This window comes from Nicotiana tabacum, chromosome 13 (assembly GCF_000715075.1).
Source record: "Nicotiana tabacum cultivar K326 chromosome 13, ASM71507v2, whole genome shotgun sequence".
Lineage (NCBI taxonomy): Eukaryota > Viridiplantae > Streptophyta > Magnoliopsida > Solanales > Solanaceae > Nicotiana > Nicotiana tabacum.
In genome coordinates this window covers 23,302,098-23,374,186 of record NC_134092.1, presented here as the reverse complement: position 1 = coordinate 23,374,186, position 72,089 = coordinate 23,302,098, and the positions used below count along the sequence as shown (strand labels likewise).

The 72,089-nt window shown below is 37.9% G+C and overlaps 5 protein-coding genes across 6 annotated transcripts; 3 read left to right on the top strand and 2 right to left on the bottom strand.

The window, feature by feature from the left end:
* The first annotated feature begins 33,087 nt into the window (after positions 1-33,087).
* On the top strand, positions 33,088-34,882 carry LOC142168021 (uncharacterized). Its single transcript, XM_075228671.1, has 3 exons — positions 33,088-33,315; positions 33,945-34,178; positions 34,445-34,882. The coding sequence occupies exons 1-3, from the start codon at positions 33,088-33,090 to the stop codon at positions 34,880-34,882; spliced, it is 900 nt and encodes a 299-aa protein (XP_075084772.1).
* A 7,361-nt stretch (positions 34,883-42,243) lies between these two features.
* LOC107824314 (peroxidase 5-like) lies at positions 42,244-43,823 on the bottom strand. The gene is made up of 2 exons (XM_016651062.2): positions 43,522-43,823; positions 42,244-43,128 (listed from the first exon to the last, which is right to left on the bottom strand). The coding sequence occupies exons 1-2, from the start codon at positions 43,759-43,761 to the stop codon at positions 42,364-42,366; spliced, it is 1,005 nt and encodes a 334-aa protein (XP_016506548.1). The 5' UTR covers positions 43,762-43,823; the 3' UTR covers positions 42,244-42,363.
* Positions 43,824-45,759: 1,936 nt separating this feature from the next.
* LOC107824312 (copper transport protein ATX1) lies at positions 45,760-49,245 on the bottom strand. 2 transcript variants are annotated; one of them, XM_016651060.2, is made up of 3 exons: positions 49,112-49,245; positions 46,958-47,033; positions 45,760-46,058 (listed from the first exon to the last, which is right to left on the bottom strand). In XM_016651060.2, the coding sequence occupies exons 2-3, from the start codon at positions 47,010-47,012 to the stop codon at positions 45,883-45,885; spliced, it is 231 nt and encodes a 76-aa protein (XP_016506546.1). In that variant the 5' UTR covers positions 47,013-47,033; positions 49,112-49,245; the 3' UTR covers positions 45,760-45,882. The 2 variants fall into 2 exon arrangements, with proteins under 2 accessions (XP_016506546.1, XP_016506545.1); XM_016651059.2 differs by lacking the exon at positions 49,112-49,245 and adding an exon at positions 48,430-48,586.
* Positions 49,246-50,989: 1,744 nt separating this feature from the next.
* On the top strand, positions 50,990-58,853 carry LOC142167812 (uncharacterized). The gene is made up of 2 exons (XM_075227816.1): positions 50,990-53,574; positions 58,460-58,853. Exons 1-2 carry the CDS (start codon positions 53,188-53,190, stop codon positions 58,478-58,480), a joined length of 408 nt encoding a protein of 135 aa, XP_075083917.1. The 5' UTR covers positions 50,990-53,187; the 3' UTR covers positions 58,481-58,853.
* Positions 58,854-68,472: 9,619 nt separating this feature from the next.
* Positions 68,473-69,579, top strand: LOC107824313 (uncharacterized). The gene has a single exon (XM_016651061.2). It carries the CDS (start codon positions 68,688-68,690, stop codon positions 69,426-69,428), a length of 741 nt encoding a protein of 246 aa, XP_016506547.1. The 5' UTR covers positions 68,473-68,687; the 3' UTR covers positions 69,429-69,579.
* The last annotated feature ends 2,510 nt before the right edge of the window (positions 69,580-72,089 follow it).

Genomic DNA, 72,089 nt, shown 5'->3' with positions numbered 1-72,089 from the left:
TTAAAGCCTATAAATAGGCATTCAAATTAGCCATCAAGATAGAGCATCTTTACCTTTGCCTTTCCATTCCTCTTCAGCTTCCTTTTCTTTCTCCTCAAAATTTTGTAGTCTATTTTCTTTGTTCCCCTCTTTTAATAGCTAGATTTATTATTAATATTTTGCTGATTCCTGTATCCTTTAAATAAATAGAGATGGGTTTGTTTAATCCTGGGGAAACATTTCACATTTTTGAAATAGTTTCTTAGGACAGTGCCCAGCACGACTCAAGCTAATTCGTGTATCTGTTTACAAATAATATTATTGCAGTATTATTGTTGTTATTTTCCCGTATCATTTCCCTACACTGGTAGTGTTTGAGAGTAAGATATTTTCTCTCTATCATTTAATACTAATATTCATATCCATATGAGTCATCATATACGTGTCGAGAAAATAATAATATAATATATTTTTGAAGAAAAAAAGAAAAGAACTAAGGAGATCTATGTGCTATTTTATTTAACTTGCTTTATTTAGCTCCTTACCTGTGTATTCTCCATGTATCCGACTCTGACTTTCCCTGTAATCTTGGTTGGTTAATCAGAACGTGGATTTTTGCAAGGAATTCATGTTCTTCCTTTGGCTGATTAATTATTCCTTGTAGAAGTTGTCAATATTTGATGTGCAACTGTTGAAAGTTCTCTGAGGACCAAAATAGTTGTGAGCCCCTAATAGCCCTATGTATGTTTTAACCAACTAATATTTAATTGCTTTGGTCTATTTGGAACGCATTATAGAGCATGACATGCTCCCACACTGTATAGCTAGGCAGAGACAACAATTGTTGCTGGTATTCTATGTGATGCACTTTGTATCGGTACGGAGTTCAAGAAAAAATATTTTTGAAAATTACGGTCTAAAATAGCCTATCCAGTATTCGGTACCCGCATTGGAGCCGATTATATTCGGATTCGCGCCGCGGAAGACCCATTTAAGAGGAAAATGCTCCCTAACAAGGTTTTTTTTCATACTCAGGGGTCGAACCTGAGCCCTCTGGTTAAGGGTGAAGGTATCATATACATTCCACCACAACCCATGCTGGTCTTTGTCACCATAGTAAACAAGAAAAAGTTAGAATTTAATTCTTTACTTTTAAAACCTTACAAAGTATAGTACGTGTGATTAAATATCTCCCTTTTAAAATGTCATTTTTGTATAGTACGCGTGAGGAGAAAATACTTATATTGCGTGTATTTTCACTTCCACACCTGCAAAATACAATTGCTGGGTAATTAGATTCTTCATCACCACACTAATTGAATCTAATTCTTACTTTAAAGACATTTTAAAGTATATTCCGCGTGTATTTTTGCTTCCACAACTACGGAATACAGTTGATGGATAATTTGATTATTCGTCACCATAGCAAATCATGTTATAATAATATGATATATCGATCTGCCCTAGGTCATAGGACTTAAAACGTACTTTCTTAACAAGCAAAATTTCTCCAGTCTATTTGTAATAAGTTTCAATGCAGTTTTTTTTTCTTTTTTTATTAAACCATCCACCCAGGTTTTAACACCTGTGGTGATGGGGTTTGGCATTGACCCCTACCTTTATTATTTGATAGCAAAATATTACAAAGAGAGACATAAACCAAAACCTCCGGTAAAGAAGAAAGCCAAGAAACAAAATGGAGCAAAGACATTCAGCTTTAGCATTAGAGGAGCTACTGAAGGGTCTGATATTAGCAACACTGTAGCTCCTCGTTAATTGTCTATGGTGGTTCAAAGAACCAACTAGCATGTTTTTTTGCTCTAACCCTGAAGGTTGGGACTTGCATTCTGTCCATTCTTAAGTGGTCCTCTAACCTCGTTTGGAAGATCTTGCTCGTTTAAGAAAGTCACCTTCTCAGTAATAGTAGTAGCATATTTGGATAATGAGTCTGCGACCTCATTTCTTTTCCTGTAACAGTGCTTAACAGTGATCCCATGAAGTTGAACTTTATGTTGTATCTGGTCAATATCATTCTATAATTTCCATGGATCTTTATACTTCCCTAATATCATGTTGACAACTAGCATCGAATCCAATTCCAGTATGTAATTAAAACAATTTTGGCCACAACACCAAAGAGTCCCCTGAAGTGCAGCTTGAACCTCAGAGTAGTTGTTAGTTGAGAATTGAATTGGGGAGGCAAAGGCCATGACCAGTTGTCCAGTTCTTTTCCTAACAATACCACCAGCTCCTGCTTTGTTAATACTCTCCATGTAGCTTCCATCTGTATTCAATTTACAAGTGTTACCTTCTGGACTGTTCCATGTAACCATGGTACTTGTGAGTTTTGGTCTATAGGATTCCACCACTTGGCAAACTTTGCCACATTGTTGCAAGTACTAATTCCAGCAAATTCCTACTTCTTGACTTTTACCTATTAGTCTCCCGTTTTAGGAGGAATGACAGTTAAAAGTTATGTGAGTTTGGTTTTGATAATTTGTCAAAATTCATGAAAGAATCAGATAAAGATCCTGATACAATTAGTTTCCTTGCACTCATTGCCACATCCTTTTTCAAGAAACGAGGGGACTATCTGTATACGGTCGAAATAGATTTCCGCCTTCCTACGTTTGAGCGAGTTCGAGTGTTAAAAAGTCGGAATGAGATTTTGGGAGTAAGCTCTGAGGTCGGTACTAACGAACCTCGAGCCCGAAGGTCGCTCGAGGAGGCGGCTCGATAATCTTATCGAGCCCATGACCAAATCGATCCGCAAGGCACTGCTTCGAGGTCGGAAATGTACGACGCCCATCTCGAAGGTCGAACTCGATCCATGACCGAAGGGCCCGCCCCAGTAATGAGTTCGAGCTAGTATCGAGCTCACACACAAGAGTCGTTGCAACTGCACCAAGAGAGAGAATCTTGGCGGAAATCAAGGAAGAGACAAGTCATCATGGGCGTTCCACTATATGTTTTATTTTATTATTTTTTTTGTAATGACCCTCTTCTATAAAAGGGGGAGGATTGCAATAGACAGAGAGGCTCTGAGACAAAAAGACATCTCTCTGTGCTTGTTTTATTTGATCTTATTCAATTTCTCTGTTCATCATTTTCTATCCTCACAGTCAAAATACTTGTATTGTTATTTTTGTATCAAAGGATATTACGTACCCTTAGAACCATACACAAATCTAACGTTATCCGATTTTTCCGGTAAACAGGAATAACAGAGGGAACATATAGGAATGGTTCCTCAGGTCATCGTACAAGTCAACTCTACAATTGTTAAAGTTGTTGCACTGTACTCGCAATAATACATCAGCATTGTTGAAGCTTGCTAGAGACCGAACACTCCCTTGCATCATATCTTATGACTTCACACATATACTATCAACATGATGCAAGGTTTTGACTCAACACTTGCAAACCTAAATATTCATTCTCTCAAGTGTGCAGCCGCCCTTACTTCCTCAAGTGCATTAAAGAACAAAACAACAACAAAAAAAGGACCAGATCCCAGCATTGATTATGTCTTACGTCCTTGAGTATTGTTGTGTCTTTGTCTTATGTTACTTGTAATTCCTACACAGCTTTTTAGATGCATTCAATAGGACATCATTTAAACCATTATTACTTTCGGTTGTTTGACTAGAGTTAGTCAAGAGTGTGACTTTGTACTAGAGTTATTACAAAGGGCTTACAATAAAGTTATTGTAAGGGGTGAGGGATTAACAGTTTAATTTCTAGAGTGCAATAGGTTGTAATCTGAAATTTTCTCAGTTAGTGAAGTTGAAATCCTACTAGGGTAGGTCGTGATTTTTAATCCCGTGAGTTAGGAGTTTTTCACGTAAATATTGTGTGTTCTTTATTTACTGTTGTTTACTGTGAAAACTGATAGAAAATTGGGTTCTCTATATAGATTGGTAGTGTAATGACCCAACCGATCATTTTAACTTTTAGAACCCCGTTCCTTAAAATAAAATTTTCCATATGTGCTTTTAATAATTTATGACTTGTGGGGATGGGGTTGGTTCGGGATTCGGAAGTGTTTGGGTTGAAATCAGAATACTTAGTTCCTTAAGTTGGCTTTAAAAGGACAAGTTTGACTTCGGTCAACATTTTGAGAAAATGACCCCGGAATAGAATTTTGACGATTTCAACAGCTCTGTATGGTGATTTTGGACTTGGGAGTATGTTCGGAATTATATTTGGAAGTTCGTAGTTAAATTAGGCTTGAAATGACTAAAATATGAATTTAAGTTTGGAAGTTTTACTGGGGAGTTGATTTTTTGATATCAGGGTCGGAATCCAGTTTCAAAAATTTTTATAACTCTGTTATGTCATTTATGATTTGTGTGCAAAATTTGAGGTCAATCAGAGTTGATTTGATAGGTTTCGACATCGAATGTAGAAGTTGGAAATGCTAAGTTTCATTAAGCTTGAATTGGAGCGTAATTCGTGGTTCTAATGTCGTTTTAGGTGATTTGAGGTTTCAAATAAGTTCGTATGATGTTTTAGGACTTATTGGTATATTTGGTTGATGTCCCGAGGGCCTCGGGTGAGTTTCGGATGGTTAACGGATCAAACATTGGACTTAAAAAGCTGCTGCAATTTTTTCTTCTGCTTGATATTCAGGGGTGTGATCGAGCCCAGATATCGACCCCAGGGTCGATGGCCTGAGTCGAAGCCAGGGACGAGGCTCAGTATCAAAGCCACGATCGAAGGTCCAGCTCGAGGGCCATGATCGAAGGCAAGGCTCGAGGGCCAGGATCGAGACCCAAGATCGAGGGTCACAATCGAAGGCACAGGCTCGATGCCATGATCGAGACCATGACCGAGTCTCAGGCTCGAGGCCATGACCGAAGCCCAGGCTCGAGGGCCATGATCGAAGCCACGATCGAGGCCCAATTCCAAAGGCTGCCTGGGCAGATTTATAAAAGAGGGCATCCGTCCCATTTGCCATTTCTGACGAACTTGAGCTTGAGCAGAGGCGTCTTTTGACAAATTTTCAAGGGAAAGACATTGGGGTAAGTGATTCTGACTCGGATTTGGTCTATATACACAAATATATCATTGTTTTCACCATTTAATTAGTGTTTTGAGATTGAAATTTGAGAAATTTTTAGAAATCTCATAGAAACGAATTTTTGAGATTTCGGTATCGATTCGGAGTCGGATTTGAGTGAAACTAGTATGGTTGGACTCGTAATTAAATGAGTTATCGAATTTTATAACTTTTGCCGGATTCCGAGACGTGGGCCCCACAGATGAATTTTTAATTAATTTCGGGAGTTTTATTGAAAATGTAGTATTTTCTTATAGAATTGATTCCTATAATTTTTAATTATTGTATCAAATTATTTTTGATTAGATTCGAGCCAATCGAAGTTGGATAATCGAGAAAAAGGCCTACTAGTGGATTAAATTAGAGTAAGACGAGGTAAGTCTCTTGTCTAATCTTGTGAGGGGGAAATTACACCATAGGTGATTAAATTAAATAATTATTGTTAATCGCGGGGGCTACATACGTACGAGGTGACGAGAGTCCGTGCGTAGCTACTATTAATGCAAAAGTCCGGGTAATTTAGAACTCAAAGCATGAATTACTTGTGTAAAGTGTATTTTTTATTTAATTAAATTAATATATATATATATATATATATATATATATATATATATATATATATATATATATATATATATATATATATATGTGTGTGTGTGTGTGTGTGTGTGTGTGTGTGTGTGTGAAATCCCATATGTTAAATTTTCTGTTTAAATTAATTAATTGATAAAAAGAAATTTGTTCATCCTCTAGAATTGATCTTAATAAATATACTTTCTTTCCGGAGGTACATAAGAAAATGTCCTCCTTTTTTGTGGAGTGGGCCGAACGCCTTGGCAGGATAGATGCATCTATGGATCGTGTCGCACGTCCCTCGGCAGTGCACACGACACTCTGGATCGGGCCGTACGACCTCGGCAGAAATCGTGCTTAATAATAATAATAATAATTACACGAAACTTGGACAGTTTATTGCAGCTTGTAAAGCTATTTGATAAATTGAAAAATTAATGAAATTGAATTGCAGCTTGTAAAGCTATTTGATAAATTGGAAATTTTATTAAAATTGAAGGATTTAATTAATAGATTGGAAATTGTTGCATTTGAAGGATTTTTATTATTTCTGCTAATTGAATAAAATTATTGTTAATTTTGTGAATCATGCTGATTTGAATAATTATAATTTATTCCATTTATTATTGTTGACCCTTAGTGAGTGTCAAAGTCAGCCATCTCGTCTCTACCACTTCAAGATTAGGCTTGATACTTACTGAGTACACGTTGTTTACGTACTCATGCTACACTTGCTGCACTTTTTGTGCAGGATCTGAGACAGATACAAGTGGAGGACCTATCATCGCACATCCTCGTTATCCAGGGGTGTAGTGGTGAGCTGCCTTTCTGAGCCGTCCTGCAGCTACCAATGCTTCTTCTTGTATTTTTAATTCTGACTATTTTTATTTCAGACAGTATTTGGAGTTTTTGTATAATCTACTACATGCTCATACACTTGTGACACCAGGTCTTGGCACACACATTGGTAGAATTTGGTGTCTTATTATTTTCCTTGGATTTAAATTTTATCGATATATGTTTAATTTATTAGTTGTCTTGCTTAGCTATAGTGTTGGGTGCCATCAGGACCTATAGGTGGAATTGGGTCGTGACAACATTGAATCAGAGCACTAGGTTCACGTAGGTCTTACAAGTTATGAGTAGACCTAATAGAGTCTTGCAAATCGGTACGGAGACATCTGTACTTATCTTCGAGAGGCAATAGGGTGTTAGGAAACTACCTTTCTTCATATTCCATCGTTCAATTAATGTAGTACTAAATATCCTTCTCTTATTCTCTCACAGATGGTGAGAACGCGCTCTAATGAGGTTCCACAATAGGGAAGAGCTACTCCCCCAGTTGCTAGAGGTCGATGCCGAGGGAGGGCTCCAGCCCGTGGTAGAGGGCAAGGACGTCCTAGGATTGTTCCAGTTATGCCGCCAGTGGGTCCAGAAGAGAATCCCATTATTGAGGACTAGGGTAAGGTGCATGTGGCAGAGCCAACTCCTATGGATTTCACATCTGCACCGGGATTCCAGGATGCTATGGGTTGTATGTTGCGGTTCATGGACAATATGACTCAGGCCGATTTATTTTCGGCAGACCCAGCCACATCCCAGGCAGGCAGGGGAGCACAGACCCCTACCGCACAGGCTCATGGACAGACAGCTGCTGTATATCAGACCCAGGGTGCACTACACGTGGGTGGAGCCCAGCCAGTGGCAGCAGCTACACCTGAGCCCAGGCCAGTTGTAGCCGCTGATCCTCAGAAACTATTGGACAGATAGACTAGACTACATCCTCCTGTCTTTGGGGGTGAGAGACATGAGGATCCCCAGGATTTCATTGATCGGTGCAAGGATAGACTATACAACATGAGGATATTGGAGTCTCATTGGGTAGACTTTGCTACTTTTCAGCTAGAGGGCAGAGCACGTAGATGGTGGCAGTCTTATGTTCTTGATAGACCAGCAGATTCTCCTCCCATGACTTGGGACAGGCTCACCCGTATCTTCCTGGACAGGTATATTCCACCCTCCCAGAGGGAAGAGTTGAGGTTTCAGTTTGAGCAGCTTCAGCAGGGTCAGATGTCAGTGACCGATTATAAGACGAGGTTTTCTGAGTTATCTCACCATGCACTTATGATACTCCCTACTGAGGCGGAGAGAATGCGGAGGTTTGTTGCGGGTTTACATACTGGCATTCAGGCTACTATGGCTCGAGAGGTTGAGATGGGTACTTCTTATGAGCTAGTCGTGGAGATAGCCCGCAGGATTGAGGGTGTACGTCAGCGGAGCCGAGTGCAGGTTATGAGAGATAAGCGGTTTAGGTATTCTGGAGAGTTTAGAGGTGCTCCGTCTGGGGGCAGAGGTCAGTTCGTGAGAGGGCAGTCCAGTAGGCCCCCATATCCAGCACCACCACCTCCTCGAGATGCTCCAGTGCGACCCTATTTCAGTGCTATACCAGAGAGTCCTTATCGCCCACTAGTTATTCAGGGTCCTCCCAGTGGTATTCAGTTCCCCAGGGCCAGACTCTTACTCAGCAGCCCATCGCATCAAAGAGTTGTTACGAGTGCGGGGACCCCAGTCATATGCGGAGATTCTGCCCTAGGCTGTGGAGTAGACCAGTGCAGCAGGGTCAGCAGCCTATGCTTACCGGACCAATTGCTCCACCAATAGTCCGACCGCCAAGAGGTGGAGAACGGGTGGGTAGGGGCCGTCCTAGAGGTGGAGGTCAGCCAGGTGAAGGCTGGCCAATTAGCGCTCCAGCTCGGTTTTATGCTTTTCCGGCCAAACCAGATGCAGAAGCCTCAGATGCCGTGATTACATGTATTATTTCTATTTGTGGCAAAGATGCCTCAGTATTATTTGATCCAGGATCTACGTATTCATATGTGTCATCTCTATTTGCTCCATTCTTGGGTGTTTCTCGTGAGTCCTTGAGTACTCTTGTTTATGTGTCCACTCCTGTTGGTGATTCTGTTGTTGTGAACCGGATCTACCGGTCCTGTATTATTACATTTTGTGGTTATGAAACTAGAGCAGATCTCCTATTGCTCAAGATGACCGATTTTGAAATTATTCTGGGCATGAATTGGTTATCTCCATATCATGCTATTCTAGATTGTCATGCCAAGACTGTTACTTTGGCTATTCCAGCATTACCTAGGCTGGAGTGGAAGGGTTTGTCTGTTAGTTCATTTAATCGAGTTATTTCTTTTATAAAGGCTCAACACATGGTTGAGAAGGGTTGTTTGACTTATCTAGCCTATGTTCGGGATACTACTGCAGAGACTCTGACTATTGATTTAGTACCTGTAGTTCGGGAGTTCTCCGATGTATTCCTTCAGATCTTCCAGGTATGCCACCTGATTGTGATATTGATTTATGTATTGACTTGGCTCCAGATACCCAGCCTATATCTATCCCACCGTATCGCATGGCTCCGAAAAGGAGTTGAAAGAACAGCTTGAGGAGTTACTAGCCAAAGGGTTCGTCAGACCGAGTGTATCTCCTTGGGGTGCACTGGTATTATTTGTGAAGAAGAAAGATGGAACAATGCGGATGTGTATTAATTATCACCAATTGAACAAAGTCACTATTAAGAACAAGTACCCGTTGTCGCGTATTAATGATCTATTTGACCAGTTGCAGTATGCTAGGGTGTTCTCTAAGATCGACTTGAGGTCGGGGTACCATCAGTTGAAGATTCGATATTCGGATGTTCCGAAGACTGCTTTTCGGACTAGATATGGTCATTATGAGTTTCTAGTGATGTCCTTCGGTTTAACTAATGCCCCGGCAACGTTTATGGATTTGATGAACAGGGTATTCAGGCCATATATTGATTCGTTTGTCATTGTCTTCATTGATGACATCTTGATCTACTTGCGCAGTAAGGAGGAGCATGAGCAGCATGTGAGAATAGTGCTTCAGATGTTGCGGAAACAAAATCTATATGCTAAGTTCTCTAAATGTGAGTTTTGTCTAGAGTCTAGCATTTTTGGGGCATATTATATCGGGTGAGGGTATTAAGGTTGATCCCAAAAAGATTGAGACAGTTCAAAATTGGCATCGTCCCACTTCGGCGACTGAGATCAGGAGTTTTCTAGGTTTTGCAGGTTATTATCGTAGGTTCGTGGAAGGTTTTTCATCTATTGCAGCACCTTTGACCAAATTAACCCAGAAGGGTGCTCCGTTCTGATGGTCTGATGATTGTGAAATAAGCTTTGAGAAGCTCAAGACAACATTGACTACAACACCAGTGTTACTGTTGCCTTCCGGTTCGGGAATGTATACAGTGTATTACGATGCTTCACGCATTGGCTTGGGTTGTGTATTGATGCAGGAAGGGCGAGTTATTGCATATGCTTCACGTCAGTTGAAGCCCCACGAGAAGAATTATTCGGTACATGATTTGGAATTAGCTGCGATTGTTCACGCTCTTAAGATTTGGAGGCATTATCTTTGTGGGGTGTCTTGTGATGTTTACACTAATCATCGCAGTTTGCAGAATTTGTTCAAGCAGAGGGACCTAAATTTGAGGCAGCACAGATCGCTGTAATTACTGAAAGATTATGATATTACTATCCTATATCATCCGGGCAAAGCAAATGTGGTTACAGACGCCTTGAGTAGAAAAGCGGAGAGTATGGGTAATTTGGCTTTCATTTCAGCAGAGGAGAGGCCATTAGCTTTGGATATTTAGTCCTTGGCCAACAGACTTGTGCGACTGGATATTTCAGAGCCTAGCCGAGTTCTTGCATGTATTGTAGCTCAGTCTTCACTATTTGAGCAGATCAAGGCTCGCCAGTATGATGATCCACACTTAATGGTTCTTCGAGAAACGGTACTACGAGGTGGTGCCAAGGAAGTTACTATTGGAGTGGATGGTGTTTTGCGACTCCATGATCGTCTATGTGTTCCTAATGTGGATGGACTGAGGAAAAAGATCCCAGATGAGGCACACCGTTCTCGGTATTCTTTTCATCCAGGTGCTACGAAGATGTATCGTGACCTGAGGCAGCATTTTTGGTGGCAACGAATGAAAACAAAAGACATAGTTGAGTATGTAGCTAGGTGTCTAAATTGCCAGCAAGTTAAATATGAGCACCAGAGGCTAGGTGGCCTACTTCAGCAGATGACTATACCAGAGTGGAAATGGGAACGCGTCACTATGGACTTTGTAGTTAGGTTATCGCGGACCTTGCGGAAGTTTGATGCAGTTTGGGTCATTGTCGACAGGTTGACCAAGTAGGCACACTTTATTCCTGTTGTGACTACGTATACTTCAGAGAGGTTGGCCCAGATGTATATCCAGGAGATAGTTCGGTTGCACAGTGTGCCATTTCTATCATATCAGATAGAGACCCTCAGTTTACTTCACATTTCTGGAGAGCAGTACAGAGTGAATTAGGGACCTGTGTAGAGCTCAGCACAGCCTTTCATCTGCAGACCGACGGGCAGTCAGTGCGGACAATTCAGATTTTGGAGGATATGCTCAGGGCATGTGTGATTGACTTTGGAGGTCAGTGGGATCGTTTCTTGCTTGTGGCCGAGTTTGCTTATAATAACAGTTACCAATCCAGCATCGAGATGGCTCCATTTGAGGCTTTATATGGTCGGCAATGTCGTTCGCCCATCGGGTGGTTTGAGCCCGGTAAGGCTATGTTATATGGTACTGATTTGGTGAAGGATGCCTTGGAAAAGGTAAAATTGATTCAGGAGCGACTTCGTACAACGCAGTCCAGACAGAAGAGTTATGCGGATCAGAAAGCACGTGATTTATCATTTATGGTAGGTGAAAAAGTTCTCTTGAAAGTTTCACCGATGAAGAAAATCATGAGATTTGGGAAAAAGGGGAAATTAAGCCCAAGGTTTATAGGCCCATTTGAGGTGCTGAGACGAGTTGGGGAGGTTGCTTATGAACTTGCATTGCCACCTAGTCTATCGGGAGTTCATCCGATTTTCCATGTATCTATGCTCCGGAAGTATTATGCCGACCTATCACATGTGTTAGACTTCAGCCCAGTTCATCTAGATAATAGCTTGGGTTATGAAGAGGAGCCAGTTGCCATTGTTGATAAACAGGTTCGCCAGCTGAGGTCCAAGAGGATTTCTACAGTAAAAGTCTAGTTGAGGGGCCAACCAGTCGAGGAAGCAACTTGGGAGGCCGAGGAAAACATGCGGAGCAAATATCCACACTTATTCAGCACTCCAAGTATTATTCTAAACCCGTTCGAGGACGAATATTTGTTTAAGAGGTGGAGAATGTAATGACCCAACCGGTCATTTTAACTTTTAGAATCTCGTTCCTTGAAAAAAAACTTCTCGTATGTGCTTTTAATGATTTATGACTTGCGGGGATGGTTGGTTCAGGATTTAGAAGTGTTTGGGTTGAAATTGGAACACTTGGTTCCTTAAGTTGGCTTTAAAAGGCCATGTTTGACTTCGTTCAACATTTTGAGAAAACGACCCCAGAATAGAATTTTGATGATTCCAACAGCTCCGTGTGGTGATTTTGGACTTAGGAGCGTGTTCGGAATTTTATTTGGAAGTCCGTAGTTAAATTAGGCTTGAAATGGCTAAAATAGGAATTTAAGTTTGGAAGTTTGACCGGAAAATTGACTTTTTGATATTGATCGAGTCCAAACCTACACCACTATAGAGTAGTGAGGATGGTCGATGCAGTTTTACCCAACGAGGTCGGGATCGATTTCCACAGGGAGTTAATTTGGTTTGGAGTTGGGTGTCTAACTAATCTAGATGTGCGTGTTGTTCCTAATTGCACTTCCAAATATTGTTGCGATTAATTCTATTCTAATTTTATACTATTGTATGCTATGTGTAAGCTAAGTACAATATTTTTGGTGAAAGTTTTCAAGTGTTAAAAGGCACTAGGGAAGTGACTTTCGCCTAGGTGAGTATCTAATGAGTATCAAGAATCTAGAACAAGCTTGTTATGATTGGGGTCGTGATATAACCATCACACATAAGTGCTCACTCTATACCTCTCGGTAGTTTGAGTGACTTTGCCCGATTTGGCTTTCTCAAGCCCAAATGGGTGTTCATACAATACAAGTAAAATTGGCTCAAGTCGGGTATTACTATCTCTAGGTTTAACCCTTTAATTGGGGCTATCAATCTCTTGAGTTCACCCCAATTCCTTGTTAGCCTAATTTTCCTAGACTTAGTCCATCTTTCGCAAGAAGAGCCTAAGTCATAAAAGCATGAGTGAGTGTTTGCAACCACTAATTCTATAATTTTAGCATACATTAAGCTAAATATCAATAACCCATAAACAATTAAGCCCTAAAATTCAAGACCCATTAAATACCCACACTAGGGTTGGGTCACAACCCTAGCTATGGGGTCTAGCTACTCATATTAGCAATAGAAATCAAAGATAAATATGAAATATAAGCCATAATATTAAAGTACAAGATGAAAATCTAAAGTTTGAAGGTAAATCTACTCTAAAATTGCCCAAAAAAGGAAATAACAGCCGTTCACGTGCTCTGCTGAACAAAACTTAACCTAAAATTGATAAAAGTATCTGTTTATACTAGGCTGAAATTTTCGGATAAAAATGCCCCTGCGGAGGATTCACAGACGCGTAATTCTGACTATGTCCGCGCTTGAGCTTTCGCGGCCGCATAATAATGAGTGTGGTCCGCGTTTCTTCAATACTGGGCTTGGATTGGGCTTAATTTCACGGACTGCATAATTTCAACTGCGTCCATGTGTGCTTCCATCGCGGCCGCATAATTTGGACGTGAACCGCGTTCTTTAGTTAAGCCTGACTTGCAGGGTCTCTGAACCTCAAGATGCGCTCTCAGCGGAATTCCCTTCGCGGCCGCGCCAAAGATTTCGCGGTCGCATCTTTCCAACGCGGTCAGCAGTGATTTTAGTACTCAAAGTAGCTTCTCTGAATCTACATTCACGGACCGCATAATAGTAGCCGCCTCAGCGATGGTCCTTATGCGGCCGCGCTTTTCTGCCGCTATCAGCGCTCCAGTCTCAGCCTTGGATTCGTGCAGGTTTGACTCCTTCATGAGTTGATTATGGCTTCTTTGCCTCATTTTGACCAAACCCTGCAAGCAAGCACATTAAGTTAGTTTTCGGGAATACCTTTATACATTTTTGACCCAAAACCTAATCAAAAGAGAGTAAATAATAGGCTAAAACTCCTAGTTATCAACTCTCCCAAACTTAAGCTTTTGCTTGTCCTCAAGCAAACAAGGTAATTCCCACCTCCACAAGAAAAAGAAATGAAAATTTTAGATGTCCTAAGGTGACTTCATCAAACATCAATTGGGACTAACAACTACCCTCAACACAAATGCATTATCAACAATATCACGCTATGACTTCCATAGTTCTAATGTGACACAAAAGCATCAAGAGTTGACTCAATTCATCAAAGAAGGCTCGCTCTCTCACATAGGTCATTGTGGATCCCAAACTCTTCCTCCTCTACTCCCCATGAGAAAATCTCAATTTATAGAATGTGACACTCAAAACAAGGATAGTAAAGAAGTGCGCTCATCACTCTCAAAAGAATGCCACAAGTCCGGTTCTAAGTACCATAAGCTTGCCCCTTATGTAAATCACCACTAATGCAAGCTCACTCAACTTGAAATCATATAGGGCTTTAGCGGGATGTAATGAAGTCTTTTTGGATCAAGGTAGGACACAATGAACTATGATGGTTTCATCTTTCCTTAAGCACTCCATTTTCTCATTTCGGTTCATACTTTCTTGACTCTTTGAGTCATTTTCTTCTTCCTCAGGGGAACTAGAGAGACACATTGTCACTCTTTCTTGTTCATGGCAATCATTTTTCTCCTTTTCTCATCATTCCATGCCTTTCAACATTGTTTTCTTTGAATCCCTTCAATCTTTTCTTTCTTTTTGACATATTTCTTTTTAATTCTTCATCCTTTTCTTTGCCTTTTCATTTCATCAATTCTTTTTGTTATTTGTACTTTTCATCACTTTAAAATTCCTCGTCTCTCCCCCAAACTTATATTTTTTTCTAATTGCTCATCATAAATGCTAAGGAAAGATTGGGTGCCAAGAGAGGGTCATTATAAAATGGATGAAGGCTTGTAATGTGGCTATTGAATGAAAAAGGCTTAGGCTCAAAGGGGTTGACTACCATATTAGTGGGCTACGAAAGCTTTCACAGTTCAAATGGGACCAAGGAGAGCCTACACTCACTTCTCAAGTCGAGCTACACTTAGAATTTCGCCTAGACAAATATTCAGGGCAAGTTCTAGACTTATTGGCTCGGAACTTGGACTTGCAATTCAATACCTCACCTCTCAAGCTACTGGATCGTTACAGAGAATAGAGTCGAGGGCCTACAACAACCTCAACTAAGATTGAAGATTACAGATGGCTCACAGAAACCACTTGATGATAGTTTTAGTCAAATCAAGAGTCTAAAGGTCACAACTAGAGCTAATCTCGTCAACAAACTTGTCTCTAACCATGAGGTCGAAGGTAAATGTGTTAGTGCCAAGTGAAGCCTACTTGAGACACTTTTATTCATTGCTACTATATATCAAAACATAAAGAAAAACAGACTCAATCCCTTAAGAAGGTTGTCACGCCATCCATCATTAGGAAGAGCCCCCCCGGTTCACACAACATCCACCTTTGGAAAGAACCGTGGCATTAAGAAAACCAAAGGCTTATTGATCACGTAGAAATATAAAAAGAGGCTACAAACACAAAAAGCAGCTACTAAAGGAAATAAGAAGCTAAGCTATTAAGGAAAATTACAAAAGAAGTTATAAAGTAAAATATAGAATGTAAAATGAATATATACAATAGGGGAGTGAAACGAATATACACAAAATGGGGATGAATTATACATGGAATGGTAAAGTTATATACATACCAAAAGTGAAAAATAACGAAAATAAAAATAACGATAAGTAAAAATAAAGAAAAATAGTATCGTAATTATTACATGCCAGTCATCAAATCAAAATAAGACCCCCCTCCCCCCCCCAAATAAAAGTTAGTATTGTCCTCAATGTTAAAAGTAAAAATAAGATCAGGGGAGGGATAGAGAGTAAAGAAAACTCCCTATGTGGTATTTGTCTCAGCACCATCAGTATCCTTTAACTGGATCTCTAGGTCCTCGGTCTGGGGTACTACAAATCTTCTCACCGGCTCTCTGTCAGCCTCCTGCTCTAATGCATGTGCTATTTGTGCTGCCGGTGCAGTCTCCTCCATAAGGAGGTCCAGAGGAATATCGCTCTTGATTATTTTTCACCTTCTTGACATGTTTTCCCATCTCCTTGATTACCTTCGCATGAGCACCCAGAGTCTCCAGAATTTACTTTTGGTTGTCAAGGATCTTCTTCAATGAATCCTCTACTAACGAAGACATCTGAAGCTGTGCTGGAGATACATGTGCTGCGGTTACACTGGATAAGGCAGATAGCTTTGATGTAGCTACCTACATCCAGTTGTTGATGCTGGATAAAGTATGATTAACCCGCAGTGCAGTCTGAGCGTAAGCTGAGGAGGAAGGCACAGATAGTGGGGCAGAGATAGATGGCCCTGAGGACGGAGGTGGCATATCAGCAGATGAACCTTCGGCTGTGGAAGGCTCGGACCTAGTGGCCACTACCCTTGGCTCTTCAGACTGGCCAGCGGAGGTAGTGGCTTTGCCTTTGGACTTGGGATTGTCTGCTCCCTGAAGGTTGTACCAAGAGAAGGGCCTTTTCGGCTTCACCTTCGTGTCAAAGTGTCTCCCCTCAACCCCTTGGTCCTCTAGGTACATAGTGATTAAATTGGGGTAAGGGTAGGACATTTCTTCCTTCCCGGTTGCCTTAGATATGTTCTGGGCCATGAGGTTCCCCACATTTATTGGGTACCCTGCCATGATGGACGCTGTGAGGATCGCCCGGGAGAGTGGAATGTCACTGTCATGCAGGCAGGGATCAAGGCGGCTGCAGACGAAGGTGCACCACCCTTTTGATTCAAAGCTCAAAGTGTTTCTAGCAATATGGACCCCAGGTGTAATCCAAGCCGGTGTTGACCTAGGTATGGCTATCATCTCTGCAAGCCATAGATGGGCTGCCTCATCTAATGCCAACTTCTCCAAGTACAGGGATTTGTTCACATCATCGAACCCAGCATATGTGTTCAGTGTCTTGCCATCAAATCTGATCTTCCGGTTTCGTACCTTAGTCACATAGGTGCCCTTTTTGATGTGGGCGACATTGGTGTAGAATTCTTTGACTAAGTACTCATAGGCCTCTGGTAGATTCCTAGTGAAGAATTTCCACCCCTCTCTTTTATCAAATTGCTTCTTCACATTGGGATTGTGGGGTAGAAGATCTTTTTCTATGAAATGCCACTCAAGGGTGAGCGACTTTTGTGGCCACCATTCCCGGAATTTGTGGTAGGCCTTCTCACTCACGAACCTATCTTGCCACACTGCCAACTTCCTTGATCTAATCAAACCTCCAACCCAGGTATCACCACCTCTCCCGTCATCCAGAACATCCTCTTCATCATCAATATTAATTGGAGCCACTGTTGAGGCCGGAGTTGTAGCAGGTGGGGCAGGTGGTGTGGAAGTCTCACTACCTCCTCCTGAGCCATCAGACGACCAAGACAAGGAGGTAGATTCATTGACGAGGTGGTGGGGCTGTGATTGAGCCTCTTGTTGGGGTTGTGCAGCTTCCCCTTCAGAAATCTCCCGGGAGGGGACATATTCACCAGTCTCAGAAGAGTCGGGAGTGGGTCTTCGGATGGTTTGATTCTTGCCAATGACCCTTTTAGGTACTAAGGGTGTAGTCTGTTTCCCTCTACCCTGGCCTTGGGAGGATTCTCCCCTCCGTTGTGATTTTTTAGGACCGCCACGAGATCGCACCATTATCTACATACATAATCAGTGAAAGCTCATTAGTATTGTGGTTCAATGAATCAGCAAAGGAAAGCAAATGAAATGATCACAGTGTTTCTCAAAGAAGGGGTCCACTGACAGCGTAAAAAGGAGCGTGTCCGCGGAAGGGTCAGCACGGTCCGCGTAAAAAGGAGCGTGGCCGCGAAAGAGGTTGGACTCAGACTACCAACTCTCTGATCATGGTCTTCCGCGGACCGCGTAATTTGCGATGCGGCCGTGAAAGATAAAGCGCGGAGCGCGTAAAAATGAACGCGGCTGCGAAATCAATTTGTTAAATCTCTGAAGCTCATGAACGCGGTCCGCGGAATTATGGACGCGGCCGCAAAATATCAAATGCGAACCGCATAAAAATGAATGCGGGCATGAAAGCAATTGCCAAACTCTCTGAAACCCATGAGCGCGGACCGCGTATTTTGGACGCGGCCGCGTAAGTTCAAACGCAGACCGCGAAAGAATCATCGTGTCCGCGAACATGCAACCATACTCATCTCTCGCAAATTAAAGAACGCGGACCGCGTAAAATGGACCGTGGTCTGCGAAATTCAAACAAAAACTGGCACTGGCACATTAGAAACCTAGGGTTTTCATTAAGTGCAAAAATTAATGCAATTAATATGCATAGTTAATAACCCTATCCCCCCGTTAGGCATGTAAAACAATTACACACATGAATTTTTGCATCAATTAAGCATGATTTTGAGATTGTGGCATGTATTAAACCCTAACTAAAAAGAAAAATTAAAACTAGAAGAAAAGAAAATCAAAAGATGAAATTAATGTAAAGATTTGAGCATACCAGATGTGGATTTGTAGTAGGAAATTGCTTCTTGATTAATGAGATATGAAATTGAAAGTGTAAGAAGGGGAAGATGAACAGTGGTCTATTTTGGTGAGAGTGTGGGGTTCGAAAAGTGTAAAAGTCCTAAAGACTTCCTATTTATACCAACCCAGAGGTCCCACCGACTTACCTGAGTGCGGTCTATGGAATTCCACTGCGGTCTACGCTTTTTACCTTTCGTAGAGCCTTCTCAAAAACAAGCCCGCTGAGAGCGAATTAACGGGAGCGGCCGCTTAAGATCAACGCGGACCTCGAAATTACGAACGCGGACACGAATACAACTTTAGAGAGTTGATATTCTGGACTTTTCAAGTCCGCGTCCGCTGACAAATTGCGCCCCCGCGAAAAACTCTTGCTGACCGCAAAATTTTAAGCGCGGTCCGCGTAATTCCCCACACTTAGGCAAATTTCTCCAACAACAACCCTGTACTGCACAAACAATTCCTACACAAAGCTCACAACCAGTTAGTTCAAAATAAAGCCTGATCTAATTAAAAAATAAAAACAAAACATATGGGTTGCCTCCCAAGAAGCACCTGATTTAACGTCGCGGCACGATGCATGTTACCAACATCATTGGAAATTGATCAATGCCACCACACCGCTGTCATCAAACTTGCCGAGGTAATGCTTTACTCGGTGCCCATTAACTCTGAAGATTTTACCATTTTTGTTTTTCAAGTCAAGAGCACCAAACGGAGTCACGTGCACCACCTCAAAAGAGCCACTCCATTTTGACTTGAGCTTTCCCGGAAACAGTCGTAACCGAGAGTTGAATAGAAAAACCAAGTCACCCTCCTTGAATTCTTTGTTCCAGGCATATTTGTCATGTAAGTACTTCATCTTGTCCTTATACAAGGATGAACTGGAATAAGCATGTAACCGGAATTCATCAAGTTCATTGAGTTGCTCTACCCGAGGGTTGGCTGCTACATCCCATTCAAGGTTTAACTTCTTGAGCGCCCACATGGCCTTGTGCTCTAACTCAACCGGAAGATGGCATGCTTTCCCAAATACTAAGTGGTACGGAAACATACCAAATGGAGTCTTGTACACAATTCTATAAGCCCACAACGCATCGTCAAGTTTCCTTGACCAATCAGTCAGGTTTGCATTGACAGTTTTTTATAATATGCTCTTTATCTCCTTGTTGGAGACCTCAACTTGTCCACTAGCCTGGGGATGATAAGGGGTTGACACCTTATGATTGACACCATACGTGGAAAGTAAAGTGTCGAAGGCCTTATTGCAGAAATGAGAACCCCTATCACTGATGATCGCCCTAGGAGTGCCAAACCTTGTGAAGATATTTTTTCTTAAGAAAGCCACCACACTTCGTGCCTCATTGTTGGGCAAAGCTACAGCTTCAACCCACTTGGAAACATAATCAACAGCAACCAAGATGTAAGTGTTACCACACGAACTCATAAAAGGCCCCATGAAGTCTATGCCCCACACGTCAAAAATATCGATATCCAGAATAGTGGTGAGAGGCATTTTATCATTCTTGGAAATTTCACCAGCTCTTTGGCATTCATCACACCTCTTAACAAGCTTACTTGCATCTTTATACAGGGTAGGCCAATAAAATCCACAGCTAAGAACCTTTGAAGCAGTTCTCGCCCCACCATGATGACCACCGTAGGGCGAGGAATGGCAAGCATCAAGAATATTCATTTGCTCCTCTTCCGGGACACATCTCCGGATCACACCATCATTGCAAATCTTGAAAAGATAGGGCTCGTCCCAATAATAATCCAAGTTGTCCTGTTTGAGTTTCTTCCTTTGGTTTGAGGAGAGCTCACTTGGGACAATGCCGGTCACAAAAAAGTTAGCCACATCGGCGAACCAAGGCATACCATTCAAAGACATGGAGAGGAGTTGTTCATCCGAGAATGAATCATTAATTTCGAGGCCATCGTGGGGCCTCCCCTCCTCTTCTAAGCGGGACAAGTGGTCTGCCACTTGATTATCACTTCCTTTTCTATCAGTGATTTCAAGGTCAAACTCTTGAAGCAAAAGAACCCATCTCATCAACCTAGCCTTCGAGTCCTTTTTGGTCATCAAGTAACGGAGTGCCGCGCGATCGATGTGCACAATCACTTTGGCGCCCATGAGATATGGCCTGAACTTTTCCATGGCGAAGACAATGGCTAGTAACTCTTTCTCGGTCACCGTATAATTGACTTTGGCGTCATTCATCATTTTGCTTGCATAATAGACCGGATGAAATATCTTGTTGACCCTTTGCCACAAAACCGCTCCTACCGCAATGTCACTAGCATCGCACATGAGCTCAAATGGTTATCTCCAATTGGGTGCGGTAATGATGGGAGTGGTTGTGAATTTATACTTGAGAATCTCAAAAACTTTCATGCAATATTCATTGAACACAAACTTTGCATCCTTTTCTAGCAGCTTGCACAAGGGGTTTACCACTTTTGAGAAATCCTTGATGAACCTTCGGTAGAACCCCGCATGCCCAAGAAAGTTCCTAACTCCCTTGACGGAAGTAGGAGGAGGGAGATTTGAAATAACTTTAATTTTTGCTTTGTCCACATCAATACCATTCTTTGAGATCTTATGGCCGAGGATAATGCCCTCCTCGACCATAAAGTGGCATTTTTCCCAATTAAGCACTAGGTTGGTCTCTTCACATCGGGCCAACACTTTGTCAAGATTATCCAAGCATTCTTAAAATGAGTCCCCCACAACACTAAAATCATCCATGAACACTTTGAGGAAGTCCTCCACCATATCCGTAAATATTGCCATCATACACCGCTGAAAGGTAGCCGGTGCATTACACAAACCAAACGGCATCCGTGAGAATGCAAATGTGCCATATGGACATGTGAAGTTGAATTTCTCTTGGTCTTCCGGTGCAATGAGAATCCGATTATACCCTGAGTACCCATCCAAAAACCAATAGTAGGCACGCCTGGCAAGTCTGTCCAACATTTGATCAAGAAAGGCAATGGAAAGTGGTCTTTGCGGGTCACTTTGTTCAACTTTCTGTAGTCCATACATACCCTCCATCCGGTGATAGTATAAGTGGGGATCAACTTTTTTTTCTCATTTGTGACCACAGTCATACCCCTTTCTTCGGCACACATTGTACCGGTGAAGTCTATGAATTATCCGAAATAGGGTACACAACCCCTGCATCAAGCCACTTGATAATTTCCTTCTTGACTACCTCTTGCATAGCCTCGTTCAACCTCCTTTGATGTTCCACGAAGGGTTTGGCATCATACTCTAGTATAATTTTGTGCATGCAAAAGGCGGGGCTTTACCCCGAATGTCATCCAAAGTCTATCCAATTGCCTTTTTCCTTCTTTGAAGCACCGCACGGGTGGAGTCTACCTGCACGTTAGTTAGGCAAGCAGAAAGAATAACAGGTAATGTGGAAGAAGGGCCTAAGAAATCATACCTGAGGTGTGAAGGCAAAGGCTTCAACTCTAATGTTGGTGGCTCCTCGATTGAGGGCTTTGTTGGTGGAGTTTTCCGATTTTCCAAGTCCAAGGAAAGTTTACGGGGCCCATATGAGTAGGATCCCATTCCTTGCAACGCATTTGCACATTCAACCAAGCCTTCATTTTCATCATCCTCATGGTTTAACAACACAGCTTCCAAAGGGTCTTCCACATTGATCATGGCACTCGTGTCATCAACTATCACCTCCGTCACAAGATCAACAAAAGAGCAAACTTCATTGCTATTTGGTTGCCTCATTGATTTGCATACGTAGAATACAACTTTTTCATCGCCCACTTGGAAGGTGAGCTCCCCTGCTTCCACATCAACCAATGCCTTACCTATTTCTAGGAAAGGTCTCCCCAATATTATAGGTAACTCATAGTCAACTTCGCAGTCGAGAATCACAAAATCAGCAGGCAAAATAAACTTGTCGACCCGGACTAGAACAACATCAATAATACCAAGCGGCCTTTTCATTGTCCGATCCGCCATTTGTAATCTCATGGAAGTAGCTCTTGGTTGCCCAATAACTAGTGTCTTGAACTCGGAATATGGCATCAAATTAATACTTGCTCCCAAATCACACAAGGCTTTTGCAAAATCGGCGCTACCAATGGTGCATGGAATTGTAAAGGCACCGGTATCTTCAAGCTTTGGAGCCATCGAGTGCACAATGGAACTCACTTGATGAGTCATTTTGATGGTCTCATAATTCATAGACATCTTCTTAGTTACCAAGTCCTTCATGAACTTGGCATATCCCGGCATTTGTTCGAGAGCTTCCACCAAGGGCACATTGATTGACAAACTTTTCATCATCTCAATAAATTTCTTGAATTGGTTTTCATTATTTTGCTTTGCAAGCCTTTGAGGATACGGTGGAGGAGGCCTTGGCAAAGGGGCCTTGGCTTTAGGCACTACCATTTTCGGTATGTCTATCATGTGTTCCCTAGATGGGTTCACATCATTTTGAGTCTCCTCCATGTTGTCATCAATATTGATCCTCACTTCATTATTCACATTCTCATCATTGGCTTGAATCTCATCATCTTCTTGCAACACAACATCATCACTCACAATCTTCTTTGGATTAGAGGTACTTGCATCTCCACCTCTACCGCTTCTTGTGGTCACCGCCATAGCATGGCCTGTATTGTTCCCACCCTTCGGGTTTACTACCGTATCACTTGGTAGTGCCCCCTTAGAGCGAGTATTCAATGCTTGAGAAATTTGACCCATTTGTACTTCCAAGTGGAGAATAGAGGTAGTATGGGAGGCTATTTGGGCATCAGAGTCAGCATTCCTTTCCATTATTTGTTTAAACATACTCTCTATCCTCCCCATCTCATTGTTTGAAGAACTTTGCCCTTGAGACGAATATGGAGGCGGATTGTTGGGTTGTTGATACATCGGGGGCCTTTGAAAGCCTGAGCCCCGATTGCCTTGATTATTATTATTCCAACCCTCTTGGTTTCCATTGCCGCCCCAATTTCGATTGTTGTTTCCCCAATTCTGATTGTTGTTCCCCCAGTTGTTCGAGTTGTTGTTGTTGCCATTATTCCCTTGCAGTCTCCATTGTTGATTTGGAGCATTGCTCTGTTGACCTTGGTAGTTATTGGCATATAACACTTCCTCACTTTGATCATCATAAGAATCGTCTTGATTGTAATCACTACCACTTTGCTCATATTGATCTTGATTGTTTTGCACTTGTTGACCACGCTGTCTCCTCTTGTTGACCATGACATTTACCTCTTCCATGGAGTTTACTTAGTTTGTCCCTTGAACTTGCTGAAGCTGGGCCTTTGCTAACTGATTCATAGTAGTTGTCAACTCGGTTATGGCTTGTCCGTGATCATGAAGTTCCTTGTGAAGATGGATGACATTAGGGTCACCCTGAGGAACATTTGCCTGACTCTGCCAAGCTGAGGATGTGTCAGCGATCTCATCAAGTATGTCATAAGCATCGGCATAAGGCATTTTCATAAAATTTCCCCCAGCTAGCAGATTCACCATACACTGGTTAGTCGTGTTGATGCCCCTATAGAATGTCTGTTGAATCATTGCTTCAGTCATATCATTGTTTGGGCATTCCTTGACCATTGTCCGGTATCGATCCCAGATTTTATGTAGGGGTTCATTAGGTTCTAGTTTAAAGGCTAAGATCTCATCCCTCAATGCTGCCATATGACCCGGTGAGAAAAACTTGGCTATAAACTTTTCTGCCAACTCATCCCACGTGTGTATGGAGTGGTTAGGTAGCCTCTCGAGCCAGTCCAAAGTTTTCCCTCTAAGTGAAAATGGGAAAAGTCTCAATCTCAGAGCGTCCTCCGACATGTTCGTCTGCTTGCTCCCCCAGCATGTGTCTACAAAACCCTTTAGATGCTTGTATGCATTCTGATGAGGAGCTCCAGTGAAGAAGACCCTTTGCTCCAATAGGGTCAGCATGACATTTGTAATTTGAAAATTGCCCGCCCGAATCCGGGACAGGATAATTGCACTTGCGTAAACTTCATTGGGTAGCACCCGGTGTGCTGCCCGTGGAGGAAGTAGGGGAGGGTTTGGAATGTTGTCATTACCCTGGTGGCCTCTTCTTTGGACTTGAGATTCTAGATTAACATCATCCTCACCATTGTCATCTACCTCCTCCCCCAGAAGAACATGTCCGAGAGCATCATTATGAGCCATTTGGTACCTAAAGTGATTGATACACAAAAGTTAGAAAAACAGAAGGAAAGAAAAATAAGACACACAAATAGTTAGATAGATAGCCAACACCGTCTAACTCCCCGGCAATAGCACCAAAAAGTGATCGAGTCTAAACCTACACCACTATAGAGTAGCGAGGATGGTCGATACAGTTTTACCCAACGAGGTCGGGATCGATTTCCACATGGAGTTAATTTGGTTTGGAGTTGGGTATCTAACTAATCTAGATGTGCGTGTTGTTCCTAATTGCACTTCCAAACATTATTGCGATTAATTCTATTCTAATTTTATACTATTGTATGCTAAGTGTAAGCTAAGTACAATATTTTTTGTGAAAGTTTTCAAGTGTTAAAAGGCACTAGGGAAGTGACTTCCGCCTAGGTGAGTATCTAATAAGTATCAAGAATCTAGGACAATCTTGTTTATGATTGGGGTCGTGATATAACTATCACACATAAGTTCTCACTCTATACCTCTCAGTAGTTTGAGTGACTTTGCCCGATTTGGCTTTCTCAAGCCCAAATGGGTGTTCATACAATACAAGTAAAATTGGCTCAAGTCGGGTATTACTATCTCTAGGTTTAACCCTTTAATTGGGGCTATCAATCTCTTGAGTTCACCCCAATTCCTTGTTAGCCTAACTTTCCTAGACTTAGTCCCTCTTTCTCAAGAAGAACCTAAGTCATAAAGGCATGAGTGAGTGTTTGCAACCACTAATTCTATAATTTTAGCATGAATTAGGCTAAATATCACTAACCCATAAACAATTAAGCCCTAAAATTCAAGACCCATTAAATACCTATACTAGGGTTGAGTCACAACCCTAGCTATGGGGTCTAGCTACTCATATTAGCAGTAGAAATCAAAGATAAAGATAAAATATAAGCCATAATATTAAAGTACAAGATGAAAATCTAAAGTTTGAAGGTAAATCTACTCTAAAATTGCCCAAAAAAGGAAAAACCAGCCGTTCACGTGCTCTGCTGAACAAAACTTAACCTAAAATTGATAAAAGGATCTATTTATACTAGGCTGAAATTTTCGAACAAAAATGCCCATGCGGAGGATTCGCGGACGCATAATTCTAACTGCGTCCGCGCTTGAGCTTTTGCGGCCGCGTAATAATGAGCGCGGTCCGCGTTTCTTCAATAGTAGGCTTGGATTGGGCTTAATTTAGCGGACTGCATTATTTCAACCGCGTGTGCTTCCATCGCGGCAGCGTAATTTTGATGCGGACCGCGTTCTTCAGTTAAGCCTCACTTGCAGGGTCTCTGAACCTCAAGATGCGCTCTCAGCAGAATTCCATTCGTGGTCGCGCCAAAGATTTTGCGGCCGCATCTTTCCAATGTGGTCAGCGGTGATTTTAGTACTCAAAGCAGCTTCCTTGTATCTACTTTCGCGGACCGCGTAATAGTGGTCGCCTCAGCGGTGGTCCTTACGTGGCCGAGCTTTCTGCCGCTCTCAGTGCTCTAGTCTCAGCCTTGGATTCGTGCAGGTTTGACTCCTTCACGAGTTGATTATGGCTTCTTTGCCTCATTTTGACCAAACCCTGCAAGCAAGCACATTAAGTTAGTTTTCGGGAATACCTTTACACATTTTTGACCCAAAACCTAAGCAAAAGAGAGTAAATAATAGGCTAAAACCCCTAGTTATTAGATATCGGGGTCGGAATCTAGTTCCAAAAATTTTCATAGCTCCGTTACGTCATTTATGACTTGTGTGCAAAATTTGAGGTCAATCTGAGTTGATTTGATAGGTTTCTGACATCGAATGTAGAAGTTGGAAATTCTAAGTTTCATTAAGCTTGAATTGGAGTATAATTCGTGGTTTTAACGTCGTTTTAGGTGATTTGAGGTTTCAAATAAGTTCGTATGATGTTTTAGGACTTGTTGGTATATTTGGTTTAGGTCCCGAGGGCCTAGGGTGAGTTTCGGATGGTTAACGGATCAAAAGTTGGACTTAAAAAGCTACTGCAATTTTTCCTTCTGCTGGATATTCTCGGCTGTGATCGAGCCCAGATATCGAGCCCAGGGTCGACGGCCTGAGTCGAAGCCAGGGACGAGGCTCAGTATCGAAGCCACAATCAAAGGTCCAGCTCGAGGGCCATGATCAAAGGCAAGGCTCGAGGGCCAGGATCGAGACTCAAGATCGAGGGTCATAATCGAAAGCACATGCTTGATACCATGATCGAGGCCATGACCGAGTCCCAGGCTCGAGGCCATAACCAAAGCCCAGGCTCGAAGGCCACAATCAAAGTCACGATTGAGGCCCAATTCCGAAGGCTACCTGGGCAGATTTATAAAAGAGGGCATCCGTCCCATTTGCCATTTCTGACGAACTTGAGCTTGAGCAAAGGCGACTTTTGACAGAATTTCAAGGGAAAGACATTGGAGCAAGTGATTCTAACTTGGATTTGGTCTATTTACACAAATATATCATTATTTTTACCATTTAATTAGTGTTTTGAGATTGAAATTTGAAAAAAATTTAGAAATCTCATAGAAACGAACTTTTGAGATTTCGGTATTGATTCGGAGTCGGATTTGAGTGAAACTGGTATGGTTGGACTTGCAATTGAATGGGTTGTCGAATTTCGTAACTTTCATCAGATTCCGAGATGTGGGCCCCACGGAGGAAGTTTTAATTAGTTTCAGGATTTTTATTGAAAATGTAATATTTTCTTATAGAATTGATTCCTATAAATTTTAGTTATTATATCGAATTATTTTTTGTTGGATTCGAGCCAATCGAAGTTGGATAATCGAGGAAAAGGCCTACTAGTGGATTAAATTGGAACAAGACGAGGTAAGTCTCTTGTCTAATCTTGTGAGGGAAAAATTACCCCATAGGTGATTAAATTAAATAATTATTGCTAATCGCGGGGGCTACGTATGCACGAGGTAATGAGTGTCCGTGCGTAGCTACTATTAATACTAAAGTCCGGGTAGTTTAGGACTCAAAGCATGAATTACTTGTGTAAAGTGTATTCTTTATTTAATTAAATTATTTGATATATATATATATTGTGAATTGTTAGGGAAGATATTAAAAGATGGAAATATTAGATAAAAAAATATTAAAGGATAAAAATTCCATATGCTTAAGTTTTCTGTTTAAATTAATTAATTGATAAAAAGAAATATGTTCATCCTATCGAATTGATCTTAATAAATATACTCTCTTTCCGGAGGTAAATAAGAAAATGTCCTCCTTTCTTGTGGAGCGGGCCGAACACCTCGGCATGATAGATACATCTATGGATCGTGTCGCACGTCCCTCGGCAATGTACACGACACTCTGGATTGGGCCGTACGACCTCGGCAGAAATCGTGCATAATAATAATAATAATTACATGATACTTGGACAGTTTATTGCAGCTTGTAAAGCTATTTGATAAATTGAAAATTTAATAAAATTGAATTGTAGCTTGTAAAGCTATTTGATAAATTGAAAATTTTCTTGAAATTGAAGGATTTAATTATTAGATTGGAAATTGTTGCATTTGAAGGATTTTTATTATTTCTGCTAATTGAATAAAATTATTATTAACTTTGTGAATCATACTGATTTGAATAATTATAATTTATTTCATTTATTATTGTTGACCCTTAGTGAGTGTTAAAATCGGTCATCTCGTCTCTACCACTTTGAGATTAGGCTTGATACTTACTGGGTACACATTATTTACATACCCATGCTACACTTGCTGCACTTTTTGTGCAGGATCTGAGACAAATACTAGTGGAGGACCTATCATCGCACATCCTCGTTATCTAGGGGCGTAGTGGTGAGCTGCCTTTCTGAGCCGTCCTGCAGCTACCAGTGCTTCTTCTTGTATTTTTAATTCTGTCTTTTTTCATTTCAGACAGTATTTGGAGTTTTGTATAATCTACTAGATGCTCATACACTTGTGACACCGGGTCGTGGCACACACATTGGTAGAATTTAATGTCTTATTATTTTTCTTGTATTTAAATTTTATCGATATATGTTTAATTTATTAGTTGGCTTGCCTACCTATAGTGTTGGGCGTCATCACGACCTATAGGTGAAATTGGGTCGTGACAGGTGGACCCTTAGTTTCTATCCGACAGATTTGTGTAAGAGAATTAAGTTATGTAATAAATTATTCTAATTTTAGATATTGGTTTCTTCTATATGTCACAAGTTCTTATAGTAAAAAATTTATGAAAACTGTAGCTAAAAGAAATCATTTAACCCTATGAATAGTAATATTGTCATAAAATATGAAAGAGATAATGTAATTGTGTTGTATGAGTATGAGAAGGTTGTGGGGGTCCTAATTCCGATTCAGAAAGTGAACAAAATACAGGATCCATTAACTTTGGAATCAAAATAGACCCGCATACAATGTCCAAGATATCACCCAAAACATAAGAGCTACTCCTAATAGAAGATTTTGGGATGACGTAACAATTTGTTGTTTGGAAAAGTAATATCCCGCCCAGGAATAATATACACGGTAAATAGTAATAACATAAGAGAGTAACAACGACAATAAATTTTTTAACGGGGTAAAATACAATACCTGAGTGTAGAAATATTATCACTATAATATTCCAGCTTAGTAGTGTCAAGAGACTACAACAACTTCGAAAGAAATAACACTCTTCATTTTAAGCACATCACTACAATATTACCCACACTCACTATTTATCTCACAGATTACAATCTGTATTACTCTCTCTAACTTCTATTGCTTCTCTCTACTATTGGTATGCTTAAATAAACGAACAAAGCTCCTATTTATAGGAGTGAATGACCCCCATAGAACCAATCAGGAGATTGGATTTCATATGAAAGTTGCATATTGCAATTTGCAAATCTAACCAAATCTGTTACAAAACCAATTTGCTAGATCCACCTACCTTGCCTTTTGATTAGCCAATAGCATTTTTTCTTTATTATTTTTGTTTCTTTTATTTAGGGACCCCACAAATCTCTCCCTTAATTTTTGATTTTTTTCTTCATTCCAAGACTTGATCTCAATCTCTGGAAATCTTCAAACTTGAGAGGTTTGGTAAAAATATCCGCAACTTGATCATGAGACTTCACATATTTGAGCTCGACTTCCTTCTTGGCAATACATTCTCTGATGAAATGATATCTTGTATCTATATGCTTGTTTCGATCATGATACACCGTATTCTTGGCAAGTGCATGTGCGGATTTATTGTCAATACAAATCTCTGTAGTCTTAATTTGTGAAAAATTGAGCTCCTTCAATAATCTTATCAGCCAAATAGCATGACAGCTACATAACGTTGCTGCTACATATTCGGCTTCACAAATCGAGAGAGTAACAATTAATTATTTCTTTGAACTCTAAGAAATAACAGAATCACCCAAGAAAACACAAAATCAGTTGTGCTTTTTCTATCATCAATATCTCCCGTATAATCACTATCACAATATCTCATAAGGTTAAAATCACTAGAAGAAGAATAACATAGCCCAACGTCAATCGTATCTTTTAGGTAGCAAAGAATTCTTCTAGCGACTTTCAAATGAGTGGAGGTAGGAGCTTCCATGAAGCGGCTTAGTACTCCATTTGCAAAGAGTATACCTAGCCTGGTACAAGTCAAGTACCTTAAACTTCTCACAAGACTTTTCAAAAACGTGGGATCCTTTTTTCTCTTTCATCAAACTTGGACAATTTTGTCCCATTCTCCATCGGTGTATTCACGGGGTTGCAATCAAGCATGTTGAACTTTTTCAATATCTCTTTTGTATAACTTTCTTGAGAGATAAAAATTTCATCCTCCATCTGCTTCACTTCTAGGCCCAAGTAGTATGACATAAGCCCTACGTCCGTCCTCTCGAACACATGGGACATATCTTTCCTAAAAGCTTCAAACAAGCTTGGTTATTACCTGTGAAAATAAGATCATCAAAATAAAGACAAACAAGCAAGATATCTCCGTTAGTATAAACTGTAAGGTAAAGAGGATATTCATAGAGACAACGAGTAAACCCATTGGCTTGAAAAAACTTGTCGATGCAATTATTCCATGCCCGTGGGGCTTGCTTCAATCCATATAAATCTTTCTTCAACCGCAATACTTTATCTTTATTATTTTTTACCACAAAATCCAACAGTTGTTCAACATAGATTTCTTCTTCAAGATAGCCATTCAAGAAGGCTGACTTGATATCTAGTTGATAGATCTTCTACTTTATTTGCATCGCTATAGAGATCAGCAAACGAATCGTCTCCATGCGGGCAACAGGTGCATAGACTTCTTCATAGTCAATGCCTTGCCTTTGCTTGTAGCCTTTAGCCACAAGTCGTGCCTTGTATTTCTCCACATCTCCATCAGCATTCTTCTTTATTTTGTATACCCATTTCACTCCAATTGCTCGATGACCCTTGGGAAGAGTTGTTAACTCCCAAGTGTTGTTCTTCTCTATTGACTTGATCTCCTCCTCCATGGCTTGTCTCCACCTTTTGTCTGTAACAGCTTCATCAAAGTTCATTGGTTCACTATCAGCAATGAGACAATATAGAAAATTAAAAGTAGCAACTTCTTTTGTGCTCTCATAGAGCTCTTGAATGCTCATCGTCCTTTGCAGTTGTTCGTTTGAACTTTCTTGAGAAGATGGAGATGCAACATTGGTTGGAGAAAGAGGTCGAGTTGTATCTTGCATAGATTCCACGGTCTCTAGTTCTTCTTCATCACAAAAGTATGGAAGAAAATCATATGAAGTTCCTTCCTAAGCTTCCCAATTCCATGCCAATTCTTCATCAAATTCAACATCACGACTTACCATCACCTTGCCGCTACTTGGGTTGTATAACTTGTAGACTTTTGAGCTCGTATCATGACAAAAACAAATACATGCTTGACACTTTGATCGTCAAGCTTTGCTCTCCCTTGCTGTGGCACATGAGCATAGGCTATACTCCCAAAGATTCTCAAATGATTGACACTTGGCTTTCTTCCACTCCATGCTTCTTGAGGATTTTAATCTCTAATATTTCTTGTTGAAGACCTATTGTTCAAATAAACTACACAAGAAACAGCTTCGGCCCAAAATTCCTTGGGCATATTTTTAGCTTTAAACATACATCTAGTCATATTAAGAATCATTCGATTCTTTCTCTCTGCAACTCCATTTTGTTGGGGTGAATAAGGTACCGTTAGAGGACGATGAATTCCATAAGATTGACAAAAGTCATTAAATCTTTTAAAGTGAACTCGCCTCCTCTATCAGACCTTAAAGCTTTTATTTCATAGCTATTTTCTTTTTTCATAAATACTTTAAAAATTTTAAAAGCAGTAAAAGCTTCAGATTTTTGGTTTAATAAATAAACCCAAGTCTTTCTACTAAAGTCATCAATGAAAAGCAGAAAGTATTTACTTTTACCAAAAGAAGGTGGATTGATTGGTCCACACACATCAGTTTGAACAAGCTAGAGTTACTTGGTTGATCTTGACATGGCCTCCTTTGGAAAACTCATCCTTACATGTTTTCCAAGAAGACAAGCTTCACATAATTGATTGGGATGGTTGATTAATGGTATCCCATGCACCACGTTATTTTCTCCCATTGATTTGAGCACTTCAAAATTCAAGTGCCCAAATCGCATGTGTCAACACCATGATTCATCTTGCACATTAACCTTCAAGCACTTTTTATCAATTGTCTAAAGATTGAGATAAAATAATCTATTCTTTGTCATATGCACTTTAGCAACTAGAATTTCACTTTAATCTCTAAGCCACAGATGCATATTTTTCAGGTGAATGTCATATTCCTTTTCAAGAAGTTGGCCAAAACTCAAAATATTACTTTTTAGTTTTGGCACATAATAAACATCTTGAATTAACTTGTGGCCACCATATTTACATGAGATTAGAATCGTACATATCCCTTTGATTTGAATCTTTGAGGTATCTCCAAAGGACACATTATCTCTCACTATTTTATTTATCTCCACAAACTTATCTTTGCATCCACACATATGATTGCTTGCTCCATTGTCCAAATACCAAGAGCTACAATCATCCTTGTCTTCTTCCTTAAGTGCCACCAACAATGTTGACTCATCTTTTTTTTTTTGCCGTCAACAAGGTTAGCTTTCTCTTCAACATTGCTACGACATTCCCAAGAGTAATGGCCAAATATATAACAATTATAACACTTAATTTTTAATTTATCATATCTTTGTCCATTATTTTCTTGATAGTAGCCATGTCCTCTTCCTCCTCTTTGTCCGCGACCACGACCTCTAAATGTTTGGTAGATTTTAGCTTCATTGTTGAAGTTGTTACCATTACTTCTTCCTCTTCCATGACCGATACGGCCTCGTCCTCGTCCATTCCCTCGATAGCTATTTTCACCTCCATAATCCTTAAAGGATGCCTGAGGTTATAAAAGGTTCTTGAGATTTCAATACTGCCTAGCTAATGACAATGGCCAAATTTGGTGCTTTTGGAATTATCAGGCTCGGGTAGTTACCAGTGAAGATCAACAGATTACTTTATGCATAAAGGGGAATAGTACGAATGAAAATGTTCATGTCACAGTTGTATATGCAAAAGTGCTCTGCCAGAGAGAGGAAGGATCTATGGGAGAGTTTGCAAAACATTAGCAGTAATGTTAGTGGTACATGTTGCATTGGAGGTGATTTTAATATGATAATGGACCCAGAAAAAAGGTTGGGGGATAGACCTCACAGAACCTACAAAAGCTTTGATTTCGTCACTACAATGGAAACTTGTGGTCTTATTGATGTAGGATATGTGGGAGCTAGATACACTTGGTGTAATAATAGAAGGCCAAGAAAGAGAATATGAAAAGGGTTCGATAGGATGTTAGTCAACGATCAATGGACTCAGAAGTTTCAACATAATTATGTTAGGCACTTAGTAAGAACTGGGTCAGACCATAGACCCCTTCTCATGAAATGTCACAATGATCAACATGATACTATTAAATACTTCAAGTTCCTCAACTTCTAGGTACAACAACCAAACTTTCAGGAGGTGGTTCAAACTTCATGGAACAAGCAGGTCTTTGGTAATGACATGTGGAGACTGTAAAGCAAACTTGAAACCTTAGGTAAAGATCTGAGTCAATGGTCGAGGAAAAAGATTGGGGATATTTATGAACAATTCAACAATTGGGAAGTTAAAGTACAACAGCTAGAAGAATTGTACCTCTATCAAAACACTAAATATAGCAGGGAGGAACTTAACAAAACTCATGCAGAGTATGCAAAGTGGCTAGAAGAATTGTACCTCCTAAGACAAAAGTCTCATATCAAGTGATTTCAGGAAGGGGATTATAATAACAGTTATTTCCATAGTTTTCTCTAAGATAGAAGAATAAGGCTTTGCTTTCAAAGAACTAAAAAGCACAGGACCGATGGGTTCAAAGTGATGAAAAGATTGCCAAGGCGGCTGTGAAATACTTTGAAAGATTGTTCAACTTAGAGGAACCTATCATGAATGACTCCTTGATGTATTGCATTCCTAGTTGTATCTCAACTGATGATCATGATTATTTAACATCTATTCCAGACATCCACGAGGTTAGAGAAGCGGTTTTCAACCTCAGTGCACAAAGTGTAACTGGTCCAGATGGTTTCAATGGGGTATTCTATCAAACTTGTTGGGAGGTTATCAAAGAGGATATTGTGGCTTTTGTACAGACGTTCTTTAATAACAGAAATTTGACCAAGTTCTACTCCCACTCTTGCCTAATCCTTATTCTTAAGGTTGAGTCTACATCCAACTTCTCTGAACTGAGACCAATCAGTTTGACTAATTTTACCACCAAGATCATTTCTAAAATCTTGGCTAGTAGACTCAACACCTTCTACCCAAATTAATTTTTGATAATCAAAGTGGTTTTGTGAAGGGTAGGATCATTACTGAAAAAGTGACGCTGGCTCAAGAAATCATTCAAGGTATAATCAAAGATAACAGAGGGGGTAACATAGTTATTAAGCTAGATATAGCCAAAGCATATGATAGATTGTCTTGGTCTTTTTTGGCTGCATTCATGAGAAAGTTTGGCTTTGCAGAGGTATGGATTGATATTATCTGGAGACTAATCTCAGATGCATGGTACTCAATAGTCATCAACAGGACCAGGAAGAGCTTTTTTACCTCATCTCAGGGGCTTAAGCAAGGGGACCCTCTCTCCCCATCTCTATTCATAATAGCAGTTGAAGTCCTTTCCAGATCCCTTAACCAGCTTCACTTTGATCCAAATTTCACACCTTTCTACATGCAACATAGGGGCCCTAAAATTAACCATTTGGCCTATGCAGACGATATATTGATCTTCAATTGAGGGAATAACAATTCGGTGAGGCTGATCATGAAACAAATTCGCTAACTATGAAAAAGCTTCAGGGCAAAAAGTGAACAATGATAAAAGTTTCTTCCTCACAAATCCTAAAGCTAGAGCACAAAGAATTAATAGAATGAGGGAAGTAACAGGTTTCATGGAGAAAAACTTTCCCTTCGGTTATCTGGGATACTCTTTGTATGTAGGGAGGAAGAAACTCTCTCATTTTGACTCCATGGTCACCAAAATTGTCAAAAGTTTGAATGGATGGCAAGGCAGGATGCTTTTATGTGGTGGAAGAATGGTACTCATCAAAAGTGTACTTCAATCATTGCCAATATACACTCTTTCTGCTATGAGCCCTCCAAAGGGTATGCTGAAATGGATTGAAAAACACTTTGCTAAATTCTTTTGGGGCACTCATGAGCATAAAAATAAGTATCATTGGAGATCTTGGAAGAATTTATATCTATCAAAAGATGAAAGTTGTATTGGCATAAGATCCATGGACGATATTAGCAACACATTAGTTATGAAAAGGTGGTGGAGATTTAGAACTCAAAACTCTCTGTGGGCAACTTACCTAAGATCCAAATATTGTATTAGAGCTCATCCAGTGGCCAAAGTTTGGACCTCAGGGAACTCGCATGCTTGGAAACACATGACTCAAATGAGGGAAAAGGTGAAAAACAACATGATATGAAAAATTAATGAAGGAAAATATAGTTTTTGGTGGGACAATTGGTCCGGAAAAGGAGCTCTAGCCAAACAATTTCCAGATAGAAGAAAGAGTAAGACTACAATAGTAAGGGAGTTCATCATAGAGGGAAAATGGGACATGGAAAAACTGAAAAATACACTCAATGAGCAGACAACTACACTAATTAGTGAAATAGAAATTGGAAACCAAAACAAAGAAGACTATGATGTTTGGGATGCATCTACAGACGGTCATTACTCCAACAAGAGTGCTTGGCAACTAATTAGGAACAAGAAGCCAAAGAATGCTGCTTTAAATAACACGTGGCACAACAACATTCCCTTCAAAAAAAATCATTCTTGGCCTAGAGACTTTACCTTGGTAAGCTTCCTTTTGATGAGATTATTTCTAAATTTGGTAACCATATTGTTTCTAGATGCATCCGAGAGAAGACACAATCCAACATGTCTTCATTGAGGGTGATGCCGCTCAATATCTCTGGAATATCTTCGGTGCGCCTTTGGGATTTAAGCATGAACGCTGGAATATTAGAAGCATCTTCAAAACGTGGTGGAAAGCAGGGGTAAACAAACTAAGCCGGAAAATCACATCAAATCGAAAAGTCAAACCAAACCGATTAAAAACTCTGATGAGGTTTGATTTGGTTTGGTTTGATATTGAGTAAACAAACTTGAACCACACCGATATATAAATATATAAATCTATATATATATATATAAAATTGAAGGGCATAGGAGAAGTGATGTGGCACTCTCCTAAGCCAGAATTTCAATTTATCTATTTTCTTATTTTTAAACCTTTTTCTATTATTTTGCTTTCTTTCCTCTTATTTGTAAAATTTTTGCAGTTTCAATTAAAAACTCAAAAGTAACGCCCCTTCCATTAGAACTCTTTTAATTACATTGCCTCTGTTCGATTAAGAAGTCAAAAGCCATGTCTCTTCATTAATAACTACACCTCCGTATGTTCCTCTTCTTTCCCATATGCCATAAATCAGTTTATCCTCTTTTAATGGGGTCATGCCGGAAAAAAAATATAATAGAAACTGCAATTACATATGATACCTCTCTACTTCACTTTCGCTATCAAATAAAACTTGTCTTCACATATTCCTTCTTCAATCATCCTTCATCTCCCTTAGCCAATCCTTTCAATCTAATATTTCCACTTTAACAACAATATATTTTTGTTATCTATCCTTGAGAAATCATCTCCCTTCAAAATTTCGTGGAGTAGCATTTTCCATCAAAATGGAGCAAACTCAGTTTGGATATATAATCCTTAACAGAGAAACAAAAGAAGAATGAAGAGATACTGTGTGTATTTGTCATTGTGAAGATCTCTTCTTTAAGCCTATTACGGTATTACCTACACAGAACATGTCCCTCTTTTTGTCTTTAAATTTTTTCCTTTTTCTCTCTTAGTTTTGTTTCATTTGCCAAAAAAAACACTTCTTAATTCTTCGTCGCTACATACTTTTTGTAAGACAATCTATATATTATTAAAACGAGAGAAAAAAGCCATCTCCTTAAGTCAAGTGGTAGCCTAAAAAAAGCCGCATAACATAAGTAGTTAATAATTAGTTATTTAGTTAATAATTGGTTATTATTTATTGTTTTTGAATTTAAATATTTATAAATTAATAAAACAAAAATATTTTACAATAAAAAACGAAAATTAAAAAAAAAACTGTCCATTCAAATTGGAGGGTAGTTTCAAGTTGGAGTTTTTAAATTATTTTAAAAAAATATTTCTTAATAATTTTTGTTTTTCTTTTTAAAACTACAAAGTTTATTTATTCAGAAAATATTATTGAGAATAATAGAATAAAATATAAAATATATATCTTCTATTATATTATTAAAAGAAAGTGGCATACAAAAATTTAAATAAAGTAATATGCTAATAAAAGTTTCTATTAACAATGAAATAATACTAAATATGGATAATATATATTAAAGAATAATACACAAAAAAAAAATTATTTGATGACTATATAAGTCTCTTTAATTTAATAAAGATTTTATTCATTAAAATTCAGATAATATTATTGAGAACAATAGGATAAAATTTAAAATAAAAATATTTAAAGAGTACTAAAATATATATCTATATATTATTAAAAGGAGAGGAAAAAGACATCTCCTTAAGTCAAGTGGTAGCCTAGAAAAAAGTCACATAGCATAAGTAGTTAATAATTAGTTATTTAGTTAATAATTGGTTATTAGTTATTACTTTTGAATTTAAATATTTATAAAATAATAAAATAAAAATATTTTACAATAAAAAACGAAAATTAACAAAAAACACTGATTATTCAAATTGGAGGGTAGTTTCAAGTTGGAGTTTTTAAATTATTTTAAAATAAAAAACTAAAATTACAAAAAATAATGGCAATTCAAAATTTCTTTGTTTTTCTTAATAATTTTTGTTTTTCTTTTTAAAACTACAAAGTTTATTTATTCAGAAAATATTATTGAGAATAATAGAATCTATATATTATTAAAAGGAGAGGAAAAAACTATCTTCTTAAGCCAAGTGGTAGCCTAGAAAAAAGCCACATGGCATAAGCAGTTCATAATTAGTTATTTAGTTAATAATTGGTTATTAGTTATTATTTTTGAATTTTAATATTTATAAAATAATAAAATAAAAATATTTTACAGTAAAAAATGAAAATTAACAAAAAGCACTGACCATTCAAATTGGAGGGTAGTTTCAAGTTGGAGTTTTTAAATTATTTTAAAATAATAAAATAAAATTACAAAAAATAATGGCAATTCAAAATTTCTTTGTTTTTCTTAATAATTTTTGTTTTTCTTTTTAAAACTACAAAGTTTATTTATTCAGAAAATATTATTGAGAATAATAGAATAAAATATAAAATATAAAAATATATATCTTCTATTATAGTATTAAAATAAAGTGGCATACAAAAATTTAAATAAAGTAATATGCTAATAAAAGTTACAATTAACAATGAAATAATACTAAATATGGATAATATAATAAAGAATAATACAAAACAAAAAAGTTGTTCGATGACTATATAAGTCTCTTTAATTTAATAGAAATTTTATTCATTAAAATTCATATAATATTATTGAGAACAATAGGATAAAATTTAAAATAAAAACTATTTAAAGAGTACTAAAATATATATCTTCTATTATATTACAAAAAGAAATTATAGTAGACAAAAATATTAACAAAGTCTTATGCTAATAAATGTTTTTATTACCAATGTAAAAACACTAAATATTGGATAAGTATAATAAAGAAAAATATAGAACAAAAAAGTTATTCAATGACTATACAAGTCTCTTTAATTTAATAGAGTTTTTATTCATTAAAATTCAGACAATATTATTGAGAACATTAGAATAAAATTAAACTAAAACCAGTATTTCAAGTGTAATAAAATATATATCTTCTATTATATTACAAAAAAAAGTAGTAGACAAAAATATTAAACAAAGTAATATGCTAATAAAAATTTCTATTAACATACAATTATATTAAATATTGGATAATATAATAAAAAAAATACATAGCAAAAAATAACTAATTGACTATATAAGTCCCTGTAATTTAATAAAGATTTTATTCCTTAAAATTCAGATAATATTATTGACAACAACAGAATAAAATTTAAAATAAAAAATATTTCAACATTAATAAAATATATATATTTTCTCTTATATTACAAAAGAAAGTGTGCAGACAATTTTTCTTTTTAATTATTGGGTATAGCATATTGACAAATAAGATGAAATTAAAATTTATTAAAACAATACGATCTAATATGTTCAAAAAAGTTCGATCATAATTTAATTTAATTAATATTAACCGCGTATCGCGCGGGTACAACTACTAGTTTATATATACTTTTAAGACTTTATATAGAATTTTTTTTTTTTTAATGCCCTAAAAATATTTGGGATTCTCTTATAGGATGTAATATTTAATAGAATATGAAGTACTCTATTTTTATTAACTTTAAATAATATGTTGTATAATCACTTGCTTATCAAGTATTGTTGAAATATGTCTATCTTTTCGTTTTCCCATATTCATATGTCAAGATCTATTAGATTCTTATATTATTTTTTGAATTTGAAGTGGTATTTCGATAATTAAAAATTAAATAGAACATATCATTATTTAGGTATCATACTGATTTTTATGTTTAATTTGTAAATTCGGATAACTTTGAAAGTGTACATCAACGAAAATCTATTGTCAGACAACTAAAAAAATAACTATCATGTGCTACTAAGAAAATTCTCTCATAAGAATATTTTAATGGATCATATATTTGTCAATTTTTTAATTTTTATTAAACATATATTTACTTATCAAAAATTTAACAAAGTAAGATTGACATATTATTCATGTAACAAAAAATCCGAAAATCCGACGAAACCGAACAAATTCAAACTGATATAGTTGGTTTGATTTTGTTTTAATAAAACCGAACCAACCCGGTCCATGTACACCCCTAGTGGGAAGTACAGGCAAAGAACAATATACACAAATTCATACTCTATGTTGTATCGTTAGCAATATGTTGGGAAATATGGAGAAGTTGGTGTTATTCTTGGTGAGGAAAATGGAGCAACAAATAAGCTGGACCATACAGGCAACCTTGAATATGGCCTTCCCCGGTTGCAATACAGCAGGGACTTGGCCTATTTTTTGCGAAGAAGTGGAGCTATGGAGACCAACTCCCATAGTGAAACAAGTTATTTGGCAGAAGCCTCCCACTAGAAAAATTAAAGTCAACACCGATGGAAGTTTTGTCAAAGAAACTAGAAGAGCATGTATAGGAGGATCCGTAAGGAACGACCAAGGAAATCTGATTATGGCATTTTCTTTACCAGTTCAGAGCAACAACAACAATATCACCGAAGCCATGGCTGCGAAGGTGGGTATATAGTGGTGCATACAGCGAGGGTATAAGGACATCTATCTGGAGATCGACTCACAGATAGTTGTCAATATGCTCTTAGATAGAAGCACCAACAATCTCAAAATGAAGAGACTCATTGAAGAGATTGCCGATATGATGAGCCAAGCATAAGTAATATTTCGCATTGTTACAGAGAAGCTAATCAAGTGGTTGATATGTTGGCCAAAAACGCTACGACTAGTGGAATCACTGTCTTCTTCTACTCTTTCCAACAACTACCAGGAAATGTAAAAGGGCCTTTTCAACTAGATAAGTGGCAACTTCCTAGTTTTAGAACTAGATATGACAAAGCTAATTTTTTTAATAAGTTGAACCATTTACTGTAGAAAATGAGAGGTATATGTATAGTAGTTAACCGCTCATGTATTTGAAGATTGGCTTAGGTTAATCTTGTATTACTTCTCGATATCAGGTCCATGTCCGCCTCCTTTGTACTTACACTATTGTTTTGTAGGAATAGACATGGTAGGGTCTAGCCAAACCCCCCAACACCACAGGAGGTGACAACCTGGGTGATGGGCTTTAATTAATATAAAAATAAAAACTTGGAAGCTGTTCTTATAAATTTAGGTAAATACACCAATTTTAGAACTTAAAAAAAGCAAACAGGCCATCGTCTAAGTGATTTGAGTTCACCACTTTGCATCTGGATTGGATAATAATGCCATAAGTAGCGAATCTAGAATTTAGTTTGAGTTGTGTTACACTACTAAAAATTCTATAGCTAAACAGAAAAATTCGTCGCTAATCTCATTTAGCGATGGATTATCAATGGATTATCAAGAAATTCTGCTAGCTAGGAGCGTTTTAGCGACAGATTAGCGACGATGTTCGTAGCCAATTCCAGTTTATTTTGTAGTGTTAAGTGTGCGAACAAAGTCCCACAGTGATAGTGAAAAGATCGAAAGCCTACATATAAGGTGTAGGGATCTCTTGATGGTGTGAGGCCTTTGAGGAAAACCTTGGCGGGCTTAGCCCAAAGCGGACAATATCACATTATATTAAGAGTATCATTGGTGCGGGCGGTGCGCACACAAGAAAAGGCTTGTTGCGTACTTCAGTTGCCATATCGTTGCGTACTTTAGTTGCTATAATACTCTAACAATCGTGGTAGTGGGCCACATGGAACTTAGTTCGAGGGGAGATTGTTGGGGGTGCGAACAAAGTCTCACATTGGTAGTTGAAAAGTTTGGGAGCATACATATAAGGTTTTCGGGCTTGGCCTAAAACGGAAAATATCATATCATATTAAGAGTATTTTTGGGCTGGTTTAGCCCAAAGAGATCTAACTTTATCTATACTTTATTTTTCGCCATAAATCCTGTTTCAATAACTTTCGTACTTGCCAATTTTTTTGCAGTGTATGACACTAGTTTAAACTGAAGTAATTCAAAGTATGAAAAGAAGTAATAACTCTTTCTTTTGGAGACTTTCAATCAGGAATAAGTTTATTAAGAAGATTCATCTGTAATAATTCAACAAAGATTGAACCATCGATCCTTACTTCAGTATCAGTAGGATGTTTACAACTCACAAAAACCATAAAAAGAAGACTGAAATAGTACTTGAAACCTTTACAAAACTCATAAGACAAAAGAATGACAAATTAGTTCACAACATAATATAGCAGTTCTTCCTGCCATATTACCTGGTGCTTGTGCCGGTGGAAGATAGCAGAAGCCACTGATATAGCCAAGATGAACATAAGCTGACCCGAACAGCGCCGTTATAAATAAAAAAGAACAAAAATAATAACAACATGGCAATTCTTCCTGATCTCACAATGACAAATTAGTTAACAAAATGGCAGTTCTTCCTGATTTCACCCTTCCACCCTGTGAGAACATCCAAGGTACCCATATGCACCATTGCATCTGCGAATTTCTTACCCCACACGCGCCCATATCTCGCGTTGAAGTTCACCATTTTTGCAGTTTTAGGATTACTCATCAATGTTTGATCAGAAACTAATAGCCCCTTCTTACTCTTCAAATCCATGTAGTATCTATTATCCAATTTGTTTGGTGTTAGAACATCAAGATTAGCAGGGTTAGCGACTCCTGTTCCATTTGTAAGTGCTTCTGGTGGGCAAATGGACTTTAACATTTTTGCATATTCAGGATCAATTGGCAGATTTTGTTGCTTGTTTTGAGGGTATAGTCGACTTGCAAAAATAGCACAATGAGCAATACCAATAGAATGTGCACCAGAGAGGGTCACCATTTCATCAACCGACATCCCTTTTCTTGCAAAATTCTTGATCAGTTCCTTGACACCAACAAATGGAGAGGGAAGATTGGCTAAGGCCTCGTCCTTGATAGAAACACGCCCATCACGACGTCCTGCTTGGACAGCATAGTTTATTTTCCCAACTTTGTAAGAACTGTCACGAGCAGCAAAGGCGAGAATGTCTGCACACGAGACAGTTCCCGGGCATGCAGCCTCAAGCTTAGCTTTAGCTGCATCAATCACCTCAAAACCTCGTAAGCTGTTTTTGTTCGCTACACTTTCCTTTTCTGAATTTGGTCCATCCAATAGCACAGATGCATCACATCCCTAAAGTACATAAAATGCAGAAAACAATATTAAGTTGATGATGAAATTATCAAGCGTAGCACTTGTTGAACTATGTGACAACCTCATTTAAAAGCTTAATGAGACGATCACACAATTCAACATGGTAACAGAGAAAGTCGAGATCGTGAGTTCAAATCTCACCGCCACCAAAAAATCAAAAATTTCCGCATATTTAGTCCATGAAAGCTAACCAGGCTCACACATGAGGGGTGTGTTGAGACATAATATAATTAGGTAAGTAACATTGTGCTCTCTTTAACAGCTTATGAGTTTACATGGAATGGTCACACAGTTTAACATGCAGGAAAAATTAAGGAAATAATGAAATTATTAATAGAACACTATCATGTTAGACAGAAGGACATAACATACCCTCACAAAGCAGTCATGAAAATGTAGCCTGATAAGGCCAGCAGCTATGCCTGGATTACGCGAAACGGCTTTGTACACAACATTTCTCACAATGGATTCAGCAGAGGGACAAGTATGTTGATAGAAACCTACTTTAAGTGGACAGTGTGGTTGTTTTTTTGCCAAGGAAGAGACTGAAAGGGATAAAACCAGGCAAGAAACTAGTGCAATAACTGAACAATTGTAGCCCTTTGAATCCATTCTTTGTGGCTCAAGAGCAGCTAGCTACTTTGGCTTTTTTCTCTAGTTTCTCTCCTCAGGTTATGTATAATATTATGTATACTATGGAGCTTTTATAGTTTGCAATATGCCTTGTAGCTATTTCCAGCACATAATGAAGAAATCTTATGTCAATATTAAAACAGAACATGATTGCCTGTAATACTAACTGCAAAGGTTGAAGTTTTCTTAAGTTTCTATCAACTTTGAAGAGTTCAACAGCTACCACTTTATTATATCCATGAAAAGTTTAAGTTGACAGTCCTTTTCCTTCAGCGAATGACCGTATAATAGTGCTTTTAGCGAAGCTGAGATGATCAATAACCAAGAATCTGAATTGATTTACTGTGGTTTACCTGAACGGAAATTGATTAACTTTTAACTAATTATCAAATGTTAATGAGGTAAAAATAGCTGTTGGCAGAAAAGCAGGAGATTCCTGGTTCTGGATAACTTGAGTCACTATGCAAAATCTATAGGCAAATTGTGAGAACCAAAAATTTACATAAGTTTCTTGATGTATAAAAAAATTCCATTTGAAGGTCAAATTTGCTTGTTTATTTGATTAGTTAGTTGGTAGCCACTATGTTCTCTTTCTGGTACAGATATTGAATGTCAACTCCTTATTATAAGTTGTAAGAAGTCTTGACTTTTTTTTATCTGATTAAATATTTCCTGATAACTTATACCACTAACTGAATTCCCTATTATATAACAAGTAGCAATGTTCCACCTGCTCTCTGCTACTTAAAAAATGCTTGTGAGTTGTGTCAGAGACGGTTAAATATGCCAAGACTTGTTTTGATATGTGTTGAGCTGTATTTTTCGCTGTTAGTTTGAAATTGGTCACCCAAAATATGTGATGCTTCCACGGATTTACAACAATGAAACCATACAAAGGTATGGCGTATCAGTCAATGAAATTGGTTAAAATACGTGGGAGAACAGAGTTCAGATTCCAGCATAGTCAAAAAATGCTAGGTGATTTCTTCTCATTTGTCTAAGCCTTAGTGCTCCCAGTTACGCGATTCTGCTAGTGACATATAATGGAATAGCCAAAGTGTGTGCAAGTTGGTCCGGACACCACAGTTTTAAAAAAATGAAAATCATATACAACCTTGACCATTGAAATGAGTAGTTTTCTACAGGTATAATGGCTATATGAAAGGTTACCTAGACCCAATAACATGTAGAATACAAGAATATAAAGTGCATGTGAATGGTGCACAATTGGAATCAAACTTACAATATATAGTTTAAGAGATGACAAATTTTCAAATTGGTTGAAATCGTTTAGTAGCTTAAAATAGAACATGATTGTCGATACTAGCAACTGTAATGTTGAAAATTTCTTGGACTTGGCTGTCCCTACAACAGCTCCATTTCTATGACATATAAATGCTGGTCATCTGGTAATTACACTGTAATCAGAATCATTTGCTATGATATGAGACTTGGATAATTTATCAGAGATACGATAATGAGAATGATTTAATTCTGCCCTTGGGAGCTAGCTTCACATTGTCAGCATAAATTAGCATAAAACTAGTAAATTTATGATGAATACCCTCGATATAGAAGTGAGTTTTCGAACAATCTATTACGACTTGCTAGAGATTGAAGCGTATAATTATTGTTGTATGATCATGTGAATTTGGTTATGTGTGTTTCAATCAAGAATGAAACCTTGGAACATCTTCCCTCAACAGAGAAAGAGAAAACTAAGCAAGGAATCCAATCGTTAAACCAATGCAGGAGGTTCCATCACATATACCTAAAGGAAGCATTTGTTTAAGGTACTTGCATTAAATTCCTGACAAATTTGTTTTCTCAAATTGCTTAACAGATTCAAACACCCAATTACAGTCATCGATAAGATCACCCTGTTTATCCTTCGATTTCTCTTACAAACACCTACATTTGGTTTTCTCAGATGTTTAACATGCACTTGCTATCTATATCAAAGAAAACAACACCAAATGCTCAAGAGCTTATTGCAATTTTAGATTAAAACTGTTAAAGCCTCATATTACACACAGGAAATCTTGATAAAGTCGTATAAAGCTCAAGCCTTAACATACAATTCCAGGCCATTAGACACCATCAAGCTGTACCAACAGCTTCTGCAGGCTTTTCTTCTGTTTGAGCCCGTTCCCCTGCTTCCCAGAAAGATGTTGGTTTTCCAGTCTTTGAGACGGTCTGGAGAACAGCTTCTGGTTGAACATTGCCCTTTACAGTCACTTTTTGCTCCTTCAGATCAATGTCAAAGTTTTCTACACCTGAAGATGGTTAATAAAGAAAACATGAGTCGATATTTTACTGATATTTATCTGTTATGAGACTATAAGCAAATAAGCGACTTAAGCTCTCGTTCTTTAGTCGTGCATAATGCTATCCAATAATCTCAGGCTTCTTGATAAAGCCCTTTAGCAAAATGGAGAAGATTCTGATCGGTGATTGAGTTAGCAGTCAAAAGAAGGAAAATTTGGCATATGGTGTAGGGTGACTGACTGAGTAAGAAAGATGACGAGGACTATAGAGGAGCATTCTTGGTCAGTTCTACTCATAGAATAGACTATAAACAACAATTTCATAGTTTACGCAAAGATGGATGAACCAACCAGAGCTGATGTTTTTTCAGAGATATGCAGATATGACAAGATAACTTTTCCCATAAAATAAGAAGCAAGCAAGCATGTGTACTCTGGCCTTTGCAGCAGTGCATGAGAGAATACACAATAGAAAGCGTCCATATGACAAAAGTAATGCTATGATGTATTCAGTTAATAGAGAATCAGAAGAAAATCTCAATCCCTTGTTTCATCTTATATGACTGTTTGACAGGGGACAAAGTTCAAGAAAGAAATAAAGACTTGACACATACTATACCCTTAGAACTTATGGTTTTAAACGTGCCATGACGTCATGACATTTCAATGATCATACGAGCATGTCATCAAGTGTAGAATAGGAAGTTTAAAGTCAAAAGAGTTTCTAAATATAGAAAGATATCATTTTCTTGGGAACATGCTCATATAAAATGAAACTAAGGGAGCAATATATTCTGATAGTATTAAGGAATAATCTTAAAACTGATCTTATCATGGCAATCATACATAGGAGGCTAGTAAGTTAAATGTTGTAAAGCACTAAGAATAATCCTAGTATAACTGTTTACCTTCCATTTTCCCCAACACCCTCTTTACAGCCCCGACACAGCCTTGGCATGACATGCCAACCTTGAGAACAACAGTCTGCCATCACAATGGTAAAACAAATTGCATTAAATTGACAGTTGCAGAGATGTAGAGTTATGATAGCATAGCATAAAAATAGCACATTCATCAACTAGGCTCCACGGCATGAGGCTTTGGTAAGTTTAAGCTACTTACTGTTTAAATCTTTACTAGAAAGGGCGCAGCTAGGTGGGTGGAAGAGGGTTAGCCGAACCCCCTTCGCCCGAAAATTATACTGTGTATATAAGGTTGATATTTTTTTCCATGTACATATATTAGATGTTGAATCCCCTTAGCTTCTTCGCGTATTTACTTTTTTTATTTTTCGAATCCTCTCGGTGAAAATCCTGCTTTCGGCACTGTTTTCAAGTGTCACAAGACTCACAACAACCGTTGAACGTATGATGCTCAACTTTATATAACGTTTAGCGACTGTGGTATCAGATGACCCCCCCCCCCCCCCCCAACAACCAAAAGAAGAAACTGAGAGTCTGTTTCAGATTTCGAGTTTATCTTCGACAATTTTTTTTTATATTTGAAGGTAGATATCTGTGAACCATGACACTTACGGGACCAGTTTAGTCTAAGTGAAATACTTAAGGGACACTTGGTCAAATCCAAAAGAAGAAAAACTGTCTTCCTTCATTCAAATTCATCAATTAATTGCTTTCTTGTTTCTTTGAGAAGATCTTGTTAACAAGCACTGTTTGAATCAATTCAACTACAACTTCTACTACTAAGAGCTCCATCATCGACACGAGTTGGAACAGCAAGATTCTCTTTATATTCTAGATCAACATAGCTTTCTAGATACTCAGGAACGGAACTACTTAACTACCCAATTAATAGTTGAATACAGCTACCAAACACAGTTGTAAACACAAAGAAATTCATTCATCTTCAAACAGTCATAGCTCATAATCATGCCAAGAGTGATTTTTTCCTATTAAAACAACAAATTCATTCCAAAACCATATCTCATCAGCTGAAACAAGAATGAACCAGATCAAATCCCCACTAAACAGGTAAAGCTTACCCAACCCTTCAACTAATTATTTCAAGATTACTCTTTAAGATTAACAAAGTCAGACAGCATATAAAAACCAATATTTGAATCTTCAACTTAGTTTATCTGCATATGGAAGAGAAAAGCTGAAGCCTAAACATTGAAAAGAAGAGGAAAAACCCTCATAATCATGTAAGAGTGATTTTCACGCCATTCAATCAATCAATCAACTACACTTTAATCTCAAACGCGTTGGGGATTTTCTTCCCATTATAACAACAAATTCATTCCAAATCCAAATCGAAATTCCTACTGACCATGCAAATTTCTTCAACCCCTTCACAGAACAAATTCAAAATTATGATTTAAAATTTACTAATTTGAAAAGAATAGGAAAATTAAAAGTACCTGAGACATGATGATGAGAAGAAACTTGAGAGGTTTTTGAAGAAAAAAAATGGTTTGATACAAAAAGTCAAGAGAGAAAATTTGGACCTTTCAATGGTGTGATATGAGAGGTGTCAAAGGCCTGCTATTTATACAAAAGGAAAAAAATAGTTTCTTTCTTATTTTCTTTCTATTTTGAAAAACAATTATATAAGGAAACCGTTAATTTGGGATTTGATTTAGTTAGTTGACCCACCGGCTAACATAATTGCTTATTTGGCTAAATTTCTAAAATCTGGTAAATTTAGCAAGTGTTTTTTTTTTTTGTTGTCAAAATTGATTTTAGAAAGGTATTTTAAGAGAATAACAGTTTGTGTTTAATTTAATCATTAGAGAAATGTTATGTTAGTATCAAAGAAATAATTTTGTGTTCGGTTAATCTTTTTAACGAGAAGTTAAAAAATTTAACTTTATTACTTAGAATCACTTACTTAATTTTTTAAAATACTTGGTCGAACACTTTTTAGAAATAATATCAAGCTTTAATATATACACCTATACATTTAAATTAAGAGTATTATATATACTTACAATGTTCAATGGACATATGATTTCTATTGAGATGAGTGATATTCTTTCACAAAAGTCTTGAATTTAAATCTGAAAAAATAGAGAACGTTCTAATGATTGAGTAGTGTTTTACCTTTGAGTGACCAACTCAGCATGAAACAAAATTAATCGGATAAATTAGCTTTAGAATAAGATGCATATATAAATAAAGAAAAGAAAGAGGTATTCGTTGGACCTAACATTGATTTTCCTCAACAAAACTTAATCAATTTTTATAGCTGTACAAAATCCTTCTTCCTGTTTTTCTTTTTTCTTTTCTATATGGTAGTAGACTAGTAGTAGTACATGCACTTTATAATGTAGTACTATGTCCTTTATGCAGTACAAGCTCGTGAACCGAAAGATAAATAATAAAATATTCTTATTCTCCTCTTTTTCCAAAGGACATGAAAAAATCATTTTTCTTTAAGCCATCCATTTCAGGTATGCTTAATTTCAATCTTGAAAAAATCGATCCCCTAATCTATATCCTTGACAAATCGAGTTAACTACAAGGAATTTCATTGAAGGGTGAACTTGGATGAGTTATCATTCAGGACAGAGTCAAGATTTTAACTTTATAGGTTTTGAATTTTAAAATAATAACTTCAAGTACTAATGATTGAGTTCTAAATTTGATATTTATAATAATGAATTTGATCCAAAATACATTGTTTGAGCAAAAGTTACTGCGTTCAGCTGAACTCATATCTCAACTTATGCCTCCGCCCCTCGTCCTCAAACACCAATGGACTGTGGTGTGCACGAGGATTGTTCAAGCAATGTTGACCTATTGTTAATGATCAATTTGTATAGTATTAAAATTAAATTTGGCATTTTGTGATTCAAAGACTTTAGTTTCTATAACAAATTAATGTTAATTTTGCATTATTTTTCAAATAATGTTGGCATGTGTTGTCGAATGACACCACTTGATTTTAAGTTGATTTCAAAGTCGTATATATGTAACAAATGTGGCTACGGCAGAAGACACATTTGAAGAGTTGGCAAATTACCTTTGGGACCTCGGAAAGATGCCTATATATAGAAGAGAAATATAATCTATTGGGGTTCATACTACGAAGTCCTCTCTTTATTTTCTTAGTTGGTTAGATTAACTCTGGAACCTCTCTCCCTTCTTCCTTTTCTATTTCTTCTTCCCTCGGAAGATTTGGTTACTAATTTGGAGTAATTGTAATAGTTTGAAGATGAACTCTTATATTAATGTACATGATTGCAATTCTCCCTGTCAATACAATTCTCCTTCATTACATTGGTACTTTCATTGTCCCTGGTCTACTAATTGAGTGACTGCCAATGTTGCCCCACTTTCCACCTGCAGTTTTGGAGAAGATCTACTCTTCCATCAAAACCGTACATGATTTTGGGTGTGTTTGGTATGAAGGAAAATATTTTTTAATTTTTTCATGTTTGGTTGGCTTAAATATTTTGGAATAATATTTTCCTCATGAACTAATTTTCCTTCAATTAGAGGGAAATATTTTATCTATCAAGAGAAGGAAAAACATTTTCCAAAACTCTTTTCCAACCTTCCCCCATTCCCCATTCCCCATCCCCACCAACCTTTACCAACCCACCCCAACTCCACCCACCCCAACCCCACCCTAAATAGAAATATTATTAATGTAGTTTCTTTTCATGTTATAGATAAAAAAAATTATTTCATTTCAACAAATGAGTATTTTCTTTTCACGATATAAAAAAAAATTATTTTAACAAAAAAGTACTTTCTTTTCAAGATGTAGAAAAAATATTTTCTTTCATTTCAACAAAATGATATAGTAAAAAAGTATTTTCTTTTATTGCAACAAAAAGAATATTTTTTTTTCATGATGTAAAAACAAGTATTTTCTTTCATTTCAACAAAATGAATATTTTCTTTTCATGATGTAGAAAAAATATTTTCTTTCATTTCAACAAAATGAATGCTTTATTTTCATGTTGTAGAAAATAGTACTTTCTTTTTCAACCAAAAAAGAGTATTTGTTTAGTTATGGAGCACAAATTTTAATGTTGTTTTGCGTAAAAAAGTAAAGCAACACATTAGTTCCTTTGGGTTTGTATAAATTTTCAGAAGAATAATTAAATTTTTGAAGAAAATAGAGTCATGAAAATAGAGCAAGGGAACATAAGGACTTGGGGGAAGGGGGTGAGAGAGTATCATAAAAACTTATTTTTCTAAAAAAAACTTTTTTCACTCTTTAGCCAAACATTATAAAATATTCTCCGAAAAAAAATTTTCACTCATCAACCAAACAAGGAAAATAAGTGATAAAACCACTCATTTTCTATGAAAACATTCTCCATGAAAAACATTTTCCTTCGTACCAAACACACCTTAGTGATAGAGTTACAAGAAAGTAACTCACGTATGCTCTCTAATTTTAGCCACATGGGGTAAGTGCTGCAAGAGATGCAATTGGACTCAACAACTTTGGCAGAAACAACCAGTATTTTAAAAGGTATTTTTGGGACTCGTTCGGGGCTCGCCCCTGGGCGGGTCATATGCAAAACGCCCTGGGGTTCATGTATGGGGCTTAGTTATGTGAGGCTTACGTCCTAAGCGCCCGACCGTGCGTCCTAAACACGCCCAACGCTCGGGGCTCGCCTAACAGTTCTAACACAAATCACGTGTCGAATTTCCTAATTAATATCGTTGACGTTCAAAATTCTTTAACAAATTAATGATAAAAGTTCTATTCATCGATAGAAATATGAAGATTGAGCGTAACTCTAATAATAAGACATAGTATTGTGAATTTATATCTTCACTTGTTATTGGTCGTGTCTTAGTTCATTTGTCCCTCCTTGTTATACACTTTTATTAATTTGATATCTTAAACTAATTTGTATTTATTCATGAAGGAGTAATATTTTAATTATTGTACTAATAAGATTTTATTAATTATTTACTTTTAAGAAAGTAAAATGTGGAGTTTGATCATTTCTTTTAAGGAAATTGTAAGTTTTTAATTATTTGAAAGTTAAATATGTTATACGTGATATGTATGCATTAGTTATATTTAAGAATCATGCTAGATATTATTTTTCTATGAGTTCCTTTAATTTTCTTTTAATTTTTAACTTTTAATTTATATTTTATATTTTTTTGTGTTATTATGTTATTTTATTAATTTATAAATTAAAAATTTTAAAGATCCATTGGGCTTACTCCCCCGGGCTTACGCCTAGCCATATATTTCACATATTTATAGTTTTCTTCAATTTTTATGTAATTTTACATGTTTATAAATATTTACTATCATTATATTATTTTATAAAATATTAAAAATTAAATACCTATGGAGCTTACGCCCGTGCCTCTGAGGTATATGTAAAACGTTTCACCTTGCCTTTTAAAACATTGGAAACAGCAATAGAGGAGGCCACCGTGGATGATGAGCCGGACAGTGTTGCGTTAGTTGGTGTCAATGAGAGTGACTTTGATTTAGTCGATGAAACCTCAATAGCTCTGGATCCACAATCTCTTGTTATTAAAGTTGGGGATACATTTCCAGAACTAGAGGGTTTCAAAGTTCTACCTATTGCTCTTGTTATCACATACTCTAAGGGAGAATTTATTCAAGTTGTCGTACTTGGTTTTCAAGAACCTGATTTGGGTATTGTTTCCTTCAACAGTCCTATGGAATTTTTTTACATTTTGAGCGGCCTAGAGTTGCTTACAACCTGTTCGATCAAATTCCTAAATCTAATGGACTGTATAGGTACTGGATGATGCCTAAAAATGTGACTGCCCAACATATGTTACTTCATTTTTCGTTTGATCCTGGTTCAGCAAATGGACTCATATCCGAAGGGGTAACACTGATGTTTGATAATAGTCTTCTATGGAATCTTCGCTATAGAATGTTTGGTGAGATGTTGGCAATTGGGATGGGAGATCAAGCAGGGGCTTTTGCATACCAAGTGTCTGATGGAAATTCTCAAAAAAACAACCATGGGTGTAGTTTCCTGTTTGCAAACAAGGAGTCGATTTTAATTTCTCTTAGTTACCACGATTGTCGAATACCTACTGAGATTGAGTAGAAATGCAGGTTTCCTTCAAAGCATCCTAAACCTTCAATATGGACATCAATTTTCCATGTACCACTGTCATTGTCTTGATACTATAGACAAACACCATCTCTAATGACACTGTCCGGAGCTGTTCAAAGTTGGCTCAAATGTCTTGATAATGAACCAGCAACTGTAGGGGTCTTTGTTTCTGCAGTTGCATCAGCTGTAGAAGATACACAGTCAAACCTTATGGACCAGATGCTTGACGAAATGCCTCCTTACTGCTCCAAGGTGTTCGATCCTAGGCCATCAGCTGCAACTGTCATTCTCGCGGCAATGGTACTTTATTTGACAAATGGACAATTAGAAGAGGACCATTTATTCATTGAATGTCCTCAACTGGTTGAATCTGGAATTCTAGGTTCGGCGATTGCATTTCAAGTGAATTTCACAAAGCAATTTGTTTGTGATGGTGATTGGAGAGGCAAATTTCAGGTTGCCAGATTTACTCAACTTCAGGTGAAGTTATCTCCCTTTGATTTTAGTGAGATTTTTTGCGAGTATTTAGCCTATTATACCCCATTTATTAGATATTATCGCACTACGAATTCATGCATGTAACTGGATAAATAACAGCCAGAGATTAACGATTGTTTTTGTCCATGTGTCCACCCGTCTTGGTCCCTCCTTACGCCCAGTCATACTTCACGCCTTTGACAGAGGTAGTGTCACGACCCGAAATTCCCACCTTCGAACCGTGATGGCGCCTAACATTTCACTTACTAGGCAAGCCAACTTTAGAATAATATTATCCATTTTTAAAACAATTTTTAAATTTATTAATAACAAAGAAACAAATGCGGAAGTAAAGTCTGAAATGTAATGATTAATCCATAAAAATAATGTTGTCTAAATACCATCCCAGAACTGGTGTCACAAGTGCACGAGCTTCTAGAATAATACAAATAAAGGTTTGAATAAAATAAATTTGTTTGGAAACAAACACACAGCTAAAGTAAAATAGACGGAGACTTCAGAACTGCAGACGCTGTACAGTTATACCTCAAGTCTCCTCTGGTAGCTGAAATCCGAGCAAATCTATGGTACGCCGTTGAGACCAACTCCGAAATCTGCACAAGAAGTGCAGAGTATAGTCAGTACAACTGACCCCATGTACTGGTAAGTGCTGAGCCTAACCTCGACGAAGTAGTGACGAGGCTAAGGCAGGTCACTTACATTAACCTGTACGCAATATTAGTAACAACAACGAATAATAGAAATAAATCAGGTAACTCATTTATAATAATAGTAATAACAACAATAATAGAAATAAATCAGGTAACTCATTTTTAATAGTTGAAGCCAATTCAGCAGTCATAACCAATTATTATTTTCATCAATTTTCGTTGCAGCGTACAACCCGCTCACACAACATATTCATTTTCAATCCTCCCATATGGACCTTTTAAATAAGTCTGTTGCGGCGTGCAATCCGATCCCCCAATATGGACTTTTTAATAAGTCTGTTGCGGCGTGCAACCCGATCCCCCAATATGGACTTTTTAATAAGTCTGTTGCGGAGCGCAACCCGATCCCCCAATATGTTCATTTCAAATCAATTCTCCTGCGGCGTGCAACCCGTTCCTCCAATATATTCATTTTAATCAATTCTTATAAAAGAAATTACTCCAATAAATGCAATAATTAATATGAAATTATAAGTCAACGAGCATACAATAATTATAATTTAATTATGAAACAAACAATGTCAAATATCAATTTATTATGGAAATCAGGAAGAAAATAGGCAGTTTACTATTTAATATGCTAAATGTCAAGTAGTAATTAATGCACATAAATCAAATTAGCATGTAGCAATTATTGCAGGAATTCAAGAATTTATATTTGACAAAGAATAGGAGAGAAATAATTTTTATAACAATTAATTCATGATTTAAAACGATTTATGATTTTTCAAGTAATTATGCAAACAATTAATTTGACGACGTATAGACACTCGTCACCTCGCCTATGCATCGTTCACATGTATTTCACATAACAAATAGTTTAAGGGTTTTATTCCCTCAAGTCAAGGTTAACCACGACTCTTACCTCGCTTTGCAAATTCCAATAAATTATTCGACCACAGCTTTTCCTTTTGAATTTGTCTCCAAAAGTGTCAAATCTATTCACAAACAATTCGATATACTCAATACGAATTATAGGAATTAATTCCATATGAATTTACTAATTTCCGGATAAAAATTCGAAATTCATTTAAATATTCGACAGTGGGACCCACGTCTCAAATCCCGGAAAAACTCGCGAAATTCAAACACCCGTTCCGCTACGAGTTCAACCATACAAAAATTATCCAATTCCGATGTCAAATGGACCTTCAAATCTTAAATTTTCGTTTTTGGAAGATTTTATAAAAAACTGATTTTTCTTCCATAAATTCACGGATTCATGATGTAATTGAGTATGGAATCATGAAATATAATCAATATAGGATAAGGAACACTTACTCCAATGTTTTTCCGTGAAAATCGCCCAAGAATCGCCTTACCCGAGCTCAAAAATGGAAAAGGGTTGAAAATGGGACGAATCCCATTTTCCAGAACTTAAGTTCTGTTTCTGGAATTTTTACCCTTCGCGAACGCGGTCAGTGCCTCGCGTTTGCGAAGCACAAAACGTGCCAGTCCAATTTACTCTTCGCGTTCGCGAACGCGAACAAGAACACACCAGAAGCCTGAAGACTGCAGAAAACCAGATTTTCTAAGTCCGAAATCATCCCGTAGCCTATCCGAAACTCACCCGAGCCCTCGGGTCTCCAAACCAAACATGCACCCAAATCCTAAAACATCATACGAACTTGCTCGCGCGATCAAATCGCCAAAATAACACCTAGAACTACGAATCGGACACTAAATCAAAGGAAATTTTCAAGAAAACTTTAAAACTTATATTTTTCAACTGGACGTCCGAATCGCGTCAAATCAACTTCGATTCTCACCAAATTCGGCAGACAAGTCATAAATATTATAGTGGACCTATACCGGGCTCCGGAACCTAAATACGGACCCGGTGTCAATAAATCCAACATCAGTAAATTCTTAAAAATCATTAAGCTTTCAAACTTTTAATTTTTCATCAAAATTCCATATCTCGGGCTAGGGACCTCGAAATTCGATTCCGGACATACGCCCAAGTCCCAAATCACGATACGGACCTACCGGAACTGTCAAAACATTGATCCGAGTCTGTTTGCTCAAAATGTTGACCAAAGTCAACTCAGTTGAGTTTTAAAGTTCTATTTCACATTTTAATCCATTTTTCACATAAAAACTTTTCGGAAAATTTTACGGACTATGCACGCAAGTCGAGGAGTGATAAATAGTGTTTTTTGAGGTCTTAGAACACAGAATTAATTATTAAATTTAAAGATGACATTTTGGGTCATCACAGGTAGAGATATTTGGATTTATGTAGAATGTGAGCTCTCACTTCAAGAACTCTCATCTTTTAGTCTTTTGATGTTGACATTAATTGCACATGAATGGTTTGAGAAAAGTGCTAAAAGAGCATTTACATATTTGTGTGTCAGTGTTAGAGTTATGGAGCATCGGTTTACATTGCTCCATTACTAAATCCTTGTGATGTAGCCAAATTCTATTCTTATTTCCAACTGAAGTACGTGTATATCTCCTTTCTATTTGATGGCTATTTGCGGGTCCCTGAAGATGGTATGACAAAGCAGGGATTAATTGATTCATGGTTCAGAGACGTCTCTGCTAGCTTACTTTTTGCTAATATCCCAGAACCTGAGTATCTCATTAGTGCAGCTACTAAGCTTCATGCCACCTTAGCCATTGCTAACACTATTTTTTATGCTCATGCTGGTGTCATTGCTGGTTCGCATATCACAAGTATTATCACTAAGCTTACAGATGCTGCAAGTTCATATGGTTTGTCCAATGATGTTAGCAATATAGATTTTAATAACAGGTTGTCCAATCACTATAGCTGGACCTTAAGAGCGGACTGAGTAGGGCTGTTCATTTGGATCGGATATCCGAAATCCAAACTGATCCGCTCAATTTCGGATTTCGGATTTCGGATATTTGAATCGGATTTCGGATTGTGTTTATTAAAATTTCGAATATTCGGATCGAATTCGGATTGGTATAATTGTAACCCAATCCGATCCGAAATCCGAAATTATTAGGGCATGTATAAATATTAAACTTTAATTTCGGATGGTCAGTACTTCCTTTACATCTTCCTCCAAGTTATTACCTTTACAATTACTGGATTTATCTATATTAGTACCATAGTACTCGCATAATTGCAGAAACATGAATTTTTCTTACTGTATTGCCTCTTTTACAAAGAAATATACATATGAGTTTGCAACTTTGAGGCATAATAATCCGATCCGAAATCCGAAAATTCGATCCGATCCAAACTTTAAAATCCGATCCGATCCGATATTAATTTGGATCGAATTCGGATTGCATTTTGTAGAATCCGAAATCCGAATCCGAAATGTGTTAAATCCGATCCGATCCGATCCATGCACATCCCTAGGACTGAGGGAGGCCTTTATCAGTAAACCTATTGTCTTGAGGAGAACACGAACAACTTGTGAGGGGGAAAGTAGTGTGGTATCGATTGCAAAATGTTTCGAGGGTGCATTGGAGCCGTTTAATTTGATGAAACTCGCTAGGTATCAACCATTTGACACAACATTTGTTAGCGTGATCCGTTCGTGTTCGACGTTTGCTCAATTTAGACAGAGGCAACAGATTCATTCTAATAATATAAGCATGGGACAATATCTGTGGTTGCAATTGTTAGTCCCTTGTTTATCATGTATTCAACCTCTGGATGTTTTGCTATAGCTGCAAGGAATTTTGATGAATTGGGAGAAGCTGATATTGTTTTGTGCACATTGGACTGCATCCGAGAAAATGTTTTCGGTGCTACCATGTTCGAGATTGTACCCAGGTTCCATCTAGTTGAATCCTATCTCATGGAAAAACAGTTTGCCGCTAATGTAATTATGTTCACAGTTGGTGTGCGATTGCTAACAAGCCAATTTTCGTCGTTGGTGCCAGTGGCTCAAGAAAAAGCCTTGTTGGCTTACTGAGAGAAAGACTTTGTGTTCTAACTAGGTGGCAGGTTTTTATGTGCATTTTGAACATCATGACATTACAATTTAGTTGGCTAAGGATCCAGATTAGCCTTGTGACTCAAAAGCCAGCATTCATTCCTTCTATTTTACTTGAGAACAATTTGTATGGAATGCCTGATGCAGCTATGGTTGAATTTGAAACTTCTATCTCTATTGCCTTTGTGTTAGCTCATGTACATGTTTACATATTCTTCTTTGGCCATACAGAACACTTTGGCTTGGCGATAATGGGTGGGGAGACTACAACCCACGTTGTTATTGGCTCGAAAACCTTGAGGACAAGGTTTTTATTGGGGGCAGGAGTATTGTAACAAATGTGGCTACGGTGGAAGACACATTTGAAGAGTTGGCAAATTACCTTTGGGACCCCGGAAAGATGCCTATATATAGAAGAAAAACATAATTTATTAGGGCTCATGCTACGAAGTCGTCTCTTTATTTTCTTAGTTGGTTAGATTAACTCTGGAACCTCCCTCCCTTCTTCATTTTCTGTTTCTTCTTCCCTTGGAAAGATTTGGTTACTAATTTTGGAGTAGTTGTAATAGTTTGAAGATGAACTCTTATATTAATATACACGATTGCAATTCTCCCTATCGATATAATTCCCCTTCATTACAATATACCTCTAGACTAGAGTTAAAGTTTTTCAAGTACTTCATTCTCTATTTTTACCTTATTTTGGGGTAGTATATATATCAAGTACTATAGTTCGTTAAACTTCATGAACTAGAATCAGAGATATTATATGTGTACATGCTCACTAGTTTGATTAATTTTTGCGCTTTAAGCATTTAGGACTTAAAATCTACTAGTCTGATTAATTGGGATTCATAAATCAACTCCTAGAAAAAAGTTCATGACTTTTGATTGGGGACGAAAGAATTCTTGCCATCCCATCATTACCCTTTTAATATGTGGCACATAATGCATGAGCATATTCTCAATGCGAGATTTAAGGGTAACATATGAACTTTGACAGCCATATATATGCTCCTTGCATTTTCAAATTGATTATTCCAAGTATTGGCATCAAATCCTATACATCTAATTTAATATACACATTTTGGTCTCGTACAGTTTGGTGAATAAGAGTCAAAACTCGTTAGTTACTCTTAACTGTTTATGAATTATCCTCAAGGTAACTTTGTCCACTAAGAGTAGCGGTATTCACGGTTCGGTTTGGTCGGTTTTTTTATTAAAACCAAAACCAAACTAATTTAATCGGTTTTTAAAATTTTAAAACCAAAACCAAACCAAATTAAATACAAACCATCGGTTTGGTTATTGTTGATTTGATTCGGGTTTTCGGTTCTTAATAAGCTAATGATAAGTCGATAATAGTAAAACGACACTATACAACAATATTTTATGTACTACTAGAGCATAAATTCTAATACCTACGGTGATAGTTTTTTTAACTATTTACATTTGAAATTGTAGCATATAATATAAAGCAGAGTATTAAAAGTGTAGCAATAATATAAGATAGAAAACTGTACCGGGTGAACTAAGTTGCAGTACATGATAGAATCAAAAGAACAAGCCAAAATAAAGGTTCCAAAGTACAAACATCACTTTGTTGAATCAATGATAAAGTATTCATTGTAACAAATTAGAATCTCAGGTTCATAAAAATCTTCTCAAACTTTAGCCAGTAGTTTTGCAATTTGAGTAGCTTTTTTTGACTTTTGTGATACATTTTTTTGTAACTTTTCTGTTAGGCAAAAGTAGATACGTAGGGTTAGAGAATTTGAGTCTCTTAAGGAAAAGTAATTGGCCAATTCCTATTACTTTGGGCTTAGGCAATCTTTTAAGATATAAGTAGTATAAACCAAAATCTATATATAATAATTAAAATGCAGAAAATATTTAAAATTACTTACAAAAAGATATGATACTTTATATAAATAGTTATTAAATTTTATATATAATTTATCGGTTTAGTTCGGTTTATTTTTCGATTTTTATAATAGAACCAAAACCAAACCAAATATTATCTATTTTTAAAATTTAAAACTAAAACCAATCCAAATCAAGAAAAATATCGGTTTACTTAATCGATTTGGTTCGGTTTTTGGTTTGGATCGATTTTTTGTCAAACCATGAACAGCCCTAACTAAGAGTGCAGTATTTGATTGGGATCTTTACACAAATAGCCGGTCATATTCATTGTTTATTTTTTCTAGTCATATACATAAATTATGCATTGATTATACGCAATTATATACATATAGTACATAAATTATGTATATATTATACCTTCATCGGCTATTTTTACTTTAAGGGGTTAGGTGGATGGCTATTTGGGCTAATTCTTCTATTTGATTCGAGGAAAAGTATTGGCGTAATTCTCAGAAGAATAGAAATACATAACTGCTGCAAAAATTTCAGGTTTGAGGAATAAGTCCCATAAGGCATCTTCAGTTTTTGTCAAAGTAAGTATGAGATATGGATTGAGACGAAACCAATAGCTTTTGCTTAGATCCTTTATTTATATTAAGAAGTTTGTTAAATATGTAAATTTTTAATTGCGAACCTAGTAACTAGAACTATGAATTTGACAGCAAATTCAGAACCCATAAACTTCAAGTTCTGGTCCTACCTTCTTCTAGGCGATGCGGTGTTACGTTGGTCCTTATTTGACTAAATTATAGAATGCCTGGTTGAAGGTTTGATGCAATAGTGTTCTTTTTGTTTTGAAAAATGATGAGAGGAGAGAAAATCAAGGCTGCCATATTATGATATTATGGAAGAACAAAATTATGGAATTCTCTTAAATGGAAATATGGTCATTTCAAGAGAGAACTATCTGTGCGTTATGAATAAGAAAATTAATGGGATAACACACTTAAACCTTTTTTGGTCCTAATTACTCACAAAAATAATTATAGTTGCTAGTCAAATTAATAGCCGGTAATATATATATATATATATATATATATATATATATATATATATATATATATATATATATATATATATATATATATTTGACTAACAAATGTAATTATTTTTGATCGACCGACCAAATTGTTACCTTGCACAAAACAAATGGTCCAAACAACTCCCTTAGATTTGGCTATTTGGTAATCCTTTCCCCTAACAGTAATAGTAACTTATTTAAAGAAGAGGTAATTAAGAGGAGTTTAGTTAAATAACTTTGTTTAATGCGTAAGTCAAAAACAATTGAAACGACAAACAAAAGAAGAGAAATAAATAATTTTAATTTATCACTTAAATGTGATAATTTAAAGTATTTTCGTAGTTATTACTATTCCATCTGTTACGGTTTAAGCGATATAGTTTCATGTTTAGTTTGTCATAAAAGAATGCCAGACTTCTTTTAACTTTTATATTAATCACCACTAAAATTGTACAAAGTCATAGCTAACTAAAACAAAAACATAGCTAGCTATATACATGCTAACTAACAATACCTCTGACCTATACAAACCAGCATGCAAACTAGATTTTAGAATATAAAACTTTGCATCGAGGTCTTAACTCCTATTGCTGATCTCACATGACAAATATAGGCAATTTCTCGCGTGATTGTCTCCCAATTGCGAGACTTCTTTTCAAAGATCCTTTGGTTCCTGTCCATCCACATAGCATAAACGCATTCAACATATACCATTTTGAAACTTTGAGCCTGCTGCGATTTTCCTCTGGCATTATGGATAGCCCAAGCTATATGCTGGTCCCAGGTTTGTGTGATCTTCTCCTTTCTTTGCATCCATTTGTCACGTCCTTAGTAGATAACTAAGTACACGGGCGGCACTTGATAACTCACTCACGATCTTGCACAACTTGCTCACGTTCTTGCTATGCCAAGTCGGCTTTACTACACTCAAGATCGTTAAGAGAATGGTAGAAAGAACACAAGAGAATTATTAAAGGAAGCTTTGTATTAGAGAGAACTTGAATTGTTTGCTTGATAAATTACAAATGAATGACCCCCTTTATATACTAGTCTCCTAGGGGCTAGTGTGTAAATATTAATTGTTACACAAGTCCTTAATATTTACAAGATAAGGGCTTTCTCTAGAATTCTCTACAAGCCTAGAAGATTCCAAGGACTTTCCTAACAAATCCATAAAGCATCTAGGATCTTCCAAAGGAAATGTCCATACTTCTCTAGAATCTTCTCACAAATACTAGCTTTCCTCCTATGTAAGCTTCCACATGGTATTAATATATGCCAAATGGTGCCTATGTGGTATGGTGATGTGGCGGGTCGTCACACTCTCCCCCACCTAATGTTGGACGACCGCGGCGCAATGTTGTTGCATAAACTCTCGGATCTTATCTTTGAATTGCCATAAGTCTTCATATCGTTCCCACGTGGCCTCCTCAGGAGATTGCCCCCTTCCAATGGACGGGGAACATTGCGGTGGCTTTTTGCCCTTATTTTCGCCTGGCCTGGTAATCAATAATAACCTCAATCTCTCGGTCGTGTGAGGCGGTGATAGTAATAGGCGCTCGACTTGATTGGCCCCTACTTGGATCATCCTTGTCTTCATGATATGGCTTAAGCACGCTGGCATGGAAGACATGGTAGATCTTAAGATATGATGGCATGTCAAGCTTGTATGAGATCTTGCCTACCTTGGCGACGATCTTAAATGGCCCCTCATACTTGCGAATCAAATTCTGATGCATGCCCCGTAGTGCCTTGAACTGTCTTGGGTTAAACTTCACCATGATCATGTCCCCAACTCTGTAGGACGCCACTTACGGTCCGCAAACTTCTTCATCTTCTTAGCTGCCTTATCCAAGTAGGACTTAGCAGTGTCCTCCCATCCTTTGGCCACATGGTAAGCCCCCAAACTCTTTCCCTTGAACGCGGCTGGTAATGAATGTGAAGTTTGTGGCTGTTGGCCTGTGGCTAGCTCAAATGGTGTCCGTCCCGTGGACTCACTCCGCTGCAAGTTATAAGAGAATTTGGGCGATGTCTAGGAGCCTTGCCCAATCTTTCTGATGCGCACTTACATAATGCCTCAAGTAGCATTCTAGTAAGGCATTGACCCGTTCTGTTTGTCCATCAGTCTATGGGTAAAAACTAGTGAAAAAGTGCAGTTCCGTGCCAAGTATGTCGAATAACTCTCTCCAAAAGTTTCCAGTAAAATGGGGGTCTCGATCACTGATAATATGCCTTGGTAAGCCCCAATACTTCACCACGTTCTTAAAGAATAGTTTGGCGGCTTCCTTGGCAGTGCAACCTGGTGAGGCGGGCATGAAGGTAGCATATTTGGAAAACCTATCCACCACCACCATAATAGTACCATAACCGTCGGACTTCGGTAGGCAAGTGATAAAGTCCATAGTCACGCTCTCCCATGGACGTTCTACAACTGGTTGTGTCTCCAAAAGTCCTCCTGGTTTTTGTTGCTCAACCTTGTCCTGTTGACAGACAAGACAAGTCTACACATAACACTCTATATCATCTCGCATGCGTGGCCAATAGTAGACTGACTCAACCAAGGCCCTAGTGCAACGTTGGCCTGGATGACCAACCCACATTGTGTCATGACTCTCCCTTATGATCCGCCGTCTAATGTATCCAAACTTAGGCACGTAGACCCGTCGACCTGTGGTAAGTAGTAGGCCGTCTTCGACCCAAAAACGTCTCGTATTGCCTTGGTTGGTTAACTATATAGGTTGTTTGGCTGCTGGATCATGTTGCATGCATTCTTTTATAGCCTCGCGAATGTCCCATCTTGTTGAAGTGATTGCAGCAAGCTCGGCTTTCCGGCTTAAGGCATCGGCTATAACGTTACCTTTTCCCGACTTATACTCCAGCACATAATCAAATTCGGCCAAGAAATCCTGCCACCGAGCCTGTTTTAGGGTGAGCTTCTTCTGCGTCTGAAAGTAGCTAGTAGCTACATTGTCGGTCTTGACCACGAACCTCGACCCAAGCAAATAATGTCGCCATGTACGAAGGCAATGCACAATAGCAGTCATCTCCTTCTCTTGCACTGTGTAACGTCGCTCCGTCTCATTTAACTTGCAGCTCTCAAATGCTATGGGATGCTTATCCTGCATCAAGACACCCCCAATGGCAAAATCTGAGGCATCTGTATGCACCTCAAATGTCTTGGCAAAGTCAGGTAATGCCAAGACTGGCTCCTCTATTACAGATGCCTTGAGGTCTTCAAACGCCCTTTGACAATGCTCCGTCCAAACCCATGGATTGTTCTTCTTTAGCAACTCAGTCAATGGTGCGGCCTTTGCTGAGTAGCCACTGATGAACCGACGATAGTAGTTAACAAGGCCAAGGAAGGATCTCAATTCAGTTACCTTTATAGGTGCCTCTCACTCTTGGATAGCACGCACCTTATCCTCGTCCATGTGTAGCTCTCCATTGCTAATAAATTTGGCCTAAGAAGTGCACCTTTGATCGTGCAAACTCGCATTTCTCCCTCTTGATGTATAGCTCGTTCTCCCGCAAAACTTGGAAAACCTTCCTTAAGTGCTCCATGTGCTCCTCCAAGGTGTTGCTATAGATGACTATGTCGTCTAGGTAGACTACCACGAACTGATCAAGGTAGGGATGAAAAATCTTGTTCATAAGGGTGCAAAATGTGGCTGGTGCATTGGTTAAGCCGAAGGGCATCACCAACCACTCAAAAGCTCCATATCTCGTCACACATGCTGTCTTTGGCTCATCCCCTTCTGCAATGCGAACCTGGTAGTAGCCTTTGCGAAGATCCACCTTGGTAAAATACTTGGCTTGCTCAAGTCTATCGAACAAGTTAGCAATGAGCGGAATCGGGCACTTATTATTCACTATGACCTTATTAAGTGCTCGATAGTCTATGCACAAGCGTAGTGATCCATCCTTCTTCTTCTGGAACAATACTAGTGCGCCGAAAGGTGCCTTTGATGGGCGAATATGACCAGCATCTAGCAGCTCTTTTAATTATTTCCTGAGCTCTTCTAGCTCAGGCGGTGCCATACGATATAGGGCAAATGCGGATGGCTTAGCCCCTGGCTCCAACTCAATCTTGTGATCCACCTGTCGCCTAGGCGGTAAATGCTTAGGCAACTCCTCGGGCATGACGTCTTTATTTTTCTCAAGCAACTTCTCTATGCAAGGCGACAGTGTCTCTTGAAAACTCTTGTCTTCCTCCAGACTTGTAATGGTTGCCACGAACGTCGGCTCCCCCTTCTTGATCCCCTTGATAACCTGCATAGCTGAGAGTTGTGCTTGGATCTGTCCGTGTGGCATAGTCATTGTAGGTACCATGCAAGCTCCTTCTCGCTCCATAACCAAGAGATGTTGGAGGTAGGGGTCGATCAAAGTATGACAATGTCTAAAGAACTCTTGCCCCAATATGATGTCAAAGATATCCATAGCGGTTACAGTAAAGTTTGTCATACCTTTCCAAGTTCCCAATTTGACACCAACTCCATTAGCTACCCCACGAGCATTCTGTACCTCGGCATTCACAGTCTTGACGCGAGAGTTGGTTGGAGCAAGCTTCAATTCTAGTCTCTTTGCGACAGCCTCAGTCACGAAATTATGAGTTGCTCCAGTGTCCACTATTGCACGAGCAGGCTTGTTGTTGATGATGAGATCCACTTACTGATTGCCATTCTCGGTAGGTTGTATAGCTTGCTTCGTGACGGCACCACATAATCCGATCATACCCAACTGTGCAGTTCTCGAACTCTCTGCTTGCGGCTGCTCCTTCCGTCCACGGACCATGGCGGTGAGGCTCTTTAGGTCAGGACAACTCCTGAAGCTGTGCGGCCCTCCACATATGTAACATCCCTTATTCTCGGCCTGCGCCTTCTTCTCGGCGTAGCCCTGACGGCCACTCAACTTTTTGGAATCTTGAGTCTTGTAATATTGTTGTTATATCTCCTTGCCTTTTTCACGGTCTCCCCCACCTTTGGCATTGTTAAACTTTGATTCTTTGACTTTCCCTTTGTCGTGCTTGTCATGCCTAAAATCCATCAATGATTCGGCCTCCACTATGTCTTGGTCTATATTTGCGACTTGTCGGCGTTGTAACTCCTGCTTAGCCCAATTTTGCAACCCGTCCATGAAGTGGAACAACAAGTCATCATTGGTCAGGTTGGGGATTTGAAGCATAAGGGTAGTAAACTCCTTGACATAGATACGTATGCTCCCTATTTGCTTCAACTCCCTAAACTTGCGCCTTGCCACGTACAAGACATTGTTTGGAAAGAACAGTCGCTTGAACTCGGCTTTGAACTGATCCCACGTGTTAATAATACATAGACCTTTATCCACGCCGGCTATCTTCCTTCTCCACCATAGCATGGCGGTCTCTGAGAGGTACAACACTGCAGTGTTGATCATGGCCTCGTCGTCCTTCACTTTGTCGTGCTTGAAGTAGTTCTCCAAGTGCCAAAGGAAGTTTTCCACTTCTTGTGCATCACGAACACCTTTGAACATCGGGGGTTTGGGAGCCTCGATCTTGTCCTCCCTCGTCACCACAACATTGCTGGCTGCCTCGGTCACGCCAACACTAACATGCTCTTCGAGTGACTCTATCTTTGCCTTCATAGCATCGATAGTACTCAAAGCCTCCATGAGTCGGCACTCTAAGGCAGTGATGGTTTGCCTTAGCTCCATCTCGGTTTGTGTACGTCCCTCCAAGTCATTTCAGATACTCTCAATCTCTTCAAGAGTGTGCCCCTCAAGAACACTAAGGGTTCCTTCCACCTTCCCCAAGCGTTGGCCAAAGATCTCCACGATGTCCATCCCCGCGTTCATCTTCCTCACCCACTCTTTACCGAGCGAGACGTCCTCGGGTGGACCTCCACTTCATCCTCGCTCGCCTCAGTGGCAGATGGCTCTTGGGATGTAAGCCCTTCGTTTGACACAACTTCGGGTGGCACCTCCTGGCTCTTGTTGGTGGCATTACTCTGTTTGTTACGGCCACTCTTGCCGGCAACATCTTGGATGACGTTGGCTTGGGTGTTGGCAACGTTAATTTCTCCGTCGTTCGCCATTCCCTTAGTTGCAACCTTTGCTCTGATACCACGTTGTCACGTCCTTAGTAGTTAACTAAGTACACGTGCGGCACTCGACAACTCGCTCACGATCTTGCACAACTTGCCCACGTTCTTGCACAACTTGCTCACGTTCTTGCTATGCCAAGTCAGCCTTACTACACTCAAGATCGCTAAGAGAATGGTAGAAAGAACACAAGAGAATTATTAAATAAAACTTTGTATTAGAGAGAACTTGAATTGTTTGCTTGATGAATTACAAATGAATGGCCCCCTTTATATACTAGTCTCCTAGGGGCTAATGTATAAATATTAATTGTTACACAAGTCCTTAATATTTATAAGATAAAGACTTTCTCTAGAATTCTCTACAAGCCTAGAAGATTCCAAGAACTTTCCTAGCAAATCCATAAACATCTAGGATCTTCCAAAGGAAATATCCATACTTCTCTAGAATCTTCTCACAAATATTAGTTTTCCTCCTATGTAAGCTTCCACATGGTATTAATATATGCCAAATGGTACCTATGTGGCATGGTGACATGGCGGGTCGTCACACATTGCTGTATTCTTTTCCATACAGACTTAGCAAATTCACATTCAGCAAAGAGATAGTCCCTTGTTTCCACATGTTTGCATAGTATACAAGTCAGGTCAACTGTTAAACCCAAGCCACTAGTCGATCAATTGTTGTTATTCTACGTTGTAGTTCCAGCCACATAGTAAACTTAGCTTTAGGCCTAGCATCATTTCCAAACATGAGACACTTCCAAGGCACCTGCACAGAGATAGGAATTACTCCCTTTGTTTCAATTTAGATGACACACTTTCTTTATTAATCTGTTCAAAAAAGAATGACACATTTCTATAATTGAAAATAATTCAACTTTAAACTCTTCATTTTATCCATTTTACCCTTAATGAAAAACTTTTATAACTACACAAATGTCACGACCCCACAAAACTTTTACCCCTTAAGTTTTTAAGATGACAAGTTTTAAATTTTTTTTTTCTTAATATCCGTGCAAAGTCAAACTAACTTATCTAAATTAAAACGGAGGGGATAACAATTTAACTTTAAATTTTTTATTTTATCTTTAATGAAATAATTTATAGTAACATAAATATCTATAATTTTTTTTTAAGATCACTACAAGTTTTAAGAAAATTATTTTAAAATATATTTTAAACTTATTATTATAGTACTATAGTATATGAAGCCTGTTGAATAGTGTGCCTTTGCATCTCCTCTGCTTTTGACGACCCGAAGCTTCCAATTCCCAATTCCATTTCAATCTCTCTCAAAAGCCCTAATTTCCCCTACAATCAATTAATTGCTCAATTGAGTTTCTCTTTTATCCTTCCCAAGCCACTAGATATCAATTTAATCCAAATTTATTCTAATTAACAATCTCATATAGTTGATCCCAACTGGTTCGTATCGATGGCGAAACAATTTAACGTTCCGCCGGTTGTTTTCCCCTCCGACGGAAACGTGGGCGCACAACACCGCCGTCCTCCGACAGCGCCGTTTCAGCCGCCGAAATCTTCAAACCGTAGCATCCCTTTCATGTCCTTCGACGTTACCTCGGTGGCTGCGTCCACTTCATTTTCAACTCCTCATTTCGCCTCTACCACCATCGGCAGCGGCGGCTCAACTGGCTTTGAAGATGAGCCGCCGTTACTAGAGGAACTCGGGATCAACACAAAGCAAATTTACCAAAAGACCCTGTCCATTCTCAATCCATTTAAAATCAAATCAGATCTTCATGAAGACGGTGACTTATCCGGGCCATTTATATTTTTAATGTCATTTGGGCTTTTCCAATTACTAGCTGGAAAGATTCATTTTGGGATCATATTGGGCTGGGTTGTAGTGGCTTCGTTGTTTCTCTACGTAGTGTTCAATATGCTTGAGGGTCGAAATGGGAACCTGGATTTATACAGATGTGTTAGCCTGATTGGCTATTGTATGTTGCCAATTGTGATATTATCCGCGATTTCACTGTTTTTGCCTGGTGGATTGGTAATCAAGGTGTTAACGGGAGTTTTTGTTGTATGGGCCACACGGGTTTGTACGAGGCTTTTGGTTGAGCTGGCTTCTTGTGGAGACGAGCATCGTGGGCTGATTGCGTATGCTTGTTTCTTGATTTACATGCTTTTCTCTTTGCTAGTGATATTTTGATGTTTACAGAAAGGAAATAGATTAGAAATGCTGGTATTTTGCAACTTATGTTTAATACGGATTTTAGGTATTTTGGAGGCTTTAACTGTTCGGATTCAATTGTTGTTAGTTATTGAAAAGAGAATAGAAAAACTGAATTATGCAGTGTTAATTTGACGAGGTCTCATTAATATCTCCCAGTTTGCTTGTTGTATTTTTTTTGAAGTTTATAATTTAAGAGGCTCTGAACTTTTCGCCATGTATGCTGTTTGAAATTTCGTGCTTCCTAAAGATGTTTGTGTAGCTTTTTTCTTTCTCTGGGATATGCAGATGAAGATGGTTAATTGGTCATGGTGGTCCGCAAATATGCTTAGTTCTCAAATTGATAGGCAAGTCTTTTTGAACTGTTTCATCTTCCTCTTTTCATTTTTCTGTGTAAAAACGAAGAAGTAGAATAATTTCAGTGGTGTTGTTGATATGTCTTGATGTTATGTATCCACTTTCCTTAGTTGGTGTGAAGATCGCAAAAGCAAAATGGTAATTATTTTGTGAGGTATGTGTGAGCAAAAATAAGTAAAAGATAGCACGAAACCAGATGGAAGATATCTATTATGGTGAATGTTGATTGAGCTCTTAAGTACCATCTAATTGCGTACCTTCTTATCAGCATAGAGAAAGTAGGGTGATGGATATCTGTGTTGCTCCTCCTCCTCTTTATCTTGCATATGCTTCTTAGATAATTTAAGGGCAACTAGTGTTGGTAGACTGTCTCACATTCAGATCATAGTCATGGTAAAGTTGCAGCGACTATCTAGACAAATAAAACGTATGAGACTGTTCTATCAAAAGAATAATTTCTTGAAAGAAAGCGAATAGTATATTCCTTTTAAATGGGACATTGGAGCTATATGTTAGATCTGCTCCCACAATTGCATGATATTCGTTTATCAACTACAAGTAAGTTCTTAGTCTGGATCTGGTCCAAATATTTGGATAGGTTAGTATTTTGTAGATTGAACTGGTCCAGAGCAACTTCTTGTCGATAGTGCTAATCATTTTGCGTGTAGTCTATGTCTGAATAAAATTAATTGTTTTAACCAGTGATGAGATGAAGATATTGATAAAACAAAGTAAGTTTTCATTTAATATTTAAAAGAATTTCTCTGCTTTTCTAGATAGGTCAAGGGGGCTACATTGCAAATCTGTTGTTGTTATCATAAGATCACAATTTCAGGGCTACATTGAAATTCTGATGTTCTTATAATAAGATACCCATTTCAGGTATACCTGCATTTACTACTCTATCAAGGTGTCAAATGTGATCTAACAATGTTTGTAGGGTTAAAAAGGGTCATTAGTAGTGGTTAGTCAGCTTTATGAACTAGCTATTTTTCAAGCTAGTTGGTTGAGCAATTCTGGATACACAAGTGTGTAATATTATTGAGAAAATTAGGTTGGACGAACTACTATCATGAGTTGTTTCTTGGGTTCTCTCTTTTTTGGCTGTTGACATTTAAGACTTCTTTGCTCATTATTAATTTTGAACTTAATTTGGTGAAAAAAGTTCTCATGGTTTCAGTCTGTTTGCTGTCAAAAAGTTTAGCTCTGATCTTTTGCTCATATATTTTCCCTCTTTCTTTGACAAGTAGCTCTAAGATGAGTTAAAATCTTTGGAATTTTGTTAAGCTTCGTTGGTAGTCTGGAGGAAACTCTAATTACGTCCTTCATTTTGTTTGGTCCATGCAGATTCTGCAATTTTTTAGCTGCAGTTGTTTCAAGTTATAATGTGATGGATGTTTTGACATTCAATATCGTCATTGCTCTTTTACTCTGTTATATTATGTGGCAAGCTCATTTGATATCCTTTTGAGTGCTGGTTGCTATACTCTAGATCCGAATCAATCAAATTACTCCAAATTTGATATACTCACTTTGTCAAACTCAATCCAACAATTTTAGATGGTCAGATTCAACACAAATTTTTAAAAATTAATACTATATCCGTTTTGCTTAATCCAACAAATGTTCTACAAGAATCTCAAGGTACGGCTTAATCCAACAAATGGAGATTCTAAGCCTCCGTGCTTGTTAGGCTTGTCGAGGAGTATGAGCATTCGTCACGAGAATCTCAAGTTATTCGAGATTCATGATATGAAAATATAGAGATTTTACTTAATTTCTAAAAGCCTAACTAAGTTGGTGTTGGGTGATTTTCTTATTATCTACTATAAGCAAGTGAATGTGGCCGGTGAGTAGTGGTTCATCAAGCCATTTTTCGCCTCAACTCCCTAAATAGGAATATGATAGTTTACAAATAGGGGTAATCAATTCGCACCTGATTGTAATAGTCCTCTCGATAGCTTTGTAACTAGTGTCCGGTTTCCGTCATCCGAGGTATCTCATATTCACTGTCCATACCTTCGAGTCTTCCAGACAAACGACCCTGAGCTGCCGAGTCAAGGGCACTTGTAGTAGTTTGAGGGTAAGAGTCTTTTTCTCCCTGTTATATAATCCAATATCTGATGAAGAGTAGTTATTATGTTTGCTTTAAGTTCTATGTTTTCTAGTACTTTTCATTTTCATTTTTATTTTGTATAATATTGGCCTCAAGTAGAGGCAAATTAAATCTATGCGGACTTGGGATGGTTCAACCTTTAAATCGAGCTTATTGTACATTTGAAA

Excerpts from the sequence above, each read along its gene's own strand:
- LOC107824312 (XM_016651059.2), bottom strand. Across the intron at positions 46,059-46,957 it reads GGTGTTGGGGAAAATGGAAG|GTGTAGAAAACTTTGACATT; the intron begins GTAAACAGTTAT and ends AACCATCTTCAG.
- LOC142167812 (XM_075227816.1), top strand. The coding sequence starts at position 53,188 with ATGACACTGTCCGGAGCTGTTCAAAGTTGGCTCAAATGTCTTGATAAT. Across the intron at positions 53,575-58,459 it reads CCAGATTTACTCAACTTCAG|AACACTTTGGCTTGGCGATA; the intron begins GTGAAGTTATCT and ends TTGGCCATACAG.
- LOC107824313 (XM_016651061.2), top strand. The coding sequence starts at position 68,688 with ATGGCGAAACAATTTAACGTTCCGCCGGTTGTTTTCCCCTCCGACGGA.
- LOC107824314 (XM_016651062.2), bottom strand. The coding sequence starts at position 43,761 with ATGGATTCAAAGGGCTACAATTGTTCAGTTATTGCACTAGTTTCTTGC. Across the intron at positions 43,129-43,521 it reads TTCATGACTGCTTTGTGAGG|GGATGTGATGCATCTGTGCT; the intron begins GTATGTTATGTC and ends TATGTACTTTAG.
- LOC142168021 (XM_075228671.1), top strand. The coding sequence starts at position 33,088 with ATGAAAATGTTCATGTCACAGTTGTATATGCAAAAGTGCTCTGCCAGA. Across the intron at positions 33,316-33,944 it reads AAACTTGTGGTCTTATTGAT|GACCGATGGGTTCAAAGTGA; the intron begins GTAGGATATGTG and ends TAAAAAGCACAG. Across the intron at positions 34,179-34,444 it reads GTCCAGATGGTTTCAATGGG|GGTAGGATCATTACTGAAAA; the intron begins GTATTCTATCAA and ends GGTTTTGTGAAG.